The 58,350-nt window shown below is 37.9% G+C and overlaps 2 protein-coding genes across 4 annotated transcripts; both read right to left on the bottom strand.

The window, feature by feature from the left end:
• Nucleotides 1–1,450: 1,450 nt before the first annotated feature.
• Nucleotides 1,451–26,990, bottom strand: BIRC2 (baculoviral IAP repeat containing 2). Of its 3 annotated transcripts, none has more exons than XM_038005279.2 (9): nt 26,589–26,990; nt 23,206–25,360; nt 23,008–23,107; nt 11,206–11,284; nt 10,474–10,522; nt 5,548–5,802; nt 2,400–2,654; nt 2,250–2,291; nt 1,451–2,147 (listed from the first exon to the last, which is right to left on the bottom strand). In XM_038005279.2, exons 2-9 carry the CDS (start codon nt 24,098–24,100, stop codon nt 1,954–1,956), a joined length of 1,869 nt encoding a protein of 622 aa, XP_037861207.2. In that variant the 5' UTR covers nt 24,101–25,360; nt 26,589–26,990; the 3' UTR covers nt 1,451–1,953. The 3 variants fall into 3 exon arrangements, with proteins under 3 accessions (XP_037861207.2, XP_008018845.3, XP_008018846.3); XM_008020654.3 differs by having other exon boundaries at nt 5,560–5,802; XM_008020655.3 differs by having other exon boundaries at nt 5,560–5,802; nt 26,117–26,591.
• Nucleotides 26,991–36,230: 9,240 nt separating this feature from the next.
• On the bottom strand, nt 36,231–55,911 carry BIRC3 (baculoviral IAP repeat containing 3). The gene is made up of 9 exons (XM_008020653.3): nt 55,781–55,911; nt 47,863–51,398; nt 47,659–47,758; nt 45,111–45,189; nt 44,277–44,325; nt 42,430–42,672; nt 37,757–38,011; nt 37,170–37,211; nt 36,231–37,061 (listed from the first exon to the last, which is right to left on the bottom strand). Exons 2-9 carry the CDS (start codon nt 48,713–48,715, stop codon nt 36,868–36,870), a joined length of 1,815 nt encoding a protein of 604 aa, XP_008018844.1. The 5' UTR covers nt 48,716–51,398; nt 55,781–55,911; the 3' UTR covers nt 36,231–36,867.
• Between the last annotated feature and the right edge of the window lie 2,439 nt (nt 55,912–58,350).

Here is a 58,350-nt window from a genome sequence, read left to right as displayed (position 1 = left end):
TTAAAACTATAAGGATAGCTTATTAGGACAGTTTGTTAAAAAAGCACAAGCTAAGGAGTCAGGCAGATCTGTGTTCAAATCTTACTTTGCAAAATTGCTGAAAGGATCAGCGCCAATGTGCTTTAAAGTATCCATTAAGGGCAGTTTGTATTACTTTGCTAAGGCTGCTATAAAGTACCAATGACTGGGTGGCTTAAACAACAGAAATTTATTTTCTTACCGCTCTGGAAGGTAGAAGTCCAAGATCAAGGTGTTGGTAGGTTTGCTTTCTTCTGAGGCCTCCTTCTCGGGTGTCTTCACATAGTCACCCCTCTGCATCTGTATCCTAATCCCTTCTTAGAACACCAATCATGTTGATTAGCAGTCAACTATATAATCTCATTTTACCTTATTTGCCTCTTTAACGGCCCCATTTCCAAATACAGGTACATTCTGAGGTACTGGCAATTAGGACTTCAACATATAAATTTGCGGGGGATACAACTGAACCTACAGCACATCTCAATTGTTTAAAGCATTTAGCACTGTATCTGGCAAACGGGATCCTCGATAGAGCAGATATTACAAGCAAGATAAGAAAAAAGAGAATAGTTTTAAAAAAGATTTAATAGTATCCTGTGACAACAAGGGGGATTGGTTTTATGACTTAGACATATGGGGTTGTTCTGACTAAAGGACTTCTAATTTGATTCCTTGAGGGTGCTAATTATCCCTTCAGCAATCATAAGTCCAGGATGAAAAGCAGAGAAAAGTTAACAATGTTTTAACATTGTTCTGAGTCTACTGAATTTGCGGGGGAGGGGGAAGAATTCCCTCTTCATATTCCCTCCATAATGGCTGCGAGTTTCTCTCATGAGGTCTTTAATCTAGGTATATGCATTTGGACTTACATACATGTATCAGCATATCAGGACAGAAACAAAGGCAAGAGAAGAGACTGGGGGATACAGGAATTCTTACTCACTCTTCCCATGTGTTCTCTAAAGGAATCCAAAAGAGTTGTGAGGTGAGAAGAAAAAGGAAGAGTTTTTAACATTAGACTTCCTTATCCACCTGGCTTCAGAAGTCTGCCACAGAGTGAGATCTAAGAAAGGTCAAATATGGCTGGACCAAGAAAGGAGGTACTAGCCATTCACTGCCTGTATGCCGCCACCTCACCTCATCAACACCTATGCAACAAAGCAATTACACGATTGTCTGAAAATAATGCCTATTTATCTAAAAGTTTTTTGAAATTAATGTTGGATTCATTTTTCATCCAACATTGTATCTAAAACATACAAAGCAACAAGAGACTGTCATCTAAAGAAATTTCACAGATAACATTATTTTTAAAACAATAATTTCTCATGAATGCAATTTTTTACTTAATAGCTGGCATTTGAGTACAATGAAGACACATGAAAATTACTTTTTAAATCAGGACAGAAAAAATATTCTGGCAACACAATCTTTTTAAAGCACTTTATTGAGATGTTTCTCACAAACTAGGGGGAGAAATAAGAGAAAAATCCTTATTTTAAAACACAAGTGAAAAGCACCAAAGACAATTCGGCACCATTGACTCTGATGAACTCCAGAGTTTCTGGTTTCCAGTTCTTTTAATCTATACTGTAATTTAGTATTCAAAGCTTTCTGAAAAAATACCAAATCCAGTAACTCCTGAAATGATACATAACAAGCAGTGACACTACTCCCTTAGTTCCTCTTAGGTCCACACACACATACCAATATAGTTCACCAAACATAAATCTTCCCTTGTAAATAAACAGATTAAGATTAAATATATGATACCATCTTTTCAGAAACAAGATTATTAGTACCAAAGCAGACTAGAACATGAATGTCACTAATTGAAAAACTAATAATTCCCTTTTTACTTCAGATGGCTTCAAGTGTTCAACAATATTTTAAAGACTTTTTTATACATGTTAAAATACAGCCTATTTTTCTTTAAGACAGAAATGTACGAACAGTACCCTTGATTATACCCCTGCAAATAGGGCATTTTCTTAGAGAAGGGGCACATTCCTGGCATACTACCAGATGACCACAAGGAATAAATACAATAGAAACTTCTTTATCCATACACACTTTACAAGTTCGTTCTTCTTGCAACCTCCTCAATTGTTCTTCCAGTGACAGACCTAATAACAAAAAATCACTTTAGTAAAACTGTTTCCACTTCACTCCCCATTAAAAAAAAAAAAAGGGTAATAATTCATGTTGGTTTTAAATCTTTGTTTTACCTGAAACATCTTCTGTTGGAATATACTTCATATTCTTATCCACTGAGGAAAGAAAACATATAAAAAGCATCACTCTACTAAATACAAAACTGAGCCACCGCGTCTGGCCAGTCCTAAGAATTTCTAAAATAATTTTCTCAACAAACTCACCAAATAAGTTCTTATACAATGTAGAGTCAATTTCTTTTAGACAGTTTTTGAAGATGTTGGCTGCAGCATTTCCTTTAACCAAAACGGTATCAATCAGTTCTCTTGCTTGTAAAGGTATCTGTGTTTTTTGTTTAATAATATCATGTTCCTGTTTATTAATTACATTGGCCTTTAAAAGATTATCCAAAATAGGAAGCACACACGTCAACTGTTGAAAGAGAGCCATTCTATTCTTCCGAATTAATGACAAATCATCTTCATTAAAAAAAGAAAAAGAAATCCATTAGAATTTAAACTCCTTTAACTATACTCATATAGTCACTAATAACCAACCCTACAAACAATTTAGGCACTAAAGTTCAAAAAAGAACAAAGTAACTTGTTTGCATTTGAAAGTTTGTTGTTTGGTAAACTTCCAGAGGAAGTCTCTGGTTCTGTAATTTTTAAGTCTACATGTTTACATGTCCTAGAACTCCGCTTTTATTTTGTTGCAAGTAAGAAACTTTTAGAAGACAGTAAAAATTTCCCCCACCCTATATAATAATACTGAGTTATATTTCCATTATATCACTTTACTTTTGTAAGCACTTTCATAGTAATTTGTCTCATTTGATACAGTGATCCTGTCAATTAAACAAGGGAAGTATCACTGGCTCTCATTTTCACATAGGGAGAAAAAAGACTCAGAAAAGAATGAGTGGCCTGTCCAAGATCACAGAAAGAATAAGCTGCAGAACCAGGTATCCTAGACGACTGTTCTTTTCAACACCCCATATTTAAGACGCGGTATTGTAGTATTGTAAGGTTTGAGTTGTGAAGTCAAAACAGACCTACGTTCCAGTGTTGGCTAGGCTCACTCACTAGCTATGCGTCCTCATCTTTCCCCATACACCTCAGTTTCCTCATCTGTAAAATATACATAATGGTACCTTCCTCAGAGTTGTGAGGATTGAATAACACATGTAAAGCATCTGGCACAATATGTGGTACGTAGTTAATTACCATTATTATTTTATAAACATCTATGTTTATAGCAATTTTAAGAAAAACTACATAAGAATGAAGCCTGACCTTTTTATTAGAAGTCAATGTTTTTCCTTCAATATTGCATCCCACAAAACTCCATAGTTAATCTATATTTATGGAATATGGTAGTTCCTTCTTTTGGTATCTGAATCATTAAAAAATTTAATTGTCTATTTTCAGACTTTCAAAAAAATTTTAAAAGTACATCTCTACAAAGTACCAGTTTAATGAGAAATAAATTATAAAAAGAAGTCTATCTTCTTTCCCCTTTTACATCTTTCTAGAAGTGAACTGCTCTAATACTCTCAAAACTATAAAATTCCATTCTGTGACCACAACTTTTTCTTCTACTGAAATAATTGCTCTCACTGCTAACAAATTTGTTCTTCACCTTTTCAAGATCTCCATGTGATTCCCAATTCTACTTGCATAAGGCTGTCTCCAGGCTTTGCTTCAAATCTCCTATTCCAATCTAGGTAGCAGTCAGGTGTTTCAATGAGGTTCTCTATATTAGCACCCTTAACTCATCTTCCATATTCCTTACTTGGCCTTTCCCCTATTAACACTGACAAATCTGTAATTCAATACTATTTTCCGACCCACACAAAGTATGAGAAAGTCATAAATCTAAGGTGACAGTGATTTCATATAACCTTAGCTGGATTTCATTACTACTTAACAATCCTTAAATTGACCTTTCTTAGGCCCTTTCTTTCACCAAGTCCCTCCCAATTACCAAGTCAATCTACCTAATGGTTAAAAAATATATATAAATAAAGAAATAAATTGATGTGCTAGGAGCTGTGTTAAAGTGTTTTATTTGCAATATCTCATTTAATTCCTACAGCAACCTTATGGGATTCATACTATTATTATCCCCATTTTACAGATGAGAAAGCAGATGTCTGGTTGAATAAATAGCCAAGCTAGTAACTGATGGAGTTGGAATTTTTTTTTTTTTTTCTTTGAGACAGTCTTGCTCTGTCGCCCAGGCTGGAGTGCAGTGGCGCAATCTTGACTCCCTGCAAGCTCCACCTCCCAGGTTCACGCCATTCTCCTGCCTCAGCCTCCCAAGTAGCTGGGACTACAGGCACCTGCCACCACCTCTGGCTAATTTTTTGTATTTTTAGTAGAGACGGGGTTTCACCATGTTAGCCAGGATGGTCTCAATTTCCTGACCTCGTGATCCACCCGTCTCGGCCTCCCAAAGTGCTGGGATTACAGGCATGAGCCACCGTGCCCGGCCTGGAGCTGGAATTTAAACACAAATCTGTTTCAATGTAGAAATCCGGACTTTAAACATTTTGCTACATGGTCGTGCAATAATGTACTCTTATTTCCTATCTTTACTTACAAACTTAAAAAGAAAGCATCTTCCAACCCAATACTCCAATACATATGCAACCTTCGCCTCTCTGCTGGCCCTTTAACCCTGTCTTTTGCACACTAGTCTCGCCAGCTAGTGCATATACTCCTTGAGAGCAACCACCATGATTAGGCACAGTATTTGGCACTGGGGCTCATGCTCAATAAATATTTATTGAAGGAATAAATGATTACTCAAAATACTTGTTTTGAGGGGCCGAAACTTAACACTGTCTGGACGAATACAAAAATCAGTTTTCCTGTTATCCTTGGATTGGGGAGGTGGTTCTCATCAAGCTCCAGAATTTCATTGTAAGTTCTATTTTTTGTATGAGGACCATTTAGCAAGGATTAGGGAGTAAAATATTATATTAAAAATATGATTTGCAGAAACTTGAAAAAAAAAAACAGGTTGAAAAAAGACCTGCATCCAACTTTAACATCTTGCTTTTTCAAAACAATTTAAATTTGTTATGTATGAGAAAGAAATGGAATACAGCTCAAGAAAGAGCTTATTATGCTAAAATTCTCTGATTGGCATAAATCAGGGAATCTCAGCCAAAAATAAATATATAGAAAAAAGCTGCAGTCAGTGGTTCTCAACTAGAAGCAATTGAGAGGGGTAGAAAAGGAGGGATGGTTTCAAAATTACTGGAGGACTGCTACCAGCAGTTAGTGGATGTGAAACAAACATGTTGTTCTGTAACATGTGAGACAGTCCTAAGAGTTCCAATGAGAAATAATGCAGGTGACTAACATTCCCGAATACCTGATGCCATTTCTTCAGCTTGTCTTTCCTTCTCCTCTTCTCTTTTTTCATCTTCAGCATTAAGAAGTGCTGATACAATATCATTAACTGTTTTGTAGTTCTCTCCAGTTGTCAGGATTTTACTTTGAACTGTTTGTTTTACCAGGTCTCTACTAAAGCCCATTTCCAAGGCAGATTTAACCACAGGTGTATTCATCATGACGGCATCTTCTGAAGAACTTTCTCCGGGTCCAAAATGAATAACTATTTGAAAAGACACATGCTAATATTAAATTCCATAAACATAAACTTATGGAAAAAAGTATCACAGCACAATCTTTATTCATCCTTTACTCCCATATTCTGGTAAAGGAGATGAGCTATATGCATCAATTACCTATAACTCCAATAAAAGTCTGAACTTCATAACGGTCAAATGAGAATACAATTAATATGCTATACTCTTTACAAAACCCACCTCTCTGGCTACATCCTAGACCTACTTAATGAAAGATTATCTAAGGATAAGAATTAGGAATCTGTATCTTTTAAATATTTCCCCAAATGATTCTGATGTACAGTCATTTCTGGAAACCAAAATGCTACACAAGCTTAGAAGTGAGAAATAATCTTCTCCAGCCAGGAAAGTGGGGGAAAATCACAAAGACTTCATGGAAAAGTGGCATTAGAGTATGGACTTGAAGGATGGACAGGGTCTAGACAAGTGGATAGCTGAAGTAGAGAGAATAACAAACAAAAATGGGAGTATAGCAAAATAGAAGATCAGTTCACCCAGAAGATGTAGTGAAAAAGTATGGCTTAAGAAGTAATTAAAGCAATACGATTTTAGGCAGTGACAGATGCTCTGAAGAAAAAAGTAGTGTAAGGTCATTAAAAGAAACCGGGAAGCAGGAAGACATTTTAGATAGTGTAGTCAGGGAAGCATTTTCTGCTAACAGTCAATGCTAGCCCATATGATACTTTTATGAAAAAATACAAAAAGACATAATTCTTCAAGATACTACTGCCATCTTCTGGGAAACTGTTATAATAAACATATAAATATACAATGTCAACAATGTGCTCTCTTGTTTAAATATGCGTGGAATCCCTGTTTGGAGAAACGGCACCAGAACAAAGACTTAAATAACAAGGAATGAGCTCTATTTCACTTTTAAGTGCATCCCTTAAGGAAATACTTAATGTTCAAGGTAAGAGACACATGAGAGGATCGTTACAGCAATATTTACAGCAGGAAAAAAAAAAACCAGAAAATAACAAGTAGCTCTCAATAGGGAATGGATAAATAAAATACAATATATGCTGGACTACTGTGAAAAAATTTAAAAATATACAAATGAACTAAACTGGTATAAATCTAGCCCATGTTACTGAGCTCTGGGTGTTAGAAGTTAGAAACAGAACTGTATGTAAGCATCAGGGGAATTTGGCATTGCCTACAGCATTTAGTTCTTTTTCTTTCCCTTATGAAGAATGTATACATCTATTACATGTGCAATCATTAATACTCGGGGGGAAGGAGTGAGCTACGGAAATATGTCAAAGAAGTCTTCTAAGCAAAGAGAATAGCAAGTGTAAAAGCCTTAAATTAAGGGAAAAGCTTGACATGATCAAGAAACAGAAAGAAGGTGGCAGAAGGTAAAAGAGGACAATGCCCAGATGAGCAGAGCCTTCCTAAGAGTTTATATTTTATTCTAATTTTGGTAGACTATTCCAGGAGTGTTTTAAGCATGCAACTGATAAAACTTGACTTGTGTTTCAGAAGATGACTTCTTAATGCTGAAGATGAAAAAAAGAGAAGAGGAGAAGGAAAGACAAGCTGAAGAAATGGCATCAGGTATTCAGGAATGTTAGTCACCTGCATTATTTCTCATTGGAACTCTTAGGACTATCTCACATGTTACAGAACAACATGTTTGTTTCACATCCACTAACTGCTGGTAGCAGTCCTCCAGTAATTTTGAAACCATCCCTCCTTTTCTACCCCTCTCAATTGCTTCTAGTTGAGAACCACTGACTGTAGCTTTTTTCTGTATGTTTATTTTTGGCTGAGATTCCCTGATTCATGCCAATCAGAGAATTTTAGCATAATAAGCTCTTTCTTGAGCTGTATTCCATTTCTTTCTCATACATAACAAATTTAAAGTGTTTTGAAAAAGCAAGATGTTAAAGATGGATGCAGGTCTTTTTTCAACCTGTTTTTTTTTTTAAGTTTCTGCAAATCATATTTTTAATATGGTATCTTCTGTGGAGATGTACTTTAATGGGGTAAACTGGAATCAGGAAGACTTGTTAGGATGTTAGACACAGATGACGGTAGTTTGGATTAGGTTAATAGTGGTGGAGACGGTGAGATGTAGTCAGATTTGGCATATGTTATGAAGACAGAATTGAAAAGACTTCTAATAGATTAAATATAAAAACTAAAGGAAGGAGAGGAATCAGGGATGATACCTAACTTGAGCCAACTTTTAATGCTAAGAAATGAGTACCATTAACTGAGATGGGGAAGAACAAAGAAGGAACAAATCTGATGAATGAAGAATGGGGGAGAAAATTTCTGGTTTGGTCCTATTAACTCTACGCTGTCTGTTACAGCCAAGTAGAGATTTAAACAGTTAGCTGGACATTCCAGCTTGGGGCTCAGGAAATGGAGAAATAAATTTAAGCTGAGTTTTGAGGGGTACTCCATCATTTTAAAGTTTGAAAAAGGAGCATCCAACAAAGGAAATTGTTCACGATCAACCACGGAAACAGAAAACCAAGGGTATGGGATCTGATTAGTCAAGCAAAAAACGTGTCTTAAGAAAGATGAGGCCAAGTGCAGTGGCTCATGCCTGTAATCCCAGCACTATGGGAGGCCGAGGCAGGCAGATTGCTTAAGTTCAAGAGTTTGAGTCTAGCCTGGGCAACATGGTGAAACCCTGCATCTACAAAACAAACACACACACACACACACACACACACAGACACAATTAGCTGAACGTGGTGGTGCATGCCTGTAGTCCCAGCTACTCGGGAGGCTGAGGTGAGAGAATCACCTGAGCCAGGGAAGTTAAGGCTACAGTGAGCCATGATGGCACCACTACACTACAGCCTAGGTGACAAAGTGAGACCTTGTTTCAAAAAAAGAAAAAAGAAAGACAAAGCACCCAATGATTATCAAATGCTGGTTAACAGGTCAAGTGGTGGATTTGCTAACATGGCAGTCCTTGGTTACGATGACAAGAACAGTTCCAGCAGAACAAGTAAGAGAAAGAATGAAAGGTGAGAAAGTAAAACAGAGTAATCATAGATAAATCTTCCTAGGTATTTTGTTGTAAAGGGAAGCAGAGTAATAAGATAATAGCTGAATGGGGACATTGGTTCATGGAAGTTTTCCTAGGATTAGCAAAAGTACATTATGTTTATATGCTAACATGAATGATTCAGGAGAGATGGAAAAATTGAAGACTCGAGAGAAAGGGTATGTCACTGCCAAAGTAACCTTCTTAAGTTGGCAGGTGATGGAATACAGAAGACAAGTAGAAGTACTGGCCTTAGAAAAGGGCAAGGACAATTCATCTCTTATGAACGAACAGAAAGAAAAGTACAAGGATAAATTATGCAGCCTTGTGGTTTTGCTGGTGAGGCAATAAAGCAGCTCTCTTTTGGATTCTATTTTCTTAGGGAAGCAAGGTTATAAACTGACAATAAGGTGGGAAGAGAGCGTTAGAAAATTATCAAGAGAAAAAACAAGAAACAGTCATTTTAAAGATTGACAAAGTGATTTTATTAGGAACTACGGTAGAACTTCAGGGGAGCCTACTTGACAGCAGTGGTTAAAAATTTTAAGAACAGCCCACACTGCTATCTATCTTTTCTAGGTCCATTACACAAGAGATAGCTGTCATGTACCCAGGTACTCTCCTTCCTATTTTCCAGTCAAATACTACCAAATCCTTCATCCAATCCTCCTGAGCCATGGTTTCTAAGCTTCATACATCTTGGTCACCTTTCTCTGGTCCAGTTAACAAATCTACCAGTATCTTTCTTGAAATGCTGTGCCACAAACAGAATGGCCCTTGGTACATAAAACAGTGGATTATTACCTTAGCCATTTTAGACACCATAACATACGTATATTACATAAACTGACAGATGTGGCTAACATTAAGCTCTAATCAAAAGCTATACTATTTCCTGCCCTTGCGTTGAAATACAACATACCTGACTTAAATACCTAACATCTAGTCCAATTCGTGAATCATATGTGAACTGCTTTTTCAAATCATGCTAGCTCACAGCAACCTTTTCTTTTCTGGGGGGCTTATTATTTGCACCGCTTATTTGGCATTGCTTTAAGCTATTTGTTGTTTTTCTTTTGCTTATGTCTCATTTCTCCAGTTGGAATGTCAGCACTAAAAGTGGTAAGTATAGCACTAGAACAAAAACTAGTGTGTATGCATACACATATATATACACACACACACACATATATATATAATTTTTATTAGCTGACTTCCCAGTATTTTTCCCTATGGCTTCAGAAACTCTTTTAAAAAGTACATACTTTCATTCCTACATTTGTTTTTTTTTGGAGACCGAGTCTCACTCTGTCGCCCAGGCTGAAGTGCAATGGCACAATCTCAGTCCACTGCAACCTCCGCCTCCTGGGTTCAAGCAATTCTCCTGCCTCAGCCTCCCGAGTAGCTGAGACTACAGGCACATCACGCCCGGCTAATTTTTGTATTTTTAGTAGAGACGGGGTTTTACTATGTTGGCCAGGCTGGTCTCAAACTCCTGACCTCAGGTGATCTGTCAACCTCGGCCTCTCAAAGTGTTGGGATTACAGGCATGAGCCACTGCACCCAGCCTATTCCTAAAATTCTTATAAAAATTTACACTCTATACTTAAAATTATTTCATACATACTTGGTGGGTCAGCATTTTCGTCTCCAGTAGTATCCGAAGTTGACAACAGCTATGAAACAAGAGAAAAGTTAATAGGTAAAATCAGATATCCCCAACAATCTGAAAGGAACAACACTAAAGTAAGTTTAAGTAAATGTATATATTCTTTTGAGAACTGAGTGATTTATGACCTTTCCTTTGCTTTCTTTCACCCTAATCACATAGATTTCCTTAAATTTCATGTTATCCCAAATTAGAATTCAAGTATTTCTCTAGTTTCAGGAAAGCAGAAAAATGTATCAGTGGTTTCTCATTCCATTAGGAAAATAAGATTTTAACTGGGTTACTCTCAAAGGGTCTCAGAGCCTAACAAGTTATTTTTTGTTTGTTTTTCTGGAAAACAGCAAAGAGACACTACAGCTCCTTCTCCAATCCCATCACAAATTTGTACAGTGGCAGCATAAATGATTTTTCAAAATAGTAAAAACAAACAACAATCTTTTTAAAAAGCCCTAGACAATCAAGTTGATTACAAAAGTAAAAAGCAAAGTTGTCATTAACATGAATGAAAATATGTACCTACAATTAATAAAAGAGAAATAAGTATAACTTCTAATATACATTGGTACAAAAGTCATCACGATTTTGGCCATGATTTTCAATGGCAAAAACCACAATCACTTTTGCACCAACCTAATAGTATTTTTATTATAAAGCAGAATTCAAAGTTGTTAATTTTAAAAATGTATTTACCTGTTCAAGAAGATGAGGATATCTACCTTGAATCTCATCAACAAACTCTTGGCCTTTCATTCGTATCAAGAACTCACACCTAAAACATATGAGGAAAATTATTTTTTTAAATTGTTTCATATCAAATATAACCTGATCATTCTAGAAAAAATGGCTTTCAAATCTTTCATTGTACCCCATAGTAAAAACATTTTACATCACAACCCAGAACACACACATATCTAACAGGAACAAAATTATCATAAAACCACACACATCTTACTGTGTGTTTTATATCATGGTATTTTCTAATTCAATCCATTAACATAACAACAACAAAAAGAAAAGCGTCTGCACCTACAAAGGGGAACAAGTTGACTTCCAAAAAACACTATTATACGCAATTTATTTTGTGCTTAAAGTGAACTACTTAACAGTTTCAGATACTATTAACTCAGTATTCCTACAACGTGATCTTTCACAATATAACTGCTCATCTTTCTTCAATGTTCACTCTTCCATTACATTTGAGCCACAATCCACTACCTTCCCTCCAAAAAATATGGAATCAAATATTTTTATCTATATATAACGTGACAGTGTTTCTCAAATATTTGTTTTTAAAGTGATAGGGCTTCTTGAAGATGTTCCAAGAAGTTCACATACCATCTATATCCATTCTATTCCTTTTGTTTCTTCAACAAATGATACTCTACAACAGGATATACGTATTTAAAAAACAAAAAACTCTGACCTATGCCCATATTATACGCAAAAATAGCAAAAATAAAAGTAAAAATGGATCATATACCTAAATATAAAACCTAAAATAATAAAACTTCTAGGAAAAAGTACAGGAGAAAAATCCTTTTGTCTTTACATTAGGTAAAGAATTATTAGACAAAAGACCAAAAACATATTCTACAAAAGATAAAATTGATAAATTGACATCATCAAAATTGAAAACATCTGCTCTTCAAAAGATGTTAAAAAATGAAAAGCCACAGACTCAAAGAAAGTTTGCAAGACGGCAGACTAGGAGACACCAGCCTTCTTCCACCCACAAAAAACAATAAAGAGACAGCTATTCACAAACAAATACAGCTCTGGAAGAACTCAATAGTCCAATCGGCCTACAGCAATACAGTGAGAAAAAAAAAAAAAAAAACAAAGAGAATAACCACACAGAAAGGACTGCTGGGAGATCTGCTTAGCAGAGACATCTGGAGACGGCTAAGAACAAGGGGTGAGGGCTATCTGTATCAGTCATGTGGTGAGTGCCATCACAGTCCTCAGTGGCAAAGACTGCTAGGCTCCTCCCCAGAGCAGGTCCCTGGAGACCCCAATAACCCTCAGGATAGCCACAGACTTCCTGCAGGTTTCACAGTGAAGGACCCTATAGTGTTCATGGATGCCAACTGCAGTAGCCTACTCTGCAGAGGACACTGACAGCTTTCACCATTAAGGTAACCAGCACCCAGCACTGCTGTGAACACCCTGGAGAGGGAGACACTACTGCACTCCTCACCCTGAAAAAAAGCAGCTCTTGCACTGCCCAGAGACAGTGCAGCCCCACAGCCCCACACATGCCCCAGACCCCAGAGCCACAGGTGCTCCACGTGTACTTGCATGTAAGACCCTTGCTCTGTGGCTGTTCTAATCATACACTTTCCAGATCCCAGCTCTCTGGCTGCTCTGCACACCTGCACTCCACACCCAACTCAAAGGCTGCTCTATGTGCACCCACATCTGAGGCACTAGAAGCACCACTGCTGCAGGCTAGTCAATATCCTGAACTCCAGACCCGCTGTCTTTCTGCAGGCACTTGCACTCCAAACCTTGGCTCTGTAGCTGCCCCACAGGTGTCCACGCCATCAGAGACATCAGTGCTGCCACCAACACCAACACAACAAAGCCCAAAGCCAGAACCTGCGCCAAAAAGAATCCCCTTGGCCACGATGTCTCCCATGGGAGAAAAAGTGATCAAGAGGTCCCCAGCAGCCTCTGCCACCAAAAAAAAACCTTGCTGCTGGTATGGATACCTGCAGCCTTGGATGTTGAGGACCCCTGCAATCCTCACTGACAATGATCTGGGGTAATAGAGCTACATGGAGTTTACAATGCTGGGCCTTCCACAAAGCCAGAACCACCACACCTACTGGCTGGCACCCTCACACTCACCCACAGGCAAATGTCTTTGCTCAAAAAAAAAAAACTAATCTATAATGTCTGAAAGTAATTACTCCATCAAATACACAGACAACAACAGAAGGCCACAAGAAACAGAAAGAAAAAAAAGAAACATGACATTACCAAAGAAACACAGTAATTTTCCATAACCACCTCCAAAGAAAGGGAGATCTATCAACTAACAGATAAAGAATTCAAAATAATTGTTTCAAGCAAACTCAGTGAGCTACAAAAGAGCACAGATAATGAAATAAAAAATATATACAAACAAATGAGAAATTCAACAGAGATAGGAATAATAAAAAGAAACAAATTCAGGAGCTGAAGAACATAACAACAAAAAAAATGCAATAGAGAGCATCCACAGCAGACCCGATTAAGCAGAAGAAAGAATCTGTGAACTCAAAGGCAGGTCATCTGAAATGATCTAGTCAGAGGAAAAAAAAAGAAAAAAAAAAAAAAAAATAGTGGAGAAAGCCTATCTGAATTATAGGACACCGTCAAGCAAAATAATATTTGCATTTTAAGAATTCAAGGCCAGGAACAATGGCTCACACATGTAATCCTAGCACTTTGGGAGGTTGAGGCGGGTGGATCACATGAGGTCAGGGGTTCAAGACCAGCCTGACCAACATGGCAAAACCCTGTCTCTACTAAAAATATAAAAATTAGCCAGGCATGGTGGTGCACACCTGTAGTCCCAGCTACGTGGGAGGCTGAGGTAAGAGAATTGCTTGAACCAGGGAGGTGGAGGCTGCAGTGAGCTGAGATCATGCCACTGTACTCCAGCTTGGGTGACAGAACAAGACATCATCTAAAAAAACACCAAGAAAACAAAAAACAAACTCGAGAATTCAAGAAGGAAAAGAGAGAAAGGGCAGAAAGATGATTTTAAAAAAACAATGGCTGAAAACTTCATAAACCTAGAGAAAGATAAGATGTCCAGGTACAGGAAGTTCATAGGACCTCATAAAGATTTAACCCAAAAAAGATTTCACTGACACACATTATAATGAAACTGTCAAAAATAGAAGATGAAAGAGAATTTAAAAACTGTAACAGAAAAGAAACTCATTTTCTACAAGGGAATCCCTATAAGACCATAAGTGGATTTCTCTGCAAAAACCTTGTAGGCCAGGAGAGAGTTGGATATATTCAAAATGCTGAAAGAAAAAACTGCCAGACAAGAATATGTATCCCAGCAAAGCTGTCCTTCAGAAATGAAAGAGATGTAAACAGTCCCAGACAAACAAAAGCTGAGGGAGTTTATCACCACTAGATGCACCTTACAAGAAATGCTGAAGAGTTCTTCAAACTGAAACGAAAGGACACTAATTAGCAACATGGAAACATATGAAAGTATAAAACTCACTGGTAAGACACGTATCTAATCAAATTAAGAATATTCTAAATTTATAATAATCATGTGTAAATTACCTAATTCTAAAATACAGCTTTTTTAAAAAAAAGTATTAAAAACTATAGCTTCAATACTTTTTTCATGAATATACAATATAAAATGATGCAAATAATGACATCAAAAACATAAAATATATGCAGGAAGGTCTGAGTAAGAGTACAGTTTTTTTATGCAGTTGAAATTAAATTGTTAGTGCTTGAAATAGACTACTATAACTAACTATAAGATGTTCTATGCAAGCCTCATGATAGCCACAAAGTAGAAACCAATAGTAGATGCACAAAAGATATAAAGGAATCAAAGCATACCACCACAGAAAATCATCTAAACACAAAGGAATACAGCAAGAGAGGAAGAAACAAAGAATCTGCCAAACAACCAGAAAACAATTACAAAATGACAGTAGTCTTTACCCATCAATAACTACCTTGAATGTAAATGGGTTAAATTCTCCTATCAAAAGATAAAGAGCAGATGAATGGATAAAGAAAACAAGATTCAACTACAGGTTGTCTACAAGAGACTCAATTCACCTTTAAGCACATGCATGTGTATGGGAAAAAAGATATTCCATACAAATGGAAACCAAAAGAGAGCAGAGGAAGCTATAGTTCTATCAGATAGGACAGACTTTACATCAAAAACTGTAAAAAGAGTCAGACAAAGTAATTATATAATGAGAAAGGGGCCAATTCCACAAGAGAATATAATAACTGTAAATATATATATGCACCCAACATCAGACCACCTAAATATATAGAGAAAATATTAACAGATCTGAAGACATTAATAGATAGGAACACAATTATAGTAGAAGACTTCAAAAACCCCACTTTCAATAATGGATGGGTCATCCAGGCAGAAAATAAGAAAGAAAATATTGGACTTCGACTACACATTGGATCTAATGGACCTAACATACATACAGGTTGAGTATTCCTTATCTAAAATACTTGGGACTAAAAGTGTTTTGAATTTTAGATTTTTTTGGATTTGGGAATATCTGCCTTGTTTACCAGCTGAGCATCCTAATCGAAAAATGCAAAACCAAAAATGTTTCAAAGAGCATTTCCTTTGAGCATCATGTTGGTATTCAAAAAGTTCTAAATTTTGGAACATTTTGGATTTTGGACTAGGGATATTCAACCTTTATACAGAACATTCCATCAAACAGCAGATAATACACATTCTTCTTAAGCACACATGAAAAATTATCCAGGGTAGATAATGTAGCAGGTCACAAAACCAGACTCAACAAACTGATGAAGACTGAAATCCTATCAAGTATCTTTTCAGACCACAATGGTATGTAACCAGAAATCAGTAACAGAATGAAAGCTGGAAAGCTGACAACTATGTGGAAATTGAACAAAATACTCCTGAATAATCAATAGGTCAAAGAAGAAATCAAAAAGAAAATTTAAAAAATCTGAAGAAGTACTAAAATTGAAACATGACACAGCAAAATGTATAGAACAAATGCAGTTCTAAAAGGCAAGTTTATAGCAATAATTGCCTACATTTAAAAAAATCTTAAAAATAAACAATGTAACTTTACATCTAAAGGAACTACAAAAAGTTAGCAGAAGAAAATAAAAATCAGAAAAGAAATGAAGACTACAAAAACAATAGAAAAGATGACTAAAACTAAGAGCTAGATTTTGAAAAGATAAGTAAAATCAACAAAGCTTTAGCTCGACTAGTAAAAAGGAAGACTAAAATAAATAAAATCAAAACCAACAGACGTTACCATTGATAACACAGAAATGCAAATGATCATAAGAGACTACCATGAACAATTATTCACCAAAAAACTGGATAACCTAGAAGAAATGGATACATTCCTAGAAACTTGTAACTTACCAAGACTAAAATAAGGAAGAAATAGAAGATCTGAAAAGACTTACAACTAGTAAGAAGATTGAATCAGTAATCATAAATCTTCTGACTAAGAAAAGCCCAGGGAACAGATGACTTCACAGCACAATTCTACCAAGAAGAAGAAAGAAAGGAGGAGGAGAAGAAAGAAGAGGAAGAGGAGGAGGAGAAAAGAAGGAAGGAAGAAGAAGAAAGGAGGATGAAGAAGAAAGAAAAGGGAGGACGAGGAGGAAGAAGGAGGAGGAAAAGGGAGGGAAGAGGGAGTAGCGGGGGAATACTTCCAAACTCATTTTACGAAGCCAAGCATTACTCTGACACCAAAGCCATACTAGGACAACACAAGAAAAGAAAATTACAAGCCAATAGCCTGATGAGCACAGACACGAAAATCCTCAACAAATACCAGCAAACTGAATTCACCAGCATACTAGAAGAATCATATATCAAGATCAAGTGAGATTTATACCTGGGATGCAAGGATGGTATGACATATGCAAATCAATAAATGTGATACCACACGTTGACAAACTGAAGGATAAAAATCACATAATCAGCCAGGGGCAGGGGCTCACACCTGTAATCCCAGCAGTTTGGGAGGCCAAGGTGGGTGGATCACCTGAGGTCAGGAGTTTCAGACCAGCCCCATCACTACAAAAAATAAAAAAATCAGCAGGGTGTGGTGGCATGCACCTGTAGTCCCACCTACTCGAGAGGCTGAGGCAGGAGAATCACTTGAACCCAAGAGGTAGAGGTTGCAGTGAGCTGAGATTGCACCACTGCACTCCAGCCTGGGCAACACAGCAATACTCCATCTCAAAAAACAAACAAACAAACAAAATCATATAATCATCTCAACAGACACGGAAAAAGCATTTGACAAAATTCAATACCCTTTCAGGATAAAAATTCTCACCAATTTAGCTATAGAAGGAATATACTTCAACATAAGGACCACAAGTGCACAGTTAATATCATACTCGGTAATGAAAAATCTGAAAGCTGGCCGGGTGCAGTGGCTCACACCTCTAATTCCAGCACTTTGGGAGGCTGAGGCGGGTGGATCATGAGGTCAGGAGTTTAAGACCAGCCTGGCCAACATGGTGAAACACTGTCTCTACTAAAAGTACAAAAATTAGCCAGGTGCAGTGGCACACACCTGTAATCCCAGCTACTCAGGAGGCTGGGGCAGAAGAGTCACTTGAACCCGGGAGGCGGAGGTTGCAGTGACCTGAGATCGTACCACTGCATTCTAGCCTGGGTGACAAAGCAAGACTCCGTCTCAAAAAAAAAAAAAAAAAAAAGCTTTCAGCTTTTCCACTAACGTGAGGAACAAGAGTGCTTACTCTTGCCACTTCTATTCAACATAATATTGGAACGGTTAGCCAGAGCAATTAAGCAAGAAAAAGAAAAAGGCATCCAAATCAGACTGGAAGAAGTCAAACTGTCTCTGTCTGCAGATGACATAATCTTATATATAGAAAACCCTAAAGATGCCACCAAAAACAGTTAAAACTAATAAACCATCCAGAAGTTGCAGGATACAAAACCAACTTACAAAAGGCAGTACTACAATGAACTATGTGAAAGAGAACTCAAGAAAGTAATCCCATGTACAATAGCACCAAAACAAACACTTAAGAATAAATTCAACCAAGGAGGTAAAAGAGAAATACAATGAAAAACAAATGACACTGAAAAAGGAAACTGAAAATGACAGAAATAAATTTTTAAAAAATCTTGTGTTCTTGAATTAACAGAATATTGTTAAAATGTACATATTACTCATAACAATCTACAGATTCAATATAATCCCTATCAAAATTCCAATGACTTTTTTTTTTTTCACAGAAACAGAAAAACCAATCATAAAATTTGTATGGAACTTAAGGCCCAGAATAGCCTAAGCAATCTTGAGGAAAAAAAAAACAAAAAAGAAAAAAAAAAGAGGCATCATACTTCCTGATTGCAAGCTATATTACAAAGCTACAGTAATCAAAACAATATGATACTAGCATAAAAACAAAGACATATACCAACAGAACAGAGAGCCCAGAAATAAATCCACATATATAGTCAACAAAAAAAACGAGGCATCATACTTCCTGATTGCAAGCTATATTACAAAGCTACAGTAATCAAAACAATATGATACTAGCATAAAAACAAAGACATATACCAACAGAACAGAGAGCCCAGAAATAAATCCACATATACAGTCAACTAATCTTTGACAAGGGCACAAAGAACACACAATGTTGAAATGATAGTCTCTTTAACAAACGATATTGGGAAAGCTGGATATCCATATGTAAAACAATAAAACCAGACCTCTATCTTACACCACCTACAAAAATTAACCACAAATGGATTAAAGACTAAACATAAATCCAGAAACCATAAAACTCCTTAAAGAAAATGTAGGCTAAAAAGCTCTTTGGCACTGGTCTTGGCAATGATGTTGTGGATATGACACCAAAAGCACAGGCAACCAAAACAAAAATAAACTGAGACTACATCAAGCTAAAAAGCTTCTGCTCAGCAAAGGAACAATCAACAAAGTAAAAGGGTAACCTACAGAATGGGAGAAAATATTTGCAAATTATACGTTTGATAAGGAGTTAATATCTAAAATATATAAGGAACTTATACAACTCAAAGGCAAAAAAAAAAAAAAAATAATAATTCAGCTTAAAAAAATGGGCAAAGGACCTGAATAGAAATTTTCCCAAAGATATACAAATGGCCAACAGGTACATGAAAAGGTATTCAACATCACTAATCATCAGGGAAATACAAATTAAAACCAAAATGAAACATCACCTCCCACGTGTAATGATGCTTTATCATCAAACATACAAGAAATAACAAATGTTGGCAAACACGTGAAGAAAAGGGAACACTTCACCATTGCTGGCAACTTAGTACAGTCGTTATGGAAAACAGTACAGAAGCTACTCAAAAAACTAAAAATAGAACTAGCATTTGATCTAGTAATCCCACTCCTGTGTATATATCTTAAGGAAATGAAATCAGTATCTCAAAGAGATATCTCTACTCCCATGTTCAAGCAGCTATATGGAAACAACTAAAGTGTCACTGAGGGATGAATGGGGGATGAGCCTGGCCAGGCGTGGTGGCTCACGCCTGTAATCCCATCCACATCCTCACTTGAGGTCAGGAGTTTGAGACCAGCCTGGCCAACATGGTGAAATCCCATCTCTACAATAATAATTAGCCGGGCATGATGGCAGGTGCCTATAATGCCAGCTACTCAAGAGGCTGAGGCAGGAGAATCGCTTGAGGCCAGGAGGTAGAGACTGCAGTGAGCCAAAATGGCGCCACTGCACTTCAGCCTGGGCGACGGAGAGAGCCTCCGTCAAAAAAAAACAAATAAATAAAATCCTGCCATCTGCAATATGAATGAACCCGGAAGGCATTATGCCAAGTGAAACAAGCCAGAGAAAGACAAATACAACTGGCCCTTGAACAACACAGGTTTGAACTGCACATGTCCACTTACACGCAGGTTTTTCTCAACCAAATGCAGATCATATCTGCAGATGTGAAACCCACATATTTGGAGGGCTGACTTTTGGATGCACAGGTTCTGCAGAGTCAACTTCAGGACTTCAATATGTGCGAATTTTGGTATACATCCTAGAACCAATCCCCCAAGCATACCAAGGGACAACTATACTGTATGGTATCCAAAATCATAGAAACAGAGAGTAGAATGCTGGTGGCCAGGGATAAGGGGGTGGGTGAAATGGGAAGATGCTGGTCAAAGGACACAAACTTTCTGAGGATCTAATGTACAGCACACGGTGACTACAGCTAATAACCTTGGACCTTATACCTGAAGTTTGCGAGGAGAGCATCTTTTAAAAGTTCTCACCAAAAAAAAAAAAAAAAAAAAAGAAAGTTACTACATAAGATGATGGATTTACGGAGATTAAAGATTATTCCCAATTGAAATGTGGGCCAGGCTCAGTGGCTCAGGTCTGTAAGCCCAGCACTTTGGGAGGCCAAAGAGGGCGGATCACTTGAGGTCAGGAGTTTGAGACCACGCTGGTCAACATAGCAAAACGCCGTCTCTACTAAAAATACAAAAACTACTGAGCATGGTGGTGCGTGCCTATGATTCCAGCTACTTGGGGGGCTGAGGCTTGAACCCAGGAGGAAGAGGTTGCAGTGAACTGCCATCTTGCCACTGCACTGCACTCCAGCAGTGATAGGTGATGAAATGAGACTCTGTCTCAAAAAAATTTAAAAAAGGAAAAAGAATGTGTTGTTTTCAGAGAAGCATTTACAAAACGCACCCCTACATCTTCTCCCTTATTTAATCATTTAAAACAAAACACAACTTACAAAAATAAAGATTTTGTTTCATAAAGTACAAAATATAGCAGTTCCAACACTGGAATTTGGAAGCTGTTTTTGTCTTTGATACCACAACATGAATTAAATTTCAAATTAAATGTATACAATCCCATAGAGTCCAGCATAATTAAGTCATTTAAAAGTCTGATAAAACATGCTTTTCAATTTTAAAAGTAATAATCATTTTTCAAAGTGTAAAAAAGTCAAAATTTATCTTGATATGACTATTAATGATATAACTTTAAAATACAACTTTTAACAATGTACTGATCCATAATGAAGTATTTGTTACTTCGTTTCTTTTTCATCACATATCACACAAAATGACAAAAATATTTTTTTAATTTCCTGAAGGGGTTCAAGAGATTCTTCATTATTGTGAAAGACACTCACAGGTAAAAACATAACCTATATGTATGATTCCACTTATATGTGGTGCCTAGAGTAGTCGAATTCATAGAGACAGAAACAGAATGGTGGAGCAGGGAGCGGTGGCTCACACCTGTAATCCCAGCACTTTCCGAGGCAGAGGTGAGCAGATCGCTTGAGGTCAGGAGTTCAAGATTGGCCTGGCCAACATGGTGAAACTGGGTCTCTACTAAAAACCATCTCTACTAAAAATACAAAAAAATTAGCCAGGTGTGGTGGCGGGCACCTGTAATCCCAGCTACTCAGGAGCCTGAGGCAGGAGAATCGCTTGAACCTGGGAGGTGGAGGTTGCAGTGAGCAAAGATCGTGTCACTGCACTCCAGCATGAATGACAGAGCAAGACTCCACCTCAAAAAAACAAACAAAAAAAGAAATAGAATGGTGGTTGCCAGGATGCTGGGGAAAGGGGTAATGGGGAATTAGTACTTGATGGGTAGACAGTTTCAGTTTGGGAAGAGGCAAAGATTCTGGAGATGGATAGCGGTGTGATCGCACGCAGAACAGTATGAATGTACTTAATGACACAGAACTCTACACTTAAGAATGGTTAAGATTGTAAATGTTATGTTATGCCTATTTTATCACTATTTTAAAAAAATTATCCAGGCCAACCCCTCCTCATTTTACAAATGACGTCTCAGTTCACACAGCTACTCAATTACAAACACAATTAATCTCTAATTTTATTTCTACTAATAACACTGCCCCTAAATTCTTTCTAGGCTATAATAAAAAGATACTGCTAGAGATAAAGTGGCTAAAAAGAGGTAAATGACAGATTATAAAAAAAAGAAAATTGTACAGAAAAAAAAACTTACAATTACAATTAAAATGGGCAGTCAGATATGCTTTTTTTTTTTTTTGAGATGGAGTCTCGCTGTTACCCAGGCTGGAGTGCAGTGGCATGATCCTGGCTCACTGCAGCCTCCACCTCCTGGGCTTAACCGATTCTCCTGTCTCAGCCTCCCGAGAAGCTGGGACTACAGCCGTGTGCCACGATGCCCAGCCAGTTTTTGTATTTTTAGTAGATACGGGGTTTCACCATGTTGGTCAGGCTGGTCTCGAACTCCTGACCTCAGGTGGTCCACCTGTCTTGGCCTTCCAAAGTGCTGGGATTACAGGTGTGAGCCACCGCACCCAGCCAAGATATGCTCTTAATATATGCATTTTTACATCTGCCTTATTCCTGCATCCATTCTGTGTCCCTTCTTGTTTTCCCGTTCTTACCTTTTTCTAACTTCTTTTTAATCTATTTTATATGTCTTTGTAATCCTTAAGTACTCTTTAAAAGAAGATGGGCAATAAATAAAATGTATGGCTATACTTGTAACTGACTTACAAAAGTACACAGAAGACTGCATATTTTTCAACAAAACAAAGTTAAAATGTGATCTTTTAGAAGGATAATTCCCCAGCGGCACAAAAGAGGCTTTGTTATAATTTAACGGTGAACTAAATCATGTAAGCATGCCTACTTCTTTTAAGCACAGAGTTTTTTGTACAAATACCTTTTTCAAAACAATTACCTTGGAAACCACTTGGCATGTTCTACCCATGGATCATCTCCAGATTCCCAACACCTCAAGCCGCCATCACAACAAAAACATTTGACATCATCATTGCGACCTTCAAGAAAAAAAAAAAAAGACTAAATATTGAAAACACATTATGTTCTAATATGTAAATCAAAATAAAATGATAAAATGTAGTTATTTGCTTCTTACCCACATAATAAAAACCAGCACTTGCAAGCTGCTCAGGCTGAACTGGAACACTGGATGGCCAGTACATAAACGTTCTCATTCGAGCTGCATGTGTCTGCATGCTCAGATTTGAAATGCTAAACCTCAGCGTTTCTAGAGAATTTTCCAAAAATGGACAGTTGGGAAAATGCCTCCGGTGTTCTGACATAGCATCATCCTTTGGTTCCCAGTTACTGAGCTTCCCACCACAGGCAAAGCAGGCTACCCTATCTCCAGGTCCTATATAATAAAAACCAGCTCTTGCCAATTCTGATGGTGACAAAAAAGTTAATGGCCACATATGATAGGTAAGAAATCGGGCTTCTTCAGTACTCATTGCATAACTGTAGGGATTAGTCCTCGATGGAGAGAAGTCTTCAACTGCTCTGGAATTAAGAGGGTTTGGTGAAAGGCTGGAGTAAGAACCACTGAACAAGCTACTATGTTCCAAGGTGGGAGATAATGAATGTGCAAAACTGTTTCTCATTGGAGAAGTATTCTTAGAGGTGGATCCCAGAGTAGCTGAAACCAGATTCTGAATAAAGCTACAGCTAGGATATAGTTGTTTATGCTTTTCAATAGGACTGTCTCCTAGTTTCCAGTTATCCAGCATCAGGCCACAACAGAAGCATTTGACCTTGTCATTCACACCAGTATAATAAAAACCAGCACGAGCAAGACTCCTTTCTGAGACAGGAACCCCAGCGGGGAAAGTTGAATATGTAGACATTCTGTAGAGTTCACAGGAAAAGTCATACTTCATTTTTTGTTTGTTGCTGTTTGTCCAATCTGACAAGATCGTGCTATCTTCCATTATACTCTTAATGTTTTGATACGAGGGACCTGGGAAAAGTCTTTGGGAGGCAGTTTTGTGCATGAGTAGGTGATAGTACTGTTTGATAGCTAAAACAGTCACATGAAATTTCTTCACACAAAATAAGATTTTTACCACAAAAAGAAATCAATGATAGACTCTTACGTAGAATTCACTACACTTTCTTTACTGGATTTATCTCAGTTTATATTCAGGTAGGATGAGTCTCTCTCAGAATTACCAAGATACTACTTAGAACACAAGTCTTTGGGGTTGTAGTAACTCTTTTAGGTAATCTAAGTGCTATTTGTTCATAATCTTGAGTAATACTAACCCAAAGCCCTGAAAAGGTAGATGCCCTTTTGAAAATGTTGAAACTCCTTGATTTTTCACAGAGATTTATATTCTCAAAATTCTAAGCAACTACAGAATACCTAAATTACGCCTTTTATTTATATTTGGTTACAAGCTATGAAGCCTGGACAACAGATCAATTACTGATTATGCCACAAGGTAAAAAATTACACGCAGGCTTCTTTCTCTATAAGCACTTTAATATAATGTCCCCAAAAAATCTCATTTTATTCCAATAAACAAAAGTAATTAAAACCTTCATATGGTCACACTATTTAAAGGCTAAGTTCCAACAGCTTATCACCATAGTATTTACATAAGCGGGCTATATTACTTCAGCTGACAACTTTTGGGGAAGTCAACACCCACAAGCTTTGTTGAACCTGTGCCTGTTATAGTGTCTGATGTCAAATGAATTTGGCTTAAAGTTCACAAACTATAAACTCCTCTATCTTTGTTAAATATCATTTGTATTTGTCTCCATTTCCTGCAGTATCATGTTGACTTTCTTCCTAACTTTGTATACCACTTTATTATTCTTGATCAACTGAAGGTATTTTCTCCATAAACTTAGTTAGCCATAAAATTTCCACAGCACACTTTTCACACTGCATTTAAAAACTAAATAACCTGTTCATCATTTAAGGACTATTCAGCTATAATTATCAGTCATGCTGTAAACATTAATCAATTTATCACAAAACACAACTTGTCCTTTCTAGTGTTATCAGAAACGCCTGACAAAATAGTGTATTACTAAAAAAGTACTGCTTAGCATAACGTATCAGTAATCAACTCTACTAGCCTTCTTTCTGAAAACTCTTCAATGTTTTAAAAATATAATTCATACACAAAATTACACTCCATAGAATTCAAACTATATCCCTTTATAAAGCTTCGAGATCTCCATAATGGGATTTATTACTGCAAGGGGAAATAGGGAGAGGGAGATTCTTCAGGGCTGTAAATCTGAAAAGAAAAAACAAAAGGTATTTTAGAAAACCGTATTTGCATGTCAAATAAAACTTACATACTCTTCAATTTATTCAGTAAAGTCTAAGAATAATTTACATTTTAGATAACACATCTTAATTCCAGCAATTTGTCACTACAACTTTCTAACTGAAAAAGCTCTTAATTACAATAAATAAATGCAACATACTCCCATAGCACTAAGTATACGTGTCTTTAAAAAGCACAACTTTAGAGACAGATGGAAATTTTCACACAGGAAAACATTTTGTCCTTGCTCTCCTCCCCTTTTCTGACCTAAAGGTATCTTTGGCACTCTGGTGGAGGCAAAGGAACATTGGTTAAAAAGGCAGAGAGAGCGACAAGACACTCCACTAAACCCGGTCAGCAGCAGTACAGCAGTAATCAGACAGCAACGTTAGTTTGTAATATCAAGTCTCTCCGCAACTAGGAAAACTGCAGTAAAATGCACCATGAGTTCATTAATATAAACCCTTAAACTCTGCCAATCCTTTACAATTTCAAAGCAACGACGGTAGAAAACAACCGAAAACAAAACCTAACACAGTAGCCTGTGAAACAGTGGCCTGACGCCCACTGGCATGATTTCTTTAATTACACCCGATCTTATAACCTATCTTTAAACGAAAGACTTTTATCTGCGAGCACCGCACTGCTGCATTCTCTTTATGCAAACTGCAGCTGGACAGGGGATAGGATGGAAGGGAAAAGAATAGAAACTATGGGATTTACCCAATAATTTCCCAGAGTTGTTTCTCACAATACACAACAGACTACTGGAATGACAGAGCGCAGTGGCAACTATGAAATATGAAATATCACCGCCACCGAAATATCTTCGTTTCAATGTTTTACATTAAAAGAACGCCGAGGGCTAAGTTTAAAATCTTGCAAAAACTGCGAGAAAACATCTTGGTCAAAGTCCAAGGGCCAGAAGAGTGGGCGGCGGCCAGAGGAGGTTTGAAAACAAGTCATATTTTAAAAATGGCTTTGACTGCAAGTCTTGAAGTTTGGGCTTCCAAATCCAATAAAACCTTGGCGAGAGTAGAAAGCAGAGAGCCCCCGGCGACCCTCGACCCTTGGCCGAAGGGCCTCAGGCCCCTTCCTTCCTCGCCCGGCCGCCACATCAGGGAAGTGGGCCCCCGCGGGCCCGCGCGTCCCCACCCTCCCCGCGCCGCCCGAGTCCGGAAGGAGCAGCACTCACCGCAGTGCGGGCGCAGCAAACACGGAAGCTGCGCGGCAGCCTAGAGGCCTCCCCAGAGCCGGGAAGCAGCGGTACGGACAAGGAGATACGGCCGCCTCGGCTCGGATCAGCTCCGGCGCTCCCGAAGCCCACCGCCCCATCCGGGCTCACGCCGACGCACGATGACGTCAGCGCGCCCGGCCGGGGACCCGCGTTAGCAGCCGCGCGAGGGCGCTCGGGAGGCTGGGGCCAGAAAGCGGAACCGAGCGCACTTGCGGCCATGGGGAGACTAACCTCCGGGAAAGGCGCTGGGAGGCCCAGGGACGCCCGGCGCAACTGGACGCCCATCGGGAGTCGCGGGGTCGGCCCTCAGGGGAACGGGGACTACCCGTATCAACTCGGTGTTTGTTCGTTTTGTTCACCTTGCGGTTTGTGCCCCCTCCACATTTCCTCTCTCTCTGTGCCTACCATTCTCCTGGGGGACGTGGCAAACCGTGAGCCGCTGCGTTTGACTCTTGGGAAACCCTGCGGAAACGCCCTGGCGCCGGTGGTTTTGCGCGTCTACCCTGTGTCACCTCAGGGTTATGGTCTGGCCCCTGGCAAGGCTCCCCTAGTGTGATGCCTCCCCCCGTCGAGATGACTGCATTTTGAGGATGGAGTCAGTCTGATGGCATTTTTTGCTTAAGTAAACAATTGTAACCTTTTGTGTAGCATCAGCATTCAACAGCTGTCTGTGCAAATCGAAAAAAGCGAAGCGTTGGAAAGTAGGAAGCATCTGATGAATAATTTTGAAGACTCGATGAGTTTTACAATCAACTAGATTATCTTGTTTTTAAACTTTTGGTTTTCTGTTCTAGAGACTAACAGTGCATATGCACTAAAGACAAAAGTGTCATTATTTCAGATGCTCATTGCCAGCAACGGGAACGGTATTGCAAGTCAGGCTTCACTCCCAGTATTTTCTGAATGTTTCAATAAAATGAAATATATACGTCCGCCTGTGTATTGGTGTACATGCACATATAATTGTACATAAACCACATAGGAGCCCAATTTTTTTTTTTTTTTAATGCTTAGGTAATAGAAAATTTGTAAACAAAAACCCTTGGATTTTACTAGTCATGGACCTTTTGTATCCCCCCGCCATACTCCCCCAGTAGTGCCATAGACACAGTGGCATGCAGTAAATGTTTGTGCTATGACAGCCAACGAATGACTTTTGAAGTTGACGCTCTTTGCCCATTGAATCCAATGCTTGCTTCTCTCTGGGGAACTCCAAGGGGCAAAATATTTTAAAAACTTCCAAATAGCGAACCACTTAATTAGGCAGCCGGGGGAATTCCAAGACCCTGAACCATTTCCCATTTCCTGTCCGTGTCATTTCTGCCTGCCAGTCAGTCACAGAACAGGAGGTCTACTGTTCCAATGTTAATAGTCAAAGAAAGTGAGTGTAACAGTTTGTAATACAGAGAAAAGAAATGCCATGGCTCCCAATGACTAAAAACTTCCAAAAATGCACGTGGGGCTTGGTAGTAGTTTAGTATTTAGTTCAAGTCACTATTTCTCGGAAAGTTACAGAACATTCCTAACATGTGGGAAAATATATATAGCAAGAATTGTTCATTCTGAACTCAAGTATTTCTCTTTTTCAGTTCTTGTCCTGACCAAAACAGTAAGATAATGAATATACTTAAGTATAGGGGAAAGCTTGCATTTCAAAAACTCAAAGGCCTTAGGTATTTTTAACAAAAAAATACGTAATATTTAGGTATAATAAATAGTACTTAATAACTTTTAATCTTGTATAACTTTGTAGTCTAGTGTTACAGTTAGTTAATTCAGTTACCTGTGTATTCAGTTAATTTTTTTTTTCGTTTTACTAGTATAAAGTTGCTGTTAATCTTAAAAAATAAGCTAGTATGTCTGCTACAGTTGCCATTTTAACGTTTTTCATATATATGTAGAAAAAATATTTACAGTATTTAAAACAATTTTGAAGAAGAAAAGTTAAGATTGGAAGGTCTTGTCCTACCAGGTAATGAGTTACAATAAAGCCATAGTAATTGAGACAGTCATGTATTATTAAATGCACTAGGATGGACAATTAAACAAAGGAAGGAGAATACAGAGCCCCAAAAAGAGACCTATATCAATGTATTTGGGAATTTGATATACTGGCATTATGTATTAATAAGAAAAGGATTAGTCAATAAGTAATGCTGAATGAATGGTCATTCTAATGGAAAATAAAATTAGATCACTACCATATACTATTTAAAAATCTCTGCTTGATTTTTTAAAAAAAACCCTCAAAAGTAAACAGCCATCATTATGAATCCAGGGATTTAAAGAAGTTTGGTGAGTTGTAATCCATCGCAGCTATTATCACTATTAGTGCTCAAGTTGTTTTATTTTAGGCCGGTGAGAGTTTACTCAGGTTGGCTCCTGAGTCTTTTTGATACTTTCCTTGTAGTCTTTGCTTTCTAGGCTCATTTTGTGTATTTCTTACTCCATACCCATAATAAGCCATTACTCCTAAGTGTCCTGGATCCTTTAGTGGGAAATGGTATTTAAAGAGCATAATCTGAATGTTTGTCTCCTGTGAGTTAGGGCTGCAAGGAACAACAAACAATGTTTGTCATGTTCATTGTTAATGAGTTTGATTGTTTCTATACCTGTTCAATGGACAAAGCTGGTTAGTATGGGTTTGTTTTGGTTTGGTTTTTGTTTTTTAAATCAAATATATCACAAACTCATTGATACTTCCGATTCAAATTCAGGAAGTCAAGGTTTTATTTAACCTCTTTGATTGCACATCTGTAACTCCCTTTGTTTTGAAAATCCTTGGTCTCCCCTCTACTTTTTCCTTCCTGCCCCATAAGTAATGACTTAAACACTTTTTATGATTCATTTTTTCATTTTAAAAATGTAATTATGCATATTTATACCTACCCTTAGATAAATAGTAGTAGCATACTTTTCTCCACCTTTTTTTACTTCATAATAAATTCTAGAGATTATGTAATACATATAGAGCTATTCCTCGTTTCTATATAGTACTCCGTTGTGTAGATGTGCCATAATATATTCAACAACATAATTCAGAAAGCAGCCAAAAACTGCTAGGGCCATGTCAAAGACTAAGGATCCAACCTGAATGAGCTCCCCAGTCATAGATAAAATTAGTACCATAATATATTCAGCTACTTCCCTATGGATGGACATCTGGGTGGTTTCCAGCCTTTTGCTATTACAAATAGTGCTGCAATGAATAGTCATGGGAACACATCTTATTTTAGGATATATTCCCAGAAGTTAGTTCAAATGGTAAATCCATATGTAAATTTGCCTAATATGGCCACATACCCATCCATGAGTATGCTGGCATTTTGCAATCCAACCAGCAATGTATGTGAGTGCCTGTATTTCCCACAACTTTATCAGTGGAGTAAGTTGTCAGACTTTTGGATTGTTGCCAACCTGTTGAATAATAAATAGTATTTCAGTTCAGTTTCAATTTTTTATTGCTGTATTATGAATGGGATTGAAAAATTTTTCCTATGCATCAATTGTATGTGTAATGTTTTATTTATTTTTTTAAGTTAGGTGAGTATAAAAGAATGTTAGGATTGGTTGTGTGTTATTGTTAAAGAAAAATATATTCTGACATTTGTTAAAATGGTAAGGAAGACTTTATTCAGGACTGTGCAATCAAAACATTGTAATAGGGAAGCAAGATTGGGCTCAGTTGGGAGTACAGCAAGGACTGCTGGGGTATTTATAACCAACAGTTAGAGTAAGGAGGGTCAATGGATGGAAAGTACTAAGAGGAGACATCAAGGATAGTAGGATTCTTGCTGAAGGCAGGCTAAGGGCTTACACTTCAGAAGTGGAGAAGGAGGAACTTGATCAGATATCAGGGTTGATCAGATATCCAGAGTGGCGGGATCCTCACTAAACTGACAGGCTTCTTGTTAAGACTGAGGTAGGCCTACAATTACAGGTGGAATAGGGCCCAAAGTCAAGGCCTAGTCAAGAAGAGGGCTCAGAAGAGGCTAAGTAAAGTTTGGTCAAAGAGATAGTCTTTGTCAGTATGTACACAGATGACATGCATATCTTCCTAAATTTTTGAATTTTTAAAAAAATTCAAATAGGACATTAAAAACTTACAGATTTGGGTCATATCAGAACTTCCCTTTCCAACTTTTAGCCACTTACAGGCATCCCAAGCATTACCTTTTCATCTGCTAAAAAAAAAAAAAAAAAAAGTCACTTTATATTGCTGTGGTAAAACTTTGGATTTTAATTTTCATAAAACCCTTCTTTAGGGTCTTGGAACTAGAAAGCATCCAATAGCCCACTTGATTTAATCAGTTTATTTTGTATATGAGCACTTAGCCAAGGTAACTGCCAAAAAGATTTTTATAGATAATATTGGAACTCTTAAAATCCATGACAGCTTTAAAATGTTGGCGTCTGTATCAAAAGTCAGGTTTTAAAAATTTATAGAAATATTATTTAAAGGCTTAATTAGTAAACCTTAATAATTGAATGTGAATGAGAATTTCAGCAACTCTAGTTTCAAAAATCAATGAATTAAAAGGAAAATAAAGGTGTTAAAGATTGGCCCGAGTATATTGGGCACATATTGTTTGCTTCTTCACATCAGGCTGGGACCATTAGCTCAAAAGCTTACCTTCTCTAAGCTCAAAATGTTATCCATGTAATCCCTTAAATACAGCTCAGATGGGCCAGGCACGGTGGCTTACGCCTGTAATCACAGCACTTTGGGAGGCTGAGGCAGGCAGATTGCCTGAGATCAGGAGTTTGAGACCAGCCTGGCCAACATGGTGAAACCCTATCTCTACTAAAAATTACAAAAATTAGCTGGGCATGGTAGTGCACGCCTGTAGTCCCAGCTACTTGGGAGGCTGAGGCAGGAGAATCTCTTCAACCCAGGAGATGGAGGTTGCAATGAGATGAGATTGTGCCATTGCACTCCAGCCTGGGATACAGAGCAAGACTCCATCTCAAAAATAATAATAATAATAATAATAATAATAATAATAATAAATGTTTAGGGGAAAATAGTCACACACACACACACACACACAGAGCTCAGATGGCCATGTTTTTAGCCATTTAGAGTCTGCCTGCTAGCCAAAGATAAAACTGTACCTGGCATCTGTTAACCAAAGGTAAGACAAAGCATAGGGCTATAAAAGACCCCAAACCTCTGCTGCCCTTCCAAGTTCTCTGACTCAGAGACTCATCATTTTGCAGTTGTACAACATCGCCTAGACAGATAAACCCCATTTCTGCTTCTCCCGTACCCCGAGAGTAGTTCCCTTGGCTTCTTCACCTTCTGCGTGGGGGCCATACACCTCTGCCTCTGGAAGGTCTCCGTCTCCAGCTATGAGGGATGTCCTTACACGCAGTCTCTCAAGCACCACCCAAATAAAGCTTGTTGCATGCTACTGCCACCTTGTGGTCACATCTCTTCTTTGATCAGCCCCAAAATCTGAACTCAAAAAAACCTTATGTTTAGAGGAAAATAGTCACAAGAAATCACATTGACAAACACCAGGCAGAGAGGACCTTGTTCTTCCTATACGTATTTCCTGTCAAGGAAGGAAAAAAGAATTCTAGGATCCCAAAAGCCGATGGAAGTCCAGGAAAAGCCTTTCCTATGGATTTCCAGAAGGCAATCATGTAAGGGACTAAGCGCACAGAGGCACGAAGATGTTAAATAATTGCCCAAGCTTACTCTGCTGTAATTGGAATCCAAAGTCTGAACTTTCAATTCCTGTGCTACTGCCTCTTCTAAATTACAGTGTCTGAAATCAGATAATGAATATAGACACTTACTACATTTGCGTTCCATAAATGTCAAGCTGGGCGCGGTGGCTCACGCCTGTAATCCCAGCACTTTGGGAGGCTGAGGTGGGTGGATCACTTGAAGCCAGGATTTCAAGACCAGCCTGGGCAACATGGCGAAACCCCATCTCTACTAAAAATACAAAAACCGGGTGTGGTGACGCACACCTGTAATCCCAGCTACTTGGGAGGCTGAGGCATGAGAATTACTTGAGCCTGGGAGCTGGAGGTTGCAGAGTTAGACTCTGTCTCAAAAACAAAAACATAACAACATACCAAAAATAAATAAATATCAGTTAATTGTTGTTATTAAGATTCTAATGCCTATATCTGTACCTTATGCTCTTTCCAGAATTGAAATGCCATGCCTCCTCATCCGAAATCAGTTCCAGTTCCCGTCTCCTACATGAATCCTTTTTAACTAGGTTGATCTTTCCTCTCTAAAGATTCCTTTTGATATCTAAAGGCAGAATTTGGCCCATGATCTACTTTATCAATGATTCTGCCTTAGTACTTTATCAGCAGTGGTATTTAAAGAGAAAGAAATCTCCTCTCACATTCCATGTTAACTCACAGGAAGCCATTCATTCATTCATTCATTTACTCAATAAGGGTCTGTTCTGTCAGGCCCTGAGCTCAGTGCTGCACATATAGTGGTGTTAAATACATGATTATTGTCCTCATGGAGATTTTGACAACACACTATGGCATTAAAAACTGTAAATACAAATTGTGTTAAGTGTTATGAAAAAAAAGAACAAAGGGTCTACTAAAGAGACTATCAAAGGGATATGATTTAGATGAGAGAAGTCAGAGAAAGACAGTCTGAGAAAGTAACATGGAGGCTGACACCTGAAGAATGAGTAGGAATTTGCCAGGGAAAGAATGAATGAAAGATTCCAGTCAAAGACGCTGAAGCAAAAAAAGAGAGTTTGACATATTTAGAAACTAATGAAAACAAAGGTGACTGAGAGATAGTGAGCAATGGGTGAGTGGCAGAAAATAAAGTTGAAGACTATTAAGGGCCATGTTGACCTGAGGAGGAGCAGAAATATTGTGCAACTTGGAAAAAAAAACCTGTTATTTGCACAGTACAAATGCTGCAAATGAGACCTTGCCTAAATCTTGACTCAAGATTTAGAAGTTGGCATGGTTTTGTTTTGTTATGGTTTGGGTTTTTTTTTTTTTTTTTTTTTTTTTTTTGAGCTGGAGTTTCACTCTTGTTGCCCAGGCTGGAGTGCAATGGCATGATCTCAGCTCACCATAACCTCCACCTCCTGGGTTCAAGCAATTCTCCTGCCTCAGCCTCCCAAGTACCTGGGATTACAGGCATGTGTCACCACGCCTGTCTAATTTTTTGTACTTTTAGTAGAGATAGGGTTTCTCCATGTTCGTCAGGCTGGTCTTGAACTCCCAACCTCAGGTGATCCGCCCACCTTGGCCTCCCAAAGTGCTGGGATTATAGGTGTGAGCCACCACGTCTGGCCAGGAGTGGGCGTAATTTTTAAGAGATTAAGTAATACTGACCCACTGATTCTTTTTGTTTCAAGGGTACTTGTATTGCTTTTAAAATAGTGAATCTCTTAAACATCACATCTGTTTTGCCTGGAATTTTCTGTCATTCTTATTAGGACATGGTCTTACTGTGTTGCCCAGATTAGTCTCGAGCTCCAGGACTCAAATGATCCACCTGCCTTGGCCTCCCAAAGTGCTGGGATTACAGGTGTGAACCATTGCATCTGGTCTTGAATTTTCTTAGTTAACATACGTAGTGTCTACTATGATGTGCAAGACAGCAAAAGGAGGTGACCTTCACCAGTAGGAGCTGAAGATGGTTAAATCACATTGCCTGTGACCACAAAGGAACTTAATGGCTAATGGTATCAAGTGACATAAGGAAATTAAGAGAAAGGTTGGATGGAAGCTATAATGAGCATGGCTGAAGTATGAAATTAAGCTTGCTGCAAAGTCCTGTATGATCACCCTTATATACTGAGGTTTAAAACCTATGACTGAAGACCAGGTTGGCTGGTAGGTGGGGTTGGAGGCAATCAAATGGATTAATGCATGTCAAGCACCTGAAAACATCTGACATTTGTTCAACAAATGGAGCTACCATTATTATCTATGGTGATTTATTTTTTCCGAAAAAAAATTTCAAAATAACACTTAAGGAAATAACATATTTGAATAAGTGAGTTGGTTATAATAGCTATTTATTACCAAAATGAGAAATGAACAAAAGTTGTACAGTGAGATGACAAGTTCAAATATTATCTGTAGTATACAAGAACTAGATAAAAAAAAAAAAAAACGTAGCAAAAAGGGTGCCTACCATTTAAATATCCTATACTTGAGTTACAAATCACCTAAGCACAATTACAAATAATTCAGCGTAGCACCCATGCAGGACACTGGCTAGCATGTGGCTAGCCAGCAGAGCCTCTTAGCAGAGGCAAAATCAATTGCATCTCAAGGAAAGAGTCTCCCAGCATCAGAATGAAGAGATGGATTCTTTCCTCCCCTCGCTTGGTCCCTAATTTTTATAACTCTAGCAGATGTTGGGGCTCAGAAAACCCGAAGTGAAGGCCTCAGAAGCAAAGTTTTTCTCTAACGTTATCCTGCCCTCCTATTTCAGCCTCATTCTCCCCGAAAGGAAGACATAGAAACTTGAATTCCTCTTCCCCAAGGTAGGTCATAGAAACCGGAACCACTTTTCCACAATGCCAGACTTACATCATAAAGACAGTACTCTAATCTTCCCTCACCTAACTATGTAAGAGCTGGCCATAAATAAATTCTCTGACCTACCTTGTTTGATAATAGGTTATAAGATCCCCATGCCATACAGGCCCTGCCCTATATCCAGGAGGAAGGAATGCTGCACAGAGACCAAGAAGAATCTGAACAGACAGGCCTCGCTGGATCCCCAAGCTGAGTCTATTCCCATTAGATCATATCTTTTTTTCCAATCACTGTTCTTCAGGGCTGTCCATTCTTTATCAAACCTAAGCATAATAATGCATAGTTTCCCCTGTAATTTTGGGTTTTCATTCTGAAGGCTCCCCGGTCATGTAAAACTTTGGTTAAATACATTTGTTAAGTTTTTCTCTTGTTAACCTGTCTTTTGTTATAGGATTGTCAGCTGTGACCCTTATGAAGGGGTCTTTCCCTTCTGCCCTTACAGAGCCATCCGCCCCTGCACAGACATCTAGAACTGGTTTAGATGACTGGCCTTTGCCTGTCTTCCCCTGATTTTCCCTATTATAGTCTTACTTCTAGTCTTAAAGACCTAATACCTCTATAAGAAACAAAGGAGAGAGTTATGACTTGGACATGTTGAGTACCAAAAACGTAATGCAGAGGGGGACATTTTGTTGCACTGACAATATGGAACAGATTTATTTACCAGAACAACCTGTTGGTCCCAAGCATTGCTAACCAGTATACTTTCTAAGTTTCAGAATTAATACCAAAGAGGTAAGAATAAAACTCAGACCTTCTTCCAATAGGCGGGACTGGCATAAGACTTCTTGAATGAATCAATAGACAAATGAATAAACAAACTTACTAAAGGGACTGTTTGATTCTTGTCTCAGGCATTCCATAAAATCCTATAGACTTTATAGTGTCTTGACCCCGTGCTCTGTAAGTGTCAATGAAGAAGCATCTTATAGGAAAGAATATAAACTGTAGTTCAATATTTAAGAGGCTTTAAGGAAGTATGGAAAGAGTCTGGGAGTGACTAAACTATCCAACGTCATAGAAATAAAGCTATTAAGAATAAGAGTAATTTTTGTTGCTTTATTAAATTTTTTCTCACAGAATTCTTTATAAAAATACCATGTCCCTAAAATGTCATTCAACATATATGCACACCTTCAATGTATAGGACACTGATCAAAAAAGACAGAGAAATGTGTCTCCCTGGTGTTTGGTTTTTGTTCTGTTTGTTTTTAAAGGCAGGGTCTCAGTATGCTGCCCAGGATGGATTCAAACTTCTGGGCTCAAGTAATCCTCTTGCCTCAGCCTGGGACTACAGGCACACACCACCACATCTGGCTTTATGTTCCCAGTATTAATGCGATGCCAAAATATTTAAAATTCTGAAAGGCAAACTCAAATATCTTAAATTTTACTTCATTTACAATTTCAACAATGCTGAAATGTTGATTGAATATTGTGTTTGTAGTGCTACCTCTTTTTTGTTCATAAGAACAACAGCCTATCATTCTCTTGGTTTCTAAAATGTATGTTCATATGGTTTAGATACATATAGTTATATAAATATGTTACACAAAACAATATTTTTTTGAGTTGTAAATAAATAAAAAATTTTAAGGAACCAAATCAGGATAAAAGTTAAAGTTATAATACATTTAATAAATTAATTCTAAAGTTTAGACAAAGTTTTGGTTCTTCTTCATGAAAGAAATGTACGAACTGTACCCTTGATTGTACTCCTGCAAATAGGACACTTCCTTAAAGAAGGAGCACAATCTTTGCATACTACTAGATGACCACAAGGAATAAACACTATGGACACTTCTTTGTCCATACACACTTTACATGTTCTTTCTTCTTGTAATCTCCGCAACTGTTCTTCCACTGGTAGATCTAGAAAGAGGAAAGAATTTTTCATAAAAGGCAATTTGCTTCTTTAATGAAAAAAACAAGAAAATAAAGACAATGTTTTCTGTTGGTTTAAAATATTAATACTATTACCTGAAACATCTTCTGTGGGAATATACTTTATGTCCTGTTGCACTAAGGGAGAAAAAGAAAATGCATTACTATGACAAATAAGGTTAATGTTTAGCTACAGAATATATTTTAAAAATGAACTCTTTAGACTTTGGCCAAATACTCATGTCAAGGCAACAAAAGTCTTTAATCTTTGTATGCAATTAATATCTATAAATTTGATTGAGTTTTTTTTCAAGACAGAGTCTCACTCTGTCACCCAGGCTGGAGTGCAGTGGCACCATCACAGCTCATGGCAGCCTCTATCTCTCAGGCTCAAGCCATCCTCCCACCTCATCCTCCTGAGTAGCTGGGATTACCAGGTGTACGCCATCACAACTAATTTTTTAAAAAAATTTTTGTAGTGATGGGGTCTCGCCATGTTGTCCAGTCTGGTCTCAAACTCCTGGGCTCAAGCAATCCACTTGCCTCAGCCTCCCAAGGTGTTAGGATTACAGGCATGCATCACCACACTCAGCCTGAATTATTTTCAATAATCATAAGTTATTAATAAGATCCTATTTTCAATTGACTTAGAAAATTTTAAAAAATAATTTTCTACCACTCACCAAATAAACGCTCATATAACACAGCGTCAGCTTCTTGCAGAGAGTTTCTGAATACAGTGGCTGCAATATTTCCTTTTACTAAAATAGTATCAATCAGTTCTCTTGCTTGTAAAGATGTCTGTGTCTTCTGTTTAATAACATCATGTTCTTGTTCATTAATAATTCTGGCAGTTAGTAGGCTATCCAGGATTGGAATTACACAAGTCAAATGTTGAAAAAGTGCCATTCTATTCTTCCGGATTAATAATAAATCATCTTTATAAAAAAGAAGACAAACATAAACATGTTCAAACACTGCTCACAAACTTCCTTCCAGTCCTACATAGGTAACAGAATAAAAACTGTCTTTAATTCGTAATCAGTAAGGCATTGATATTGATTGCTAGGTTTAGGGGTATCTCACCTCCTGTGCTTAATAATAATGTTATTATAATTATAATTCAGGGTGCAGTGGCACATGCCTGTAGCACCAGCTACTCAGGAGGCTGAGGTAGGAGGATCACTTGAGCCCTGGAGTCAGAGACCAGACTGGGCAACATAGCAATACCCTGTCTCAAAAAACTGTAATAATAATAATAATAATAATAATAATGCTAATTATAGTAAGGACTAACATTTAGTGAGCACTGTGTTAAGAACTTTATACACATTGATTCATTTCATCTTCACAACAGCTCTTTGAGGTAGGTCCAAATAGCCTCATTTAACAAATGAGAAAATGAAGCCACAGTGAGGCAAGTAAGTTGCCAAAGGACACCACAACTAGCAAAAATCAAACTGAGGTAGTCTGGTGTCATGTACTGTGCTTTCAATCATTTTGCAATACTGCTAAGTCTTTAACCAAATGAAACTTAGAACCTATTAAAATTGACATTTCAATTCAATCTAGGCAAATTGGGGAAAGACAAAATCAAGAGAATTAAAACAATTTTTTCTTAAAGTATTCTTCCATAAAATTTCTTTTATTATTTATTTATTCATTTTTAAAACAGAGTCTTGCTCTGTCACCCAGGCTGGAGTGCAGTGGTATGATCTCAGCTCACTGCAACCTCTACCTCCCAGGTTCATGCTATTCTTGTGCCTCAGCCTCCTGAGTAGTTGGGATTACAGGCATGTGCCGCTACACCCAGCTAATTTTTTGTAGTTTTAGTAGAGACAAGGTTTCACCATGTTGGCTAGCCTGGTCTTGAACTCCTGGCCTCAAGTGATCGGCCCACCTCAGCCTCCAAAGGTGCTGGGATTACAGGTGTGAGCCATTATGTCCGGCCCATAAAATTTCTTTAAAATTCCAAGTTGAAATTTTAATTATTTCCAGAAATTAGACATATTGCCATTACCTGAATATTGTATAGTAAGCAGGGAAAGGCAGTAACAGCATTTTGAATACTAAACCCTATTTGTCAATGACTGCCTTCTTGTCCTACAAGATAACATCTAATTCTCCTTCAAGACCTAGATTTTGTATCCATTGGTAAAACATTTTATATTGTAAAACTGCGATTTTATTATCTCTTTGGAATATAACTTATGAATCTAAGTTTATTAATTTTCATGTAGCTTACCATAATCCATAAAGCTATTTCTAAAAAATAACTAATGACAGAGGCTGAGCTATCTGAAGAATTGTTTTGGGAGACAGGATGGTTAGATTTTAGATACACTGACTTTGTCAAGTGATAGGACTCATAAAAAGAACCATTTAAGAAAGAATAAAAAATGGAAAAAAGAAAACATCAAAAATCGAAAACAACAACCAGAAAATAAAGAATTAAAATGGTGCTTAGTCAAAAAGATAAGGCTAAAGACATATTTTGAAAATAATTGAAGCTCTGAGAATAAATGAGAATAGGGTCAGGAGCTAGAATAGTGTCTGGCACAAAGTTAATGCTCCATAAATATCTGTTGAACAAATGAACAACCAAGCCTTAGTTCTATAATTTAAAGAGTAGGAATAGAAAAGTAATAGTGAGGGGTAGAAGACTTAGAACTTAATATATTTTGTTAAATTATCTATATTAGTGAAGTAGGGATATATCAGAAAATAAAAATATAATATAAACTTGGTGTTGAAGTGCACAGGTTTTTCAATCTAAGATTTATTTTTGTAATTATACCTAACCTAATATAATACATTCTCTGAAATTCTCAAGATTTCTAAAATTTAATTGCTAGTAACTGAGAAAAAGTCTCATTTCAAAGTTGTAGACTATATTCTGGTTTGTAAGGTCGGAAGACTTGAGTATACCTTTGAAGCATATTATTTCCTTCCTTCCTTCCTTCTTTCCTTCCTTCCTTCCTCCCTCCTCCCTCCCTTTCTCCCTCCTTCCTTCCTTCCTCTCTTTCTTTCTTTTTTGAGACAGACTGTCACTCTGTCGCCTAGGCTGGAGTGCAGTGGCATATGATCATAGCTCGTTGCAGCCTCAACCTCCCTGGGCTCAAGTGGTCCTCCCACCTCAGCCTCCTGAATAGCTGGGACTACAGACGCATGCCACCACACCCTGCTAATTTTTGTATTTTTTTATACAGACAGGGTTTTGCTATGTTGCCCAGGCTGGTCTCAAACTCCTGGGCTTAAGCAATCTGCCTGCCTCAGCCTCCCAAAATGCTGTGATTACAGGCATGAGCCACCACACCCAGCCATATTATTATTTTATTCCGGGAAAAAAGTCTTAAATTGCCTCTTTATTTATATCCCTACTGTTCTTGGGAAACTATAAAGTAATCATTAACCTAAATGTGTTTTCATTCACTCACTCAGAACACAGACTATATGCAGATGCCATACTAGGTAGTAGATATATATATATATAAAAAACAGTGAGGCAGAAACGCTAAGGGCTCTTTTTGACAATGTAAATTATTATATATTGTTGACTTGAAGTCATTTCTGGAGACTTTTCTGATTGTCTTTGAAAGAAATATAAATATTTTGTAAGTGGATAGTTTCAGATTTTATGGGGTCTCTCAATGGTTGTGGAGATAAGTGTTCTTTTCTTTGAGCAATTGTTGGCTGGTGACAAATGGCTACCACTAAGAAGGCTACAGGAAGGACATACTTGCCTAATCTTCACAGAGAAAAGAGAACTTGATGAGGCTGGGCAAAGGTTAACTGTGACTGTATTGCTGCTACACTAGTGGTTTATAGACTGAGTAATTCACACTTGGGTGAATGTATGATGCTATGTCACTATGATCTGATAGGTTTGTCCGGGTTGGGTCAGAAAACAAATCCATCTTCATGGGCGGGGTTGGATTTATCCCTAAATGAAATGGACGATCTGACTGTCAATAATCCTATGAAGAAATAGATCCCGGATGGCACTGGAAAAGGATAAGGAGAAATCTTTGTTCTCCTTCTGAACTTTATGAATATTTGGGGGCCTGAGTTTTGATAAAGGAAAACATAACTGGGACATTCCTAGTGATTTGTGTAAACTTGCCAAAGCTACACAGAGATGAACTAGAAGCTAGGCAGAGAGATCTATGAGGATGAGCCTGGGGGCACTAAGAGGGGCCACATCTAGTTGCAGCTGTAAATCAACATTTGTGATATAATTCCCTTCTGTTATCCTTAAGTCTCCAATAAGAGCTTGTTAAAAGTTGCATCTGTTTTTAGCTGTGTTGAAGGGACTTACAGGTCTGGTCCATGCTTGGGAAAGGAAAGATCAGCATTTCTTTTTGTCTAGGACAGAGTGATAACAGCAGTCAAAACAGCCAGATAAGAATGGATGTGCCCAGAAGAGTTTTTGTGAAGGGCAATAGAGAACATAGTAGTGGATAAGGTTAATATGGAAGGACATGAGCAACTTGTCCTAAGAAATTGTGAAACAGTATCCTAGGACTTGCCTAAATAATCGAAGGATGCTCTGAAAGACTCAGTTCTTGTGTGGGCAAGTAGGGGACTTAATAGTAGTTTGTGCATTAATGTATAGTCACAGGCTAAGACATGCTTTTATGTTAACGTTAAAATGAATCATTGTCTAGCCAGGCACGGTGGCTCATGCCTGTAATCCCAGCACTTCGGGAGGCCGAGGCGGGTGGATCACTTGAGGTCAGGAGTTCGAGACCAGTGTGGCCAACATGGAGAAACCCTGTCTCTACTAAAAATACAAAAATTAGCCTGGCATGATGGCAGGTGCCTGTAGTCCCAGCTAAGGGAGGGAGGCACGGGAATTGCTTGAACCCAGAAGGCAGAAGTTGCGGTGAGTTGAGATCATGCCACTGCACTCCAGTGTGGGTGACAGAGTAAGACTCTGTCTCAAAAAAAAATTAATAATTATCGCTGATTCCACCCTGATTTACTCCAAAGGGGAGTGAGCAACTAGCCTGGGATTAAAAATGTGCCATGCTGCAACAAGGACTCCATTTTCAAAACCTTAAGAAAAAAAAAGTGCCATGAATGCGTAATTGGACACAGCGTCAGCTATCCAGAGAAAAAATATGAATTAAGGAAAAACAGGAAAAAATACATCATACATTTTCAACTTATGGGCAACTCAAATATATCTGAATATGAATAAATATTTCAGCATTTGAATTCAGAATACTAAACATGAAAAAAATCTGACTGGATTGAGTATATTTTCAGATATACTAGATGAGTATATTTTCCATAACATGTAGACTGGTATCCAATCCTTATGAAAATAGACTGTGTTAATAAATCTACATACTTGATTCTTTTTCCTCAGTTGCTCTTTCTCTCTCCTCTTCCCTTATTTCATCTTCTGCATTGAGTAAGTCTAACACAAGATCACTGACGAGTCTATAATTCTCTCCAGTTGCTAGGATTTTTCTCTGAACTGTGTGTTTTACCAGGCTTCTACTAAAGCCCATTTCCACGGCAGCATTAACCACAGGAGTATTCATCATGATTGCATCTTCTGAATGGTCTTCTCCAGGTTCAAAACGAATAACTATATGGAACAAGAATTTAACACATATTAGGATAGCCTGTATATTTCTTAAAAATTAAAATTTGAATTGAAATCAAAAATTATAAGTTTTTACAATATTAAAAATGTAAAACCAACAAAATGTATAGGCATTATTTTGTATGAACATTGTTAAATTTAAAATGATATACACATTCAGTCATCAAAATAACAACATGGAATATTGTACTTAGATGCAAAATACATATTACCTGTCATAACTGGATATACATATGTGAGCAGGAGAAGGAAACAGAATGGCAGGGATTACTTCCCACTAGAATTGAGATTCTTTTTCCCTATGTTGGATGAACAAATGAGCTTTCAATCAAGAATAATTCACATATTTTTCAGAGAGGCTTTTATTATACAATATTGCTTCCTTGGAATTCATTCTCAAGAGTGTAATCAGAGTGACTTTTTAAAAACACAAATCTGATTGCGTCACACTTCTTAAATTCTATCAACAATTCCATTGCTCTTAGGATAAAATCCAAAATATAAATGGCTTACAAGGTCTCATACAATCTGAACCCTGTTTAGCTCTTCAGCCTCATCCCTTGCCACTGTATCATTTGCATCGTGCACTCTAGGCCAGGAGTCACAAACTGATGGCTCTGGTGTCAAATTCTGCCTGTAGTGCTGACCACTCATACAGCTGGCCTGCTTCACTCATTTGTCTATTAGCAACTCCTATTTCTGGCCATATAGAATTTTGTTCAGTTATTCAAAGGTGCCTATTCTCCTTTGTCATTTCAGTCTTTTGTATGCTGTTCTCTCTGCCTGAAATACTCTTTTCTTCCATTTGTCACTCAGTTAACTCCTACTCTTCCCTTGGATTTTCTGCTAAGACAAGTATTTCCTCTGGAAAACCTTTTCTGACCCTCCAAGTCTGGGTTAATTGTCCTATATGCACTCTCATATTACACTTTACTTTTGTTGCCATATCCCTTTCTCCTGTCTGTGTATTTCTCTGTATCCCGTAGATACATGAGACCAGGAGTTATGTTTATCCTGTTCTCTATTCTTTCCTCGGAACAGGAGATACACAATAAATATATATTGAATTGACTTGAACATGAGATAATGGAGTACAGGAGCTTGTACAAATGTTAGCTCTATTGCATTTTAGGTTTAAGGTGATGTACAAGTCATTTAACTTTTCTGAGCCTCAGGATCCCTATTTAAAAAGGGGACTAACATGTTCTATCCTTTCCCTTTCACAGAAAGAATATGTGAGCAATCTAATATCATAGTACATCTGTTCTCACACTGGCCCAAGAACAAGGGTTAGGCTGGATGTATGTAGTTTGTTAAAACTATACATGCCTGAGCCCCTCCTTTAGATACTCAGATTTAATTCAGTAGGTCTGAAGTAGAAACTGGAAATCTGTCATATTTTTTAAAGTTCTCCAGGCAACTCTGATACGCACTGAAGTTTGGGAAATACCAACACAGTATATTTGAAAATGCATTCATTGTAAATTATAAATCAAGATAAAGGTACGTTACTGTTACCAACTTTCAATCTTAACAGTACCAAATGACTCTATTTAAATGCATTCATTATTATCCATTGCACTTACTTGATGACTCTGCATTTTCATCTTCTGGGCTGTCTGATGTAGATAGCAGCTGCAGAAAAAAATATGTATATATAAAAATTAAAATATAAATCTTATCTTACCCATTGCAATGAAAATGACCCAACAGACATATTTTATTCAATTTATTGCAAACTACTTGCTTACTAGCAAAATAATTTTTTAACCAAAAGCAATATTTCATTTATATTTGATAGTTATTCCCTAGGCCATAAACTAATAGAGTTTCAGTGTGTATATATAATAACAAATAAAACCCATTTTCATTAAGGCAGGAAAAGGACTATACCTTTTCAATAATCCACGTCACAATCAATTTTTCTTTCATCCACAGGTCTTACCTACCCTGGATCATTCTTTGGGATAAGTTGGACCCTATATCAGTTTCATTGCTCATGGCTGGAATGGGATTGACCATCCAACTATTAAGTAAGTTATTTGTTTTCCCAAGAAGATTAGAAAAAGCAATAAAATTCTCTTTCTCAGATCTTTTGAAGGAAAATTTATATAGTAAAACTGTTAGATGCTACTATCCCAGTCATTTTTTTTCTCAAACAGTTTAATTTATTGCAACTTGATTGAAAAAATGCTTAAAGAGAAACATCACAAGTGTCATTATCAGGAGACTACCATTTATGGATCTATTTTTCTCTAAAGAATAATACTTTCTAAGATCATGTCAGGTTTGATAAGAAAAAGAAAAGGTATTTCTAAAACAACTCTTGTCTTTTCATTAAAATAGCACTTTCTGTAATTATGAGAAAGTAATTTCTCTGATGGCAACCAATATTTAAAAAAAGAACTTTCCCTACCTACCTGTTCAAGTAGATGAGGGTAACTGGCTTGAACTTGACGGATGAACTCCTGTCCTTTAATTCTTATCAAGTACTCACACCTAAAATGTAAAGAAAATAAAGTTTGAGGGATTATTTATACCAGTGAAATGAAAATGTAATAAATAAATTTCTCATCTCTAGGTGTTTATTCCATTTCAAATCTGGTTGTTTGCCCCAAATCACAGAATCATTTAAGATCATTTATTCTAAACTGAATGTTACAAGAATAAATAAATCCTAGCTCACTGGGAACTGATTCTATTGTATTGCTTTCAAAAAAAATTTTTTTTCTAAAACTAACCCGTAAGTATCCTATGATAGGATCCAAATTTTTTGTGTGAATTTTTAATTGTTTTGTAAGATGCTTCTCATGACAGTTAACATTTTTCATACAGGTTGAATGTCTTACAAAATTAATATTTTTCTATTTGCCAAGAAATATTATGCTTCCGCTAATTTTTTTTTTTAGACGGAGTCTCACTCTGTCACCCAGGCTGGAGTGCAGTGGGATGATCTCGGTTCACTGTAACCTCCGCCTCCCGGGTTCAAGTGATTCTCGTACCTCAGCCTCTAGTGTAGCTGGGATTACAGGTGCCTGCCACCACACCCGGCTAATTTTTGCATTTTTAGTGGAGATGGGGTTTTACCATGTTGCCACACTGGTCTCAAATTCCTGACCTCAAGTGATCCTCCTGCCTCAGCCTCCCAAAGTGCTGGGATTACAGGCATGAGCCACTACACCCGACCACTTCAGCTAATTTTGAAAAGCACTAAATGTTTATCTTAATTTGGGCAGGACTAATCCAGCCATTTGTAGACTGGATATTTCAAATGAGTATAAACATACATATAATCAATTTACTCTTAATATATTGTGAAGTATAAATATTTCAAATAAGTATAAACATACATATAATCACTTTACTATTCATTTAGCACATAGAGAATGGTCAGAGATATTGTAGTGAAAGGCAGGTTGATATAAGCAAGAGGAAGGCGATTACTAGTAATCTACCAAGGCTCAAGTGGACAAGAGTCAGGAGCCTCTCAGTCTACTGAGGTCAAGTAAGGCCATCTCTCCTCAGAGCTCTTAGCTACTCTCTTCAAGTCTTCCAAGATTCTTGAAAACACACTAATGTTGGCCGGGCGTGGTAGCACTCCTGACCTCAGGAGTTTGAGACCAGCCTGGACAACATGGTGAAACCCCGTCTCTACTAAAAATACAAAAATTAGCTGGGCATGCTAGCGTATATCTGTAGTCCCAGCTACTAGCAAGGCTGAGGCATGAGAATTGCTTGAACCCAAACGGCAGAGGTTGCAGTGAGCTGAGATCACACCACTGCACTCCAATCTGGGCAACAGAGCCAGGCTTCATCTCAAAAAAAAAAAAAAGAGAGAAAAAAAAGTAATCAAAATAAGTTAAGATGCCACATTTATTAATCAATATTAACCCATTTCCCCATTTGGAAAAAACCAGTGCAGCTTGTTGCCAGTGCAGTATTCTCAGGGCAAATGGGAAACGGGTTGAATAATAGCAAAAGTTTTGACCATGAAAAAATGTAATTTTAGGCCACATGATTTAGATGAAAAAGGAGAATGTGAAAAAAGTCTTTTGAAGCTGATATTTTAGTTAGTACATTAAGTTTCTTACTCACATGATAAAAACCCACACTTGCAAGCTGATCCGGATTAATTAGAACGCTACGCGGCCAGTTAAACAATCAAAAGGGTAACATATCACATTACAATGCTGTGTGGCAATTAAAACACATGAGATAAGACTATACTTGCCCTGATTTAGTATTGTAACCTGCCTGGCATTTCTAAACTCCTCTTTGTTCTTTTTATTGATTGTACTTATTTTCCAACATGCTCTATAACTTATTCAAGTTTTTATTAATTGTCTGTTCTCTCCTGCTATAATACAAACTTAGGCGACCAGGGGTCTTTGTTTTGTTCAACTGATTTTATGCACCCAGAACAATGCCTGGCAATAGGTGATCAATTGTTATTGAATACTGAATGAATGGAAATATATCCAAGACATATGTTGACTGAAAAAACTTCAAAACTAAATAGAATATTTAACTGATGTAAAATTGTGTATATTTATTTCTATATGTATATTTATTTATTTCTACATGTATATGTATTGTATACATTTATTTCTATATGTCTGGAGCGATGTTCACTAAAATGGTAACCATGTTCATCCTTAGGTGGTAAGATTTCTGGACATTTTAATTTTCTTTCCCTGTACTTTTCTACAATGTGTGACTTCGTTTTTATAATGAGCATGTATTATTTAAATATCTATATTTCTTTAAAAATTAAAAATCCCCAAATATATTTCTTCATTAAGTCCATCAAAACTTTTTAAGTAAGTATTTTGCTAAGTAATCCATCCTAAACTTATTCACAAATATATATTTGGAACGGAGTAAAGTAACAGCTGATTTAAGGTAAACACATATAAGCAATCTCATGATAATCACAAGAATTTGCAAAGAGAATTTCAAAACAATTACCTTGGAAACCACTTGGCATGTTCCACCCATGGATCATCTCCAGATTCCCAACACCTGAGTCCACCGTCACAGCAAAAGCATTTGACATCATCACTGTTACCTAAAATTAATTTTGGACCAAAACATGAATACACATAATTTGCCCACTGAAATGTATAAAATGAAATGTATTTTTTTTTTTAATTAGCAGATTCAGTTTCTTACCCACATAATAAAAACCCGCACTTGCAAGCTGCTCAGGATTAACTAGAACACTAGAGGGCCAGTTAAAGAATGTTTTAAAGCGGGCTGCATGTGTCTGCATGCTCAGATTAGAAACTGTGTATCTCGAAGTGTCTTGAAGCTGATTTTCGATAAATGGGCATTTGGGAAAATGTCTCAGGTGTTCTGACATTGCATTATCCTTCGGTTCCCAGTTGCTCAATTTTCCACCACAGGCAAAGCAAGCCACTCTGTCTCCAGGTCCAACGTAGTAAAAACCTGCTTTTGCCAGATCTGTTGGCGACAGAAAAGTCAATGGCCACGTCTGAAAAGTAAGTAATCTGGCTTTTTCATTATTCATTGCACAGTGGTAGGAACTTCTCATCAAGGCAGAAAAATCTTGATTTGCTCTGGAGTTTACAGGATTTGATGGAAAGCTTGAATAAGAGCCACTGAAATATCCACTGTTTTCTGTACCCCGAAGTAATGAATGTGTGGAATTTGTTACTGAAGAAGGAAAAGTAGGCTGAGAGGTAGCTTCCGAGTTGTTAACTGAATTTAGACTCTGAACAAATCTGCAGCTAGGATACAACTTTTTATGCTTCTCAACAGGACTGTCTCCTCTTTTCCAGTTATCCAGCATCAGGCCGCAACAGAAGCATTTGACCTTGTCATTCACACCAGTGTAATAGAAACCAGCGCGAGCAAGACTCCTTTCTGAGACAGGAACCCCAGCAGGAAAAGTTGAATACGTAGACATTCGGTACAGTTCACATGACAAGTCGTATTTCAGTTCAAACGTGTTGGCACTTTTCATCAAATTTGATAAGAATATGCTATTTTCTACTATGTTCATGATGAAATGAATGGGGAAGAAAAGGGACTAGCCTTTCTCTGGGGAGGTAGTTTTGTGCATGGCTTTGCTTTTATTAGTTTTAATACTAGGTTGAAAAGCCAAAATGAAAAAATTTTTAATTATTTTTATTTCTATGCATTTAGAGTTTCAACATGGAAAGATTCCAAATCCTATACTGATACATTTTTAAGGAAGAAATACACAATTGCACCTTTGTATAATCTTTATACATATAATGTACACATGATGCTACAGAGTAAGCTGTGCTGAAGATTAAAACCCTTCACAGAAGAGTAAAGTGTATTAGGCCATCAGGATGCCAGTGAATGGCAGGCATCTCCACAGGTAGGTCAACTTCTCCAGGCTACTAGAATGTTTCAGTGGCATTCAATCAACCTGAAGATGTAATGTGTGACTCATGAAACTTCTTTACATGGTGGAAAGCTCTGCTCTCAAGTGTTTCACAGTAAAAGTATTCAGAAAATGTTTATTTTGCTTTTTTGGAAATTGTGAAATTTAGTAGCCAGGAAAAAAAACCGTAACACCTACCTCAAAGGAGGAAAAGAATACATTACCATATTTCACTGATTCTAAGATGGCTATTTTAAAACTTCTGTTACCAAGAAGTATTTTATAATTAATGGCATATCATATTTTAATTAGCAGCACTTTTATTTCTTAGAGGTACGTACAATAATGGTATGATTTACAATTGAAGACATTTTGAATTCAATGAAATATGGTATATCCCAAATTTTTCTCCAATTAGTCATATTTTTCTTTCTACAATCTTTCTGATAAGGAGAACAAAACAATCTAAAATTTCTCTCCAAATAAAGAGCTTTACCAATAACAGGACTGGCTAACACATCTTAAAATCTGGTTTCCATATTTATTAAATAATAGTTATTTCCCATAGATCATCAGGAATATAACTGCTTAAGCATAATGATACTATTAGATCTTATGCAATTAAATATTCTATTTAAAATAAATCATCAGAGATTAATGTGTTTGTTCATTTGGTCTTTTGGACTCAGCTTCATGCTGTTGAAGCAACTCAATGTTAACATTTTTTTATTCTAAGAGTATACTTGGCTAGAACACCGAAATGTCCTCTGTAATTATGGTAGACAACAGGTGCTGCAAAAAGAGACTCTGCCAAACCTACCAATAACAAAACTGAACTTCATTGCTATATTCAGGTTACTTTTGGAAAAACAGAATCATGATATATATTGCATTCCCTTGGTTAAAAAATTTCTTAAGATAATTTAGATATAGCTGTAAAATAAGACCTTTCAAAGATTTTAAAAAAATTTTTTGTCCCCCTTAAAGAACTAACATTGTAGAGTTATTCAACTTATCACCTACTGAAAACATTTTTGAACTTTTGTTTTTCTATATGTTTCTGAAGCCAACATCAAATCTACTCTGATAGTGGATTTATTTTTTAAAACAGTCAAAAGTCACCAAATGCTATCTATAGGCTAAGATGGATAATCAAATGGCATCAATGTAGTTTTGGTCAGAAATTATTTCATGGTTAGCATACCTTGAACCAGAATTTATCGCAACAAAAAAAAAAAAATAAATTTACCATTTCAACAGCAAGACCTTGTCAAAATTCAGAATTTCTCAATTATGACTTACTAGCCATTAGTAAAGAGGTTCTGAGTCAATAATACTAGCAATGACCAATAAGAAAGTCATTGTGGCTTTTTTTTTTTTTTCCACCAGTGATTTGCAAGCATGGTTTCCTGGATCTCAGAGACGTTGGACTTTTTGACTGCAGACTTGAATGCTTTGTTTCCAGGTGGCAGGAGAAACATCACATCTCATTACCGATAATTATTTCCCTCAAAGGTAAGTAATTGTATCTAACTTCAATATTCCTTTCCCTGGCCAAAAATTTTACACATTGTCATAAAAATCTTCTTTGTATTCATCACTCTCTTTATATTATTTTTCTTTCTAAATTTCTTCATTTCCTAAAATGTAACCTTCAACCATCACTCTCATCCTCATCATTCTCAGAGATAACAGCCCACTTAAACACACTTTTGGACTTTTAAAATATCAATGGCCTTATAAATAACTGGATAATTTCTTGACCAATCATCACATTTATCTTTTTACTTCCTCTAAATTTGTTGCACCTATCAAAACGCTTTGTTCTTGATTTTTCTTTGTCACTGTAGAAGTATTTTAATGTGTCAAAGCTTTCATCTGCATATTTCTTTAGTTTGCAGAGGATTTATTATTAGCTTTTTGTTCAACGTAACTGTCACTCATTTTAAAATCTTTCCCAAACACCGGTACTGTTTCTATTCTACATAATGGGAGAATATGCCAGTAGGAGATTGCCTGGCCAACTCTGAAAAAAATGCTTTAACAATATGCCCCAGCTAGGATCACTTCTCCTTTACTTCCACAAATCAAATTCAAAATCAAACTCATTATAGTTACACCTTATATAACTCGATCATGTTTATAAAATTAGCATTCTCTGGATAGTAAAACACCAGTTAACTACTTAATTTGTTTACCCATGCACAAAACTACCTCCCGAGATTAGACTAAGTCCCTTTAAGGATTTTAGGTCTCCATTTTGAGATGTTTTGATCTATAGAAGAAACTGAAAAAAAAAATCTAGAAGAAGTTGTTTTCCTCCTTTGTAAACCTGTTCAAAAACAAACAAACAAAAAGGCAGTTTTAAAAGTCAAACAATTCATAGATGGAACACAATGACTTTTTAAAAAAACATTTTCTCCAAAATAGAACACTAGTAATTACTGATCGTTTACCATGTATCAGGTGCTTTACTAGTCACTGTAGAGGCCAAAAAGAGATAAAAAAAACAGAGGTCTCTGCCTGGTGCAGTGGCTCACGCCTGTAATCCCAGCACTTTGGGAGGCCAAGGCAGGTGAATCACTTGGGGTCAGGAGTTTGAAACCAGCCTGGCCAACATGGTGAAACCCCATCTCTACTAAAAATACAAAAATTAGCTGGGTGTGGTGGTACATGCCTGTAATCCCAGCTACTCAGGAGGTTGAGGCAGGAGAATCGTTTGAGCCAGGGAGGTGGAGGTGGCAGTGGGCCGAAATAGCGCCACTGCACTCCAGCCTGGGTGACACAGCAAGACTCTGTCTCAAAAATAAAATAAAATAAAATAAAACCCAGAGGTTTCAAACTGGAAGACATATTATGTTTGGCTTACATATAATTGCATTATAGTACTTTACTAATTTTTTATTTTTATTTTGAAATTTATTTATACTTAGAGAAAACTTACAAAAATGACACAGTTTCTGCATACTTTGCACTTAGCTTCCCCAAAGCTAACATCTTACCTAATTACAGTGCAATTAAAGAAACCAGAAAATTCACATTGTACCATGCTGTGGATTAATCTGCATGCCTCATTTGAATTTAATCCAGTTTCCAAATCCATTTTTTTCTTGGACCACAGTATTTGTAAATCTTACCGTTAATTGCCAACATTTTTAAATGTAAGAGACTTCCCATCACATTCTAGATTCCAAGCTTCTCTTGGAAAATCAAAAGATCTAGCAACACTGGGTCTATAGTCCTGCAGGGCAGCTAGAGCTGAGCAGCAGCTGTGCCCTTTAGAGAGGGAACGTGTTCTCTTTGATTCCCTGATACTGGGACTGACTGTTCTGGTAGTCTCCGCTAACGATGACAGTCTAGCAATAACACACTGTTGCCATTTGTCATTGAACAGGCACTATTGTTTTTCTTACAGCAGAATTATAAGGAAAGTGAAATCAGTGTAACACATGTGTCTATCAAAAGTAACAAAAATGAAAAGTAGAAGAAGGACATATGTTTCCAGAAAAAGAGGAGAACTTTTGTCTTTGTGGAAAGGAAGGATATTCCTTCATATTAAATATGCAAACAGAGTATGCTTTCATTTAAAAGAGACATCCCGCAAGTTCTCATGCCATGGCTCACACCTGTAATTCCAGCACTTTGGGAGGCCAAGGTAGACGGATTGCTTGAGCCCAGGAGTTTGAGACCAGCCTTAAACTGGGTGACCTGGCAAAACCCCATCTCTACCAAAAAAACCTCAAAAATTAGCCAGACATGGTGGCACATGCCTGTGATCCCAGCGACTTGGGAGGCTGAGACAGGAGGTTCACTTGAGCCCATGAGGCAGAGGTTGCAGTGTGAGACTGCATCACTGCACTCCAGCCTGGGTAACAGAGCAAGACCCTGTCTCAAAAAAATAAAAATAAAACAAAAGAAAGAAAGAAAGAAAAAAGAAAAGAAAAAGAGAGACTCAGGGTTTTTCTCATTTATATCACCTCCATTTGAGTTTGCAAACCCCTTACACAAATCTTATCCTAAAGAAGCTTTAGGTCAGGCGTGGTGGCTCAAGCCTGTAATCCCAGCACTTTGGGAGGCCAAGGCAAGCAGATGACTTGAGATCAGGAGTTTCAGACCAGGCTGGCCAACATGGTGAAACCCTGTCTCTACTAAAAATACAAAAAAAATTCGTCAGGCGTGGTGGCACGCACCCGTAGTTCCAGCTTCTCAGGAGACTGAGGTAGGAGAATCACTTGAACCCAGAAGGTAGAGGTTGCAGTGAGCCAAGATCATGCCACTGCACTCCAGCAAGGTATATATTTGTGGAAATTTAGGCAACAACTGTACAATAAATATACAAAAATATGCCAAGATGTCAACCCCAGATCACTTCAGCCTCTGTCCTAACAATTTCCAACACCTAGATGCAACCCTGCAGACTGGGACCAGCATCACTTAAGACTCCTTTGCCACCCCTTAGCAATTCCTTTTCGCCCCGCTCAGCCCCCTAGCCCACTGCCCTATACATCCTTCTAAACCTTCAACACCTTCCTCAGATTTCTCCACTGCATTACATCTCATTTTCAGTCCATTGCTTTGCCTTCTATTTCTCAAAGAAAAGAGATAGATATCATTGAGCAGGAACCGTCTCACATTCTCATATCCAAGCCTTTTTGGCTCACAACCTACTTGCTGCCTCAGTTAAAGACTTGCCCCCTTATGGCATCCTAAACTCTCCTACTGCCTCAGAAATGTTGTTCTTAATCCCATCTCCCTCATTGCTTCAACTCTCATTCCTCTCACTCTCAACTGGCCCTTTTCCTTCCACATAACAACCATGCTTAAATCTATATCAACTTTCAAATGAAAGAAATTTTTAAAATTCTCTTTCGGCCAGGTGCGGTGGCTCATGCCTGTAATCCCAGCACTTCAGGAGGCTGAGGCGGGTGGATCACAAGGTCAGGAGATCAAGGCCATCCTGGCTAACACAGTGAAACCCCATCTCTACTAAAAAGAAATGCAAAACATTAGCCAGGCGTGGTGGCGTGCACCTTTACTACCAACTACTTGGGAGGCTGAGGAAGGAGAATCGCTTGAACCCAGGAGGCAGAGGTTGCAGTGAGCTGACACTGCGCCACTGCACTCCAGCCTGGGTGACACAGTGAGACTCCGTCTTAAAAAAAAAAAAAAAAAAAAAAAAAAAATCCGCTTTCAACCCCACTTTCCACTGTAGCAACTACCCTGTATCGCCCCTTCCCTTCATAGCCAAGCAAACTGGACATGTGTGTATGGTTAATGTCTCCATTTTCCTTCTCCCATTTACTCATTAAGTCAGCATCACTTAAAACTGCTCTCAGTATTAATAACACCAATGGTTTTTTTGCCAAAACAAATGGAAATGTTTGCATCTGACATTGGGGCACGCTTCCTCTTAGAAATGTCCCATTCCCTGGGCTTCTCTGATACCAAGCTCTTGGGATTCTTCTTTCATTTCTAGTGGTTCCTTCTCAGATTGGCTCAGTTCCCAACCTCTCCTCTTCTGACTCTTTCATTTAACCTACCAAGAAGGCAACCTCCCCAATCCCAGGGCTGTCGGGCATCACTACCGTTTGGGCACGCAGCACATCCATTTCTATGACACTGGAGGGCAAGTGTGCCTTTTCTTTCTGCCTCCCCCTAGACAGTAAGCTATTTTAGAACCGCAGCTATTAATATGTTTCATCTCTGTACCTGCCCTCCCACTCATAGCATCTGCAGAGCTTGGCATATAGGGTAGACACAAAGACTTCCCGTTGAAGAAATAAATGTTAGCAAATGTGACTGAGCCCCGAGTGACCACAGTGCTTCTATCAATTTTACATTAATGACCACAGAGTCTGCTCAGTGATTGATTAGGATCAGGCTTTGGAGTCAGACATCTGCGGTGCTCAGGACCAAGCAGCCCGGTAACCAGAAGCATGACGTTGCGCAAGTAAATCTCCAAGAGCCTCAGTTTCCTCACTGTCAAATGGAGATAATTATGGTAACTGCTCCTTAAGATTATGATAATTAAACGTGAAAAATACATGTAAATTCTTCAGAGAGAAGCCTAGCATATAGCAGGTAGCAGTACTTAATGTCAGCAATACATAATAGCAAATGAAGTCAATAGTTAATATTATTGTTACATTAGCATCAGGTACATGCCTTCGACAATGTATTGATCAGAGTAAGAGCACTACTGGGTTTCCATGCTGATCACCAGGAAGACAACCAAAAACTGCTGTCTTCCTACCACAGGTTGGAAACATGCCTCCATTTGCTCATTAAACATTTTACTTCCTTCCTGTGCCAGAGCTCTGTGTTAGGCTCGGTCCTGAAATTTATTTGGCACCTGCAAAGGCCCAGTGATAACTCTTGGCAACCGAATCAAAATGACACAGCTGCACAATTCCACTGGCTCACTCCAAACGTAAAATAGAAATTGAGCACCTGGAACCTATCTAGAGCCTACCTTTGGGCCCTGACGTTTGATAACTGCGCCCCACCCACTGACTCTCAACCTTTGCAGCGCTCTAGCCCTGAGCGCCCCTCGGCCACCCGCTGGCACACCTCTTACCCCAGGGGAGGCGCGCGCGCGCACGCACACACACAAACACACAAGCACACAGCAGCCTTCCTCGCCCACCTGCTGCCCGCGCGCGCGCACACACACACACACACACACGCACGCACACACCAGCCTTCTTCGCCCACCTGCTGCCCAAAGGCCGACGACGCATGCACCAGCAAGGACAAGCCCAGTCTTTTCAAGCGACACCTGTCGCCCGGCCTGTTCCGTGCGGAGGGCGCGAGTCTCACGCTGTCTTTTAAATGCGTCACCCAAATCCCCACCCCTACCCGTAGCGGGCGTTCCACTCCTCCCAGTGGTTTGCATGTGCACTGGTGCTTTCCTTTTAGGACTTAGGGGAACTCCAGGGGTAATAACCACAGACACTTCCTCTTAATCAGTGGCCTGGCAAACCCGCTCGGGGATTTCCATGACCCAAAAGCATGACTTTTAACCGTGGCCTATCTGCGCGGCATTTACTGAAAGACATTTGCTTCATTGCTCGTGGGCCAGAGGAAATCTTGATAACAACCCATACAGAGAGGACGGTCATTGCTCAGCCTGCCTGGAAAAGGTCAATATGCCCTAGTCACCCTCCATCTGCCATACCCTTTACACTTGAAAAGGTTCGGTTTTTCAATCTTCTACTATAGCTGCAGAAGTCCAGCATTTAAAAAAAAAAAAAAATCGAAACTTTGTGAAATCTTTCTATTTATTTTTACTTTTTGTTCCGATCAAGAAAGTAAGAGGTGAAAGGAAATGTAGGGGTATGTGAAAAAAATCATGCAGTTCTCCTTTGCAGTTTATTTTTACCATTTTAAAGATTGAAATTGCTTTATTAATTTTCTGTATTGAAATACCTTTTGTTTTGTTTGGTGAGTTTTGGGTTTTTTTTTTTTTAAATAAGTATGGTGGAGTTGGCTACTTAAAAAAATCCCTCCTTTATAGCCTTTGATTTCACAGGGCAGGTTTCTGAGTTGCAGTGCCATTTTCAGGGAAATCTGACATCTTTGAGCCTAACTGCACTGCCATATTTTCCTCAAGGTTCTCTAAGTAGTAACTTTAAGCAACTTTATCTGAGAGCCATCCGTACCAGGGTAAGAGATGGATTTGGGAGAGCTCATCTGATTTTTATCTTCCAGTAGATCAAAGACAATTACCAACCAGAGGCAGAGCCCATAAAGATTATTTGGTACTTCATCATTCTGTGGAAACAGCATCCAGTGCATTCTGCACACAATGGACTGAGCTGAGGCATCTTCTGGTTTAGGTGGACTTGGCTGTCCATAGCAACTGAAGTTCCAGTTGGAATTATTTCAGAAAGACTAAGTGTATTTATCATATGGAGACTTTAATCCACATTTGAGTCTGCTTCAATCAAGACTTTCTAAGCCATTTTCAACTCACTCCTGAGATTATGGAAAATAATTTGTGGGCCTTACACATTTTTGATTATGTACTCACCAGAAGAATTTCAAAAAGCTCTGCATTCCCTTGCCCATTTTTAACTTAACATTAAAACATAAAGCTCTTGTACATGTCAATAATCTACAAAATGTAAACATAGATATTTTTGGAAAAAATTGATAGAGCACTCTTTTAAATGTATTTGATGGATCCTAATACCATAGTAATTTGACATACATGATCATCCATGAAGCAATTATCAAGTCATCTTTAATAATTGAAAATATTTTATCATTGCCTTTTGTCATTGAACATTCCAATTCCCCTACAGAATGTTAATACATGTTTATACTGAACATCTTTTATGATCTCTCTGTCACATATCTCTGAAACAAATACATACTATAAATTGAAATACATTTTTTTCTCTGGGATCATAAGGATCTAAGTGTTTAAAAAAAAAAAAATTCCTCTTTGGCCGGGCATGGTGGCTCACGCTTGTAATACCAGCACTTTGGGAGGCAAAGGTGGGTGGATCATCTAAGGTCAGGAGTTCAAGACCAGCCTGGCCAACATGGTGAAACCCATCTCTCCCAAAAATACAAAAATGAGCCAGGTGTGGTGGTGCACACCTGTAGTCCCAGCTACTTGGGAGGGTGAGGCATAAGAATCACTTGAACAGGGGAGGCAGTGGTTGCAGTGAGTCAAGATAGTGCCACTGCACTCCAGCCTGGGACAGAGCGAGACTTCATCTCAGAAAAAAAGAAAGAAAAATCCTCTTTGATTACATTATCATTGATATTGTTTTCATTACTTTTAAAACGTTAATTGGTCAAGACAATATAAAAATATTGTAAATGTTGGCCGGGCGCGGTGGCTCAAGCCTGTAATCCCAGCACTTTGGGAGGCCAAGACGGGTGGATCGCAATGTCAGGAAATCGAGACCATCCTGGCTAACACGGTGAAACCCTGTCTATACTAAAAAACATACAAAAAACTAGCCGGGTGAGGTGGCGGGCGCCTGTAGTCCCAGCTACTCAGGAGACTGAGGCAGGAGAATGGCGTAAACCCGGGAGGCGGAGCTTGCAGTGAGCTGGGATCCGGCCACTGCACTCCAGCCTGGGTGACAGAGCGAGACTCCGTCTCAAAAAAAAAAAAAAAAATTTTTTTGTAAGTGTTAATAACTATTACAAATACAATTTAAGGGGGTTGCAGCTTGTATTTTAAGCAAGTGTTTCAAGTGTGCAGTCATGAATATTACCTATAGCTATAATATGTTAGGGTTCAGCACAGATTCTGTTCCATTTTT

Source organism: Chlorocebus sabaeus, chromosome 1, assembly GCF_047675955.1.
Source record: "Chlorocebus sabaeus isolate Y175 chromosome 1, mChlSab1.0.hap1, whole genome shotgun sequence".
Classification (NCBI taxonomy): domain Eukaryota; kingdom Metazoa; phylum Chordata; class Mammalia; order Primates; family Cercopithecidae; genus Chlorocebus; species Chlorocebus sabaeus.
This window is presented reverse-complemented; position numbering and strand designations above follow the sequence as displayed.

Bases quoted from the DNA above. Each gene is read 5' to 3' on its own strand.
- BIRC3 (XM_008020653.3), bottom strand. From the start codon at position 48,715: ATGAACATAGTAGAAAATAGCATATTCTTATCAAATTTGATGAAAAGT. The intron at 45,190-47,658 runs GTAATTGTTTTG...TTTACATTTTAG, and splicing joins CATGCCAAGTGGTTTCCAAG to GTGTGAGTACTTGATAAGAA. The intron at 37,212-37,756 runs GTGAGTGGTAGA...TTTCTCCCTTAG, and splicing joins GTTATATGAGCGTTTATTTG to TGCAACAGGACATAAAGTAT.
- BIRC2 (XM_038005279.2), bottom strand. From the start codon at position 24,100: ATGCACAAAACTGCCTCCCAAAGACTTTTCCCAGGTCCCTCGTATCAA. The intron at 11,285-23,007 runs GTAATTGTTTTG...CATATGTTTTAG, and splicing joins CATGCCAAGTGGTTTCCAAG to GTGTGAGTTCTTGATACGAA. The intron at 10,523-11,205 runs GTAAATACATTT...CTTGTTTCATAG, and splicing joins ATCCTCATCTTCTTGAACAG to CTGTTGTCAACTTCGGATAC.